The sequence below is a fragment of the Monodelphis domestica genome, chromosome 1, assembly GCF_027887165.1.
Source record: "Monodelphis domestica isolate mMonDom1 chromosome 1, mMonDom1.pri, whole genome shotgun sequence".
Lineage (NCBI taxonomy): Eukaryota > Metazoa > Chordata > Mammalia > Didelphimorphia > Didelphidae > Monodelphis > Monodelphis domestica.
The window spans coordinates 539975435-540047523 of record NC_077227.1 but is presented as its reverse complement, the minus strand read 5'-3'; positions in this window follow the sequence as shown (position 1 = coordinate 540047523).

The window sequence follows — 72089 nt, the reverse complement described above, 5'->3', positions numbered from 1 at the left end:
GTGGTCCATATGTTATCCCTCATTTTTGTTACAGGATTAGTCCCATTGCCTTTTCCCCTTGTATATCTACTTCCAAAAGGACAGTTTCAGTTGAACCAACATTTATTGAGACTTGAGGCAGCCACATCTGCAGACTACTGTTACCCACTATGCAGACTATTATTGTCTGTATTAAAAGCTTACACAGCTGGTGATGCTGATCCCAAATTTATACAACCACATGGGCTTCTAGGGCTGGCTCTGGGCCTCAAACCCCTCTCAGACTGGCTTATTCTAGAGCATTGTTAACTCTGTCGATTAAGAAATTAATGAAATTATCAATGTACATAGTAAATGTTTGATTAAGTTCATATGTTTGGGACTAGAAAGGGCTTCAGGGGTCATCTAGTCTAACCTGATTTAATTGGTATTATATAGTAGTAGTAGCAAAAGCAACAACAATAGCAGCAACAGGAATAATTAGTATTTACTGAATTAAACATAGACTAGCATAAAGCCCTTATTTGCTATCAGGTCCTAAAATATGTAGGGCTTCTGAAAAACAATCTCATTTGCAAAAATTCAATAAACATATTAAAATGATAGATTTAGAGCTAGGAGAAACATTAGAGGTCATCTTTCACAGATGAGGAAACTGAGGCAGCTAGGTGGTTAGAATAGGTGGAGTACCTGGGTTTTAAAATGTTGAAGGGAGAGGCATCCCCCAGCATGCCTCAGGGATCCCGACCAACTACGTCTTGGCATGGGATTGGTCTTGAATGGACCAATTCCATGCTGGGGGAGGGACCACGCCCCTATTTCCTGGCATGGGATTGGTCTTGACTTGGACCAATCTTGTGCTAGGGAGGGGCCACGCCTCCCCTACTTTCGGGCATGGGATTGGTCTATATAAAATCCAATCCCGAGCCTAGGAGGGAACTTTGAATCTAAGAAGATTCAGAGTTGCGGTTTTTTTTTTATTTTTTATTTTTTTAACTAATTTCAGCTAGGGAACTCCGGTGTTTTTTTTTCTTTTAATAAAGTTTTTAAAAGATCAAGGAGGGAGTTTTCTTTCATCTCTTTCAAGTATTACACCCAGCAGCAAGTAGATCTGAGTCAAAATCTTTCCTCAAATGTTTACTATGATTTGAGACAAATCACTTGACCACTCCAAACCTTGGTTTCATTATCTGTAAAATAGAAATAATAATAGAATCTACCTACTAGGATTGTCGTGAGATTCAAATGAAATATGTAGAAAGAGCTTTGCCAGACTTTAAAGCACTGTATGAATGCTAGCTAATCTTATTAAGTGATTTTCCCAAGATCACACAGATAATAGGTAGTGAGTCGATGTTCCAACCACTGAACTCTTAAGTGTCTACAATGCACAAAAAACTTGGGCTAGGTCTTGAGATAGATACAAAGGTCAGAAAGGTTAACATACTTTATCCATAATACAAGAATCTGAAGTTTCCTGTATGTGAGTACACCACGCTATAATGAACTTCATCAGTGGTTTTCCAGAGTTTCTATAACAAGAAGCTGCTCACAAGAGGATCTCATGGTGAGCCTTTCTGCACTCAGCTAAACTGGTCCTCAATCCAAAGACATACAGCCCATCACTGGGTCCATACTCCAAGCTATTTCCAGTTTAAAACCTCCTTAAAATCCATCAGAGTTTGAACTGAGCATTCAAACACAGCATTCAAGACTCCAATGTCACCTTCCTAACACAAGGAGGCACTTGTTGAGAATGGGATTTTAGTAGAGAAGGGCACAAAGATGACTGTGACATAACATACCCCATGATAAGTGCATTAAGGAGATATAGGGCTCACTGTATATGGGGATTAGCAAGGCAGATCATCACCATTTCTGGGACTCAAAAAAGACTTTATTATAGGAGGTGACTTTTAAGTTCAACCTTAAAGGATGACTAGGAACTTTTCAAGGGAAGAAGGAGAAGGGCAATACTCTCTCAATATCCTTTTCTTTATGAGACTAAAAGGGCTGTCCTGAGTTGCAGAAGTCCCAGCCCATAGAAGTTAGGAAACAATAAAACATGTTCCTTGATGAGGGGATCACTACTAATTACTCCAGCTATAACAGAAGGGCTATAAAGACATTAAACTTGTTACATGAGCATGCAGACAAGGCTGGTTCAGTTTTCGAGCATGCATACACCCACACAAAAGGTTTCTGGAGCAATTAGCACCTTATTAATATGATATAAAATGTTAATCTGTACAGATCCCAAATGACCCCCAAAATCCTATCACCCAATTGGTATAAATGGCATTTTATAGAACAATAAATGTGAATTGGGCACAACAGTGAAAAGTAATTTATTTTACCCCTTTGGGAGAAATAGGCATTCCTGATGGTGAAAATGACCATTTAATCTATTTTAAAGATAAAAAGGTCCTACAGATGGAATTTAATGTAGGTTAACACATATCTCTATCTAGAAAAGAAGCACTGGCAACTGGTTTCTAGCCTGTGTTATAAATCAAATCAAAGGAATAGTTGGTGGCATTAAAACAGCTCCTTGACAAGTCATCTCTTGACCTCAATTTCTTCATCCTAAATGAGGATGTTAGGCTAGATGATTTCTCAGAGCCTTTTCAGCCCATGAGAAAGCATTCTGAGAAGGGAGATGTCCCTCAGAACTCTTCTCAGTCAAGGCTTCCTACCACAAACTAGTAGTATCTGAAGATCAAAGGGTTTGGATTAAAACATTGATTTATTTATAGCTGTAAAGGCACTCTGGAGAGTTGCTAATATATGATAAAAATCACACCACTGGGGAATTAGAGATATTGAGATGTGCTTTAGACCCTGGGGGTATGATTAGTCTATCCTACATCAAAGGAACCCTTTGCAAAAAGAGTGCATGCAATAAATTAATTTTAAAAGTTTATTCAAAAATATACCTCATTTGTGATATAAGAAAAATTTCTACTAGTGTTAATGCATTTGGTGGTCATATTTGTTAACACCCAGCCTCCTCACTTCAAAACAGAGGAAACAGGATATGAGAAAGTGGAGGTAAGAAAAACAAGGGGAAATATATTTCAGGCATCTCTCCCTTTCCTTGATGATGCTGATGTTCTCCTGGTTCAAAAGTCTGCCTGCTATTCCACCAGCACCCCAACAGCCTAGACACTGTTGAAATTCAGAGTAGAGCTATAGGGCCAGAAAACCTACTTAGGGTCTATACTCAGACAACAGGACATCTGAAAATCCAGGTTTTCCAAAGGCACAACCCTATGTGCAAATCTTCTTTGAGAAACAACACTTGTGATAGGTGGTTTGGGGCAAACATCCAGTTATATGAACCAGATGAGAGACAAAACTTTATCATTCAATGAAGATATATTACAAACCTTTTATGAAGTTCCACTATCTAACACAAAATCAAAATACTTTAAATTTGAAATTAAATAAATTAAAATATCATATAGATATTGGAGAAAAAGCGAGGTTTGTGACATCCATAAAACACATGGGAAGTACTTCTATAGTCCTAGAAAACCTAAGAATAATTGCAATCATGATAACAATAATAATAACTAACATTTATGGATCTTTACCAGAAGTCCTGCCTTAATGCCTCAAACTGGTATGGAGGAAAACCTGGGCTCCTGGGAATTCTAAGGGGAGATCAAAGGCTTTGATAGCTCCTACCAACCTGGAAAGATTTCTGATAGGAACTTATGACTTATTCTATGTCTAGTGGCAGAGAAACCATCCACAGAGGCTCATTAGAAGGCCAGCTTTGGGAAGAATTTTTTTTAGCCACAATGCTAGTCCCAAAATCTCATAATTGCAGCGTTGGAAGGGTCCTCAGTGGCCATCTAGCCCAAATCATTTCCGCAGAAAATGAATCCTCACAACACACCGGAAAAGCAAACATCCAACTTTGGCTTTAACATGTCCAAGGAGATAGAGGGGAAGTAGAGAGATTAATACATTGTTGGTGGAACTATGAGTGAATCCAACTATTTTGGAGAGAATTTGAAAATACTTCCATAGTTATAAAATTGTGTTTACCAGGGGCAGCTAGATGGCTCAGCCCAGAGTCCAGAAATCCTAGGTTCAAATCTGGCCTCAGATACTTTCTAGCCATGTGACACTAGGCAGGTCACTTAAAATTCAATGCCTGGTCCTTACTACTTTTCTGCCTTGGAAACAATATACAGTATTTATTCTAAGAGGGCAGGTAAGGATTTTTTAAAAAACTGAATATCCTTTATATCTAGCAGTACCACTCTTGGGACTGTTTCCCAAGGAGATAAAAGAAAAAAAAGAAAAGAATCTGTATGTTCCAAACTATTTACAGTAGTTCTTTTTGTAGTGGCAAAGAACTGGAAATCAAGTGGATGTCCATCAGTTGGGGAATGGCTGAACAATTGTGGTATATGATTGTGATGGAATTCTATTGTACCGTAAGAAATAATGAGCAGGTTATTTTTTAACTTGGAAAGGCATGAAATTTTAAAGAGCAAAACAAGTAGAACCAAGAAAACATTATATAGTTACAGAATTAGTATTTGAAGAATAACTTGTGAATGTCTCTCTCTGGAGAAAGACATGAAAAATAGAAACACAAAAAAAAATTTATATATGCATACTGTTTTGTTGAGTGTTGTTTTCCATGGTGTGGGGAGGGGAGGGAGATGCCTGGGAATTTTAATGTAACCAACAAACAAATTAATTAATAAAAACAATTTAAAAGATCTCCAAGGAAGGAAGAACACATGGCCTTTTGAGGCAGCCCACTCTACTTTTAGTCAGCTCTAATTGTTAACAAGTCTTTCCTGACATTAAGCCTAAATTTGTTTCTTGATAATTTCCACTCAGCAGTGTTCATGATCCTTCCCCCTAAAGTAGATATTAAAATAAGTCTGTTCTGTTTCAGTGGAGAGAAGAGTGATATAGAAGGAAAGGGAATAAGCATTTATTAAGTGCTTACTATATTCCAGGCATTGTGCTAAGCGCTTTATAAATATTACTTTATTTGATCCTTACAACAATCTGTGAAGTGGGTGCTTTATTATCTCTATTATATAGTTGAGGGAAATGAAGTAGACAGTTTTAATAATCTATCCAGGATCATATAGCTGGTGAATAATTGAGGCTGGATTTGATTCAGGTCTTCCTGACTCCAGATACAGCATTCTGTCCACTGCATCACCTAGTCACATCAATGAAATTCTAGTCGATTCAAATATTGAAGTAGCATTTAAATAGCACTTTAAAGTTTACAAAGCATTTTCCTCAAAATAGGCTTTTGAAGTTAGTAGAAATATAAAGAGAAGCAGCTAAGTGACTCAGAAAATAGAATACTGGGTCTGGAATCAGGAAGACCTGAGATCAGATCTGGCCTAACTGTGTGATGTGACCCTGGGCTAGCCTCTGATTGGGTAACAAAAGGATCCACTGGAGAAAGAAATGGCAAATCACTCTGGTTCCCATGCCAAGAACCTCATGGATATTATGGAGTCCTTGAAAGACTGGAATGATTCGTATTATCAAAGGGAAGTAAGGAGGGCATCATAAGTGAAGAGAAGAGCATGAGCATAAGCTAATGAGGAGACAGAAAGAGGAGGGTTCATACTGGGGAATCATTAGGATACAACACTGGATTTAGCTTTAGAAACTTGTTGTTCACCCTGGGCAAATCACTTAATATCTGTCTGCCTCAGTTTCCTTATCAGTAAAGTGGAGATGATAATAATAGCAACTACCCAACAATAGTGTTATATAAATAAAATGAGACTTGTTAAGCCCTTCATAAATACTAAAGCACTATCTATATAAATGCCAGCTATTGTTGTTGTAATTATAATTATATTATTGAAGGTCTTGAAGACCAGGTAGATTAATCTGGACTTGAGGCAATAAGTAATAAAGAGCTACTATAGGTTTTTGATGAAGGCACTGACCTGATTAAAATTTCATCTTGCAGAGGTGTTCAAGATGGGAACAGACAGAAACTAGATACAGAGACCTCAATTAATATTATCTATGGAAACAGACCATAAATTCTACTTAAGAAGTTAAAACAAGTCCAATGTCTCTTTCCTCTTTCAGTCCCTGGGATTCATAGCCAAGTGCACTGATACTTCATCAGTGATAACAGTTAAGATGAAAAGAAGCATCAACTCAGGGGACAGCTAAATGACTCAATGGATTGAGAGCCAAGTCTAGAGATGGGAGCTCCAGGGTTCAAATTTGGCCTCAGATACTTCCTAGCTGTGTGATCCTGGACAAGTCATTTAACTCTCATTTTCTAGCCTTACGGCTCTTCTGCCTAAGAACCAATGCATAGCACTGATTCCAAGACTGAAGCTAAGGATTTTTTTAAGAGGCATCAGCAGAGAAATTTGGGATTTAATTGAATTCAACAAACCTATATTTGTTGGGAAGTCCAAAAGCCCTTTTCCTGGGGAGTTATCGACATATTTCACTGTCATGAAGCATTGAATCTGCAGCAAAAGTCAAGAGAAATCCCATCTCTTTTGAAATCAGATACCAGAAAGAGCACCAGCATAGAGAAACTGAGAACCAGAGTGGGTTATCAATGTAGCAACTTAATGAGCTGGTAAAAGTGGAGTCAGAGGCAGAGGCAAAAAGGAAAGTTGGCAAAGTCTAAACAAGAAGTTAAATTTTAGCTAAATAGAAACTCTGTGGATGAAATCAGTGTTATGACAGACCTATGCACACAATCCAGACCTAGCAGCACCCAGGGAGGGAGGCACCTAGCTTCCTTAAAGCACTACAATTGTGCAAAAAGAACATTAATGTGATATTGTCTGTTTCCTTAGATGGCAAAACTTAATTAAGGCAACATGACCAAAATGAAATCAGCTGGAAATACGTGAAAGTGCAGTTAAATAAAAGCTTCAGATATTCCCTTGTAAATACACGCTGTGTGGGCTGACAGCTGTTTGGGGAGGAGGGATTTTTTTCTCTCCATCTTTTTCTCTTTCTTTCTCTATTTTTTTTTAAACCTGGAGTGAAAGGATTGGTCGCAAAAGGAAATCTTTGCCAGTGGGAGCCTTGGGTAGAATATAACTAAACTATGGTTGTCCAAACACAGAGAATACATTGTAAAGAGAACAGGGGAACAAGACAGAGCCTAACTCCCACAATGGTGAGTCCGAAACCTGTGAAAATAAGAAATCAGCTTTTCACAAGGACCTTATTAGAAGAAGAGAAATGGGGGTAGGGATGAGAAAAAAAACAGTAGTATTCAAAAGATGCCTTTAGGCTTCAAATCCTTCAGCTGAACAATTAGGACTACAGTACCACTATTCAATGCACAAAAGAGCAGGGAGTTTGGATGTGAAAATTAAACATTTTGAATGTGAAAGTTTCAAGTAAACAAAAGATTAATTACTATATGCATTGGCTTTGGAGGAAAAAGACGGCTACCATCCCGGTTTTCGTGCCTCCCAATGACTTTTATGTGATTTACTAAGTGCAGGACAAACTGTAAGACATGAGCTTTCTTTGCTGGGACCTTAAAACAGTGAATGATAAATGTAGGAGACATTTCACATCCATGATCCCTTGCCAGGTGAACAGGATTTTGAAATAGCTGAGAGGAGAAAAAAACCCCAACAAGAAAATGGGTTCAAATTCAAGCATTTTCTCTTTAATCCTTGGATGCATTCACACTCCTCATCTTCAATACACTTTGCAAATACTAATTAATGCTCCTGTAATGGATGCAAAGTATTATTACATCCATTATATAGGCAGGGAAACTAAATCAGAGAATATGCTAGTGGTATTCCCTGAGGAATCTATAGCAGAAATGGAGTTGAAAACTAGATTTTTTAGGTGTCAGAGCTGTGTGATATTACTGTGAAAAGGAAGGGGAAAAAGAAAAGAGGGACTCGATCTCAATAAATTTCTTTAGCATCTTTGAGGAGCAAGAAGGGAAAGGAAACATATATTTATTAAGCACTATTATGTTCTAGGAACTGTGCTAAGTGCTTTACAAATATGATGCATTTGACCCTCTCAATAATTTTGATACAGAAAAGTTTTTTCACTTCACGCTAACATTTTACTAGGGCTTGTTCCTTTAAAAGAGATTCATGGGAACAATCAATGCTTAAGGAAGCTGAATAAAAGATAAGGTTTATTAATTTATCCAACAAGCACATCAAATACCATATCGAGCCCTATATTGGAGTGTTGGACGTGTTCAGGAGGGCTTACTGAGCACTTTTCAGAGCTGCTCATCCTCCCTTGGTGTCCACCTGCCACTCAATTCTCATCTGTGACTTCAAGAAGCTGTAGCATGAGTTGAAGCCATAATCTAGCAAAACTATCTTGATAGACAGGCTAAACTAGATTGAGGGGAACCAACAAGACCTAGATCAAATCCTAAACCCTTCACAAAGCCTTCCCAGTTACTACAGTTGGATGAGACCTCAGCTTCCTCTCGCCTCTTATGGTCCTTAATCAGTAACTGTCTTTCGTTATTTTTCAGTCTTTGCCTTTTCTTGTGTTTGCCTCATCTTCACTATTAGGCTATGAGCTCCATGAAGATCATTGCCATGCTTTATATTGATTCTCATAGAGCCTCATGAAATGTGTTCCATATAGTAGCAGCTCAATAAATACAGGCAGCTAGGTGGCACTGTATATAAAATCCTGGACTTGGAATCAGGAAGATTCATGAGTTCAAATATGGCCTTGGAGACATTAATTGTGTGACCCTGGGCAAGCCACATCACCTTGTTTGCCTCAGTTTACCTCTCTTTAAAATGAGCTAGAGAGGGAAATAGCAAACCACTCCAGCATCTCTGCCAAAAAAACAAACAAACAAACCTATAAGGGGTTACAAAGAGTCAGACGTGACTGAAAAACTGAACAACAACGATAAATATTAATAGGTCACACAATAGGTAGATTAATCAATTTGTAGGTCAATAATAAAATATTAGAAAATATGGTATGGTTAAGATGGAATGCTGTATCCCCAAAGGTTCCTATCTCATGCTCACCTTTTTGGTCCTTATGAGAAGCAACGTTTCAGGCGAGATGAGTTGCAGACTCAAACTCTAATTTGCTAACTTTGAGACCTGAGACATCAAAAGTTTTTGTGCCTTGATTTCCTAAATCTAAAAAGTCAGAATAATGCCACCAACTCAATCTACCACTTAGGGATTCTATGAGGCTTAAAACATTGTACATCAAGGCTTTATGACAAAGTATAAAATGATAGATAAATGCAATGAATTATTATCATCATCATCATCATCACCACCAGATACTTGGGAGTACTTTCAATCCACATTTCAATTCGTCTTCTAACAACCTTCAACCTAAGTATTCCTAGCTCAAGACTAGCTACTATTCCCTATACCATGCTATCTCTAAACAGCAGGATAAAAATTGACTTTTTTTTTGTTCAGAGAAAAGCTTAGAGTCATTAAAACTATTGCAAAATTCCCCCAAATTAACCAAATTTGTTTTTCTCCTATTTTATTCTGGATAATAGTCAATTGCCTATACATAATATACTTTGTATATATCTATACCAGTAGATCAGTTTGTCCACTTCATTTTTCTGGGGTGGATGGTTAGGCTCAACTTTTTAAAATCATGGATACCATTCAGAAGTTTTCTTCATGTTCCAGAATTTGATGCAATCTGCACAGTGTCATCAGCAGACAGGAACATCTGCACAAGACCAAAAGAGCCTACAAACCACCTCAGCCAGCAAAAACCTGGCCACCATGCCAAGCAGACAGCTATGGTAGCCAAGGACAACAACAGTTCACAATATAAAACATTTGTAAAATCTTAAGGGAAAGGAAGATGGAAGATTATGAGCAGCATCACCTCATAAAATAGCAAAGAGTGGAGAAAAAGATAAGCTCAGAGAAAGCCTGGCAAGAAAGCCAGCTAAGCCAGATCATACTATGTGCATTTATGGATGTAACTGGGAAAAGAACAATGAATAGATAAAAAAAATAAAAGCTCTGAAAAGATTCCTGCAACAGTTTTCTCCATCAATGACAAGTCAGTAGTCAATGCATTTGAACACAGATCTTTATTTTTTTTCCTACCAGACCTGTGATTACACTGTGTAAAGTATAGAGATTACCCTACCAACAGAGCAGCACCCACACTAGTATTTACAGTCTTAGAGAACTGCTTGAGGCACTTAGTGACTTGTCTAGAGTCACACAACAGTATATGGATAATCAAGGGGGACTGGTATCTCTGGTATGAGGACTTGACAAGCCCACTTCAGGGCTATTCATCCACATTTGGTGTCCATCTGCACTCAGCTCTCTAAGCCCCAAGAAGCTATGGCATTCCCAGCAGCCACACCCTGATAAACTATCATGGCGGACAGACTAAACCATGTTGGGGGTAACCAATGAGTCACAAACTTGTTGGTGAATTAGGGGAGCGTCTATCTCCAAGCATGTGAAGACTTCCCCCAGTGGAATGGGCAGATGAAAACAATATGCTCCAAGAGGTGGCAGAAGCAAGTAGTGTGGAATGCTTAGAGCTTGGTCAGATATAAAAAAAAAATGCCAAGATCATCCACTGCATCCTGAGCTATCATCAGTCATCTTGGCTTTGTCTTGCCACTGGGTTTTGATGATTCTGGAAGAGAGATGAAGAATAGTCCATAGTAAATGGGTTTTGCAATGCAACAATGAAGAACTGGATTCAGAGAGCATGTGGATTTGACATGCACAACCAAAACATTTTCTCTTTTTTTTTCCTTCTCTTTCTGGTGGTTAAGCTTTGTTGCCTTGATTTCTGAAGCTCCCTTGGGATAGATATCAGATCTCAAATGGAATTTCACCTGAGGCTACCATCCTCTTTAACCAAAATAGCACCTTTAATAGGTTTCATGCCACATGACTTGCTGCTCCAAATTCCCAACACTCCACTTTGCAGAAATCTTGCCTCTGTTCCATTCAGGTTTTGTTTGCAGACTAATATATACAAAGGTTAAAATGTAAATTCACCTTAAAGCCACAAAATGTATTATATATCTCAGAGCTGAAAAAGAACTCAAAGGCATAAGATCAAAGATGTAGATCTGACCTGGATTCCCTCATTGTATAGTTAAGTTATAGTTAAGAAAAATAAGAGTGTAGACAGATTAAGGTCATCTAGTCCAAACACAAGAGCCACAATCCCCTCTAGAGAATCTCTGACAAGTGAGCATCCAGCCTCCACTTGGAGACCTTGAGGTTTAAGGAATCCACTACCTCCTGTAGCAGCACTTTTGAACAACTTAGAGTTCTTCTATAAGCACTAATCGAAACTCCATCATTTTCTAGCAACAATGTTTATTAGGGCTTGCTGATTTTTTTTCATTTTTTTCATTATAAGTAGCATGGTATAGGTGAAGAAAATTAGATGTGGCATCAAACCTGGCAAGGTAAACCTGAGTTCAAATCCAGACTCTGCCAGTTACTAGCTTTGGCATTTGACCTTGGGAAATCTTTATGTCTCTCCATCCTGCCCTCTCCTCATCTCCAAATAGGAGTAAGAAAATCTGCCCTGACAAAGGATTGTTGTAAGAATCAAATGAGATAATGGATGTTAGAGTACCTTGAACAGGGTAAGGTGTTGCACAAATGAAAGGTACTACTATTTTTATTCCTGAATGTTTTGAGGATCTGTGACATAATATACATTGAATAATAAATATCTTGGATTTCTTTTCCTGAATTATAACCCCCCTCCCCATCTCCCAGTCCTAGAGTGTTTCTGAAATCTTTACTATCAGATGTACAACTAAGTTCAAATTCTAAAAACAACCCTACCTGTAATTGAAGCCAGCTGCAACCTTTTTGACAAGTACTAATTGCCGATAATGATTTAAGTGCTGTAAATTCACATGCCACAATTGTTTTAAATAGGGGAACCTCTCAGCTCACAGCCTTCTTTGGAAAGAACTGTTAATCTTTGCTGCTGACTTATCAAATCCTCCAGTCACCTGTTTGCCATCATTTTCATGAGCTGATAACGTGTTTATTGGAGTCATAATGTGCAGGTGGAAGGAGAAGGGTCTCATTTGGTGGCGTTGGAATTCCATCTGACATCTCTATGTGGGAAAAGTTGGCATGAACAATTGGCTTGGCTCCCTCAAAGAAAGACAATAAAGAAGGGTATTTTAATTTCCTTCCAATGAAAAGTTAGCATTTGTTTAACATTAGTAAACTATAAAAGTAGATGTGATTGCAACAAAGTCCTTACTCTCTAGGTCTGTCCTTGTCCTTCACTGTAAAATCCAGGAAACAGGGGCAGCCCCAGACAAAACTGTATGAAGTAGAAAAGTTTGGATTTAAATCATTTTCCATTATAGACTAAGAGGAAGCTGTGGTGAATTTAAGAAAGTGCTGGATTTGAGCTGAAAAGGCCAAGCTCCAAATTTGCTACCTCTGTGTGATCGGGGCTCTCAGTACTGTTTATCTCTGGATCTCAGTTACTCCCTCTGTAAAATACATGTAAATAAAATACGTGCAAAGACAAATTAAAAATACATATGAATAAAAATAAAATACTCTGTATCTTCCCTAATTAGTATGAAGGAAATACTCTAGAAGCAATGAACAGGATAAGAATAAGGACTAGGTCTGTGATTTCATAGGGACCTCCTGGGAGAAGAAACTCTCTCTATTAATGCAAACTCTCCCTGTGCTGGTCATTTATCCAGGATTACAAAGTTATCCAGGATTCTAAGAAGTTAAGTGATTTGCCCAAGGTCACTCAGCTAGTATGAGTCAGAAGCTAGACTTATATTCAAGTTTTCCTAGCTTCTAGGCCAGCTCTCTACTCCATGCTGCCCCTCGTACTACAGAATATTCTATTAATGACAAGTCATCATTATTTTCTTTACTCTCTTCAGGAATATCAGGATGTTCCCTGGCTTCTCACAACCCCATACTGAGTTACTTCACCCCAACCTGGCCTCCCAAGCACTAGGAGTTTCATGGTTTGGATTTTAGTCTTGACTCCACCTCCATCAAATACATGCTGTTATGGAAGAAAAAGAGAATGGGACTCCCTACCTCATCATTTACTTGTGTGAACTCGAGGAAGTGATTTCATTTCTACAGGCCTCCTTTTCCTCCATATTAAGGTGAGGGAGATTAAATGGACTCCTAGCTGTAATACACTACAATACTTTAGAAGCCTATCTGACCTGGGTTCTATTTTCTCCAAGCCTGGGTAGCCAAGAAATCTGAACTCAAGATGTTTCACTAACTAGTCTTGGGACTCAAACCAGACTGTGGATATTAGACTATGGAGAAAGAAAGGGGAAAGGAATGGCCATTTATGAAGCACCTACTATATGCCAGGAAGTGAAAACGTGTCCTTGTAGCAGGGGCAGAGAAGAACAATTTATTCCTATGGCCATGAAGGCAGCAGAAGCAGGCATTGTGGAGTGCTTAGAGTGTGGTCAGATGTGGAAGAAGTCAGAGTCATGCACTGCATCCCAATCCATCACCAGTTGGCTTGACTTTGCCTTGACATTGGACTTTGATAACTTTGGAAAAGAGAGTGAGGCTGATGACTATGGGCAACTCTGTTTCACTTAAGTCCAATGTAGGTGCAAATCAAAAGCTATTGCCCAGTTATGTCCATTTTGGTCCTCTGTGAGAACAAAGTACCACAAACAGCTATATCCCAGAAATTGTGCTAAATCCTTTACAAGTATTATCTCATTTCATACTTACAACAACCCTGGGAGGTGAGTGCTCTTAGGATCCTCAGAGGAAACTGAGGCAAACAGAGATTGTAACTCACCCAGGGTCACACAGTAACCATTTTCTGACCCAAAGCACTCAGTCAATAATAATAATAATAATGATTAGCATTTATATAATACTCACTACATGTCAGGCATGATGCTATGTGCTTTACAATTATTATCTCACTTGATCCTCACAACTTCCTGGGAGATAGTTGCTATTATTATCCCCATTTATAGATGAGGAAACTGAGGCAGAGGTTAAGTGACTTGCCCAAGGTCTTGAAACTAGTATTTACCTAAAGTCTGGTTTGAATTCAGGTCTTCCTGACTTCAGCACAGCACTGTAACACCTAGCTGCTTGAATGAGGAATAAGAAAATGAAGAATTAGAAGTCTGTATTTTATCCTATAGGCCATGGAAAGCCACTAAAACTTCTCATTCAGGGAAATGAAATGGTAAGACCTAATTATGTCTCAGGAGGATTATTTTGTCAACTGTGTGCAACATGGGAATGACTACTATCCCATTTATTCCACAAGAACATTTTTAGAAATAAGTATGATGATGGACTGGAATTAAAAATTTGATGAATGTAAAGGATTGTGATTATAGACACACAAAAATCATCATTGGCCTGGACCACAATCATCATCTAATCTAATCCATATCTAAAAAGAATACCTATGAAAATATCAATATGGTGGCCAGAACTGAAGAAAACACACTCCTAACATGGACTGCCACAGGCAATATCTGTGGCTAATTTCACCTCTTTATTCCTTTATTATTCCTTTCTCAATGCTGACCAAAATCACATTATCTTTCTTACTATGATGTTATACTGTTGACTCATACTGAGATTTGATCCTCTAAAACCACCAATTTTTGTCAGGCAAATTTTTATGTAGCCATGCCACCTCCAACCTCTACTTGCAATTCAAATCCAAAATGTAACGTTGATCTCTATTAAATTTGATCTAGTGGGATTCAATTTTCTAAGATATCAAGAATATTTGGGATCCTGATTCCATCGTCCAGTGTTACCTCTCCTAGCTTTGTGCCTTTTGAAGATTTAAAATAGAAGCCACTTGTACCTTTATCAAAATCAATAATGAAAACCTGAAAGATATAGTACCAACTATTGATCCCTCAGACACTCCCCTGGAAAACTCCTTTTAAGTTGGCATTGAAACATTCGTATTACCTTCTGAACAGTCAATCAGTTCTGAATCCAACATCTAATATCTAGCCTATCCTTCTACTTCTTTTCCTCAAGAATAAGATGAGATACTTTATCCAGTCATCTAGTGCATTCTCATAATCAACAATTAAAGAACTCTTTCAAAAAGGGAACTAAGGTTGACCTGGCATGACTTATTCTTGATGAAGCCAAACTGCTGAATAGTGATCACTTCTTATTTTTTGAGATAATAATTCATTTCTATATTCTAGATTTTTTTTTGCCACTAAGGAATCAAAATCCAGCTTCCTGGTCTATAATGTGGAGATCCCATTTTTGAACTTTAAAAATGAAATAAAAATTCAGGACATTTGCCCTTCTCCAGTCTTCTTGTGTTTCCTTGCCTCTTTTTGCATAAGTTTTTAATATCTTTGATAGTGGCTCAACAAAATATTCACCAGTTATTGCAGGAAATGCAGTTTTTCAGAGCCAGATGACTCGAATTCATCATCTCAATCTGTAACTTTCATGTTCCACCAAACTTCCCCAAAGCCCTATAGTAAATGCACTTCCAAAGATAGCTATCTTTTGGAAGAAGAATTATATTTGCCTTGCTTAGCCCCAGGATTTCAGAATTAGGGACAATGGATGGAAGTTAAAAAGAGTGGTATTTAGGCTTGAAATGGGGGGAAACTTCCTAACAATTAGAGTTATCCATTAGTAGAAGGAGCTGTAAGATAGTGGCTTCCCCTTTATTGGAGGTCTTCAGGCCAAGGTTAGATGAGCATTTACTGGGTATATTATAGAGGAAATTTTTTAACTTTTATGGGTTGCTCTAGATAGCCTCTGAGGTACCATCCAACGCTAAGAGTATATAATTCTGTTAATTTTTTCCAGTGAATTTTGCATTTTTAAATGTTAGCTATTTAATCTGCTCCTTTCCTGCTTCTCACAATTAAACAGGAGGAAGCTTAAAGAGGTTAAGAAGAATGCCACCAGTTTCCCAAGGTTTGGTCCGTCATGAATAGAGTTTGCTGCATTCTATTTAAGAAAGCACCAAACATTATACTTTGTCCTATTTGAGCCTATCATTTCCCTAAAGATGTGATTTCTGTTCTGATAGGAGTCGTTTATCACCTGTATGACTACTACTCTAAAGGCAGGGCCCTGGATTTATCAGTGCCCAATTACTAGAAGTGAATTTAATTCCCAGGGTTGAGGGAACAGTGAAAAGCTGAGTTAGTTGGACCTGTGACACTAGAGATGGAGGGTGAGTGGCAGCTAACCCTGGCCCCTATCTTATCTGCTAGCCACACCTATGTATATATCACATAGTAATAGCCCTTTTTTATTACTGGAGAAGAGGCCTACCTAAGTGCAGAAGGAAAGCTTTATGGAGGGCATAAAATCCCATGCAATTCATCCAAAAATATAAGAGTTTTTTTTTTAACTTTAATGTAAGTGAACAATAATGAGAAATTTAAAAACACATATTTACTAGATTCAAAAAAATGTTGCTTTAAAAACACTTGTTTTCCAATTTAATAAAACAGAGCAATCTGGAAAGAAAATTGGGTTTGTTGTCAGAAGACCTTGGTTCAAATTCCTGTTCTCTCACTGTGTGTCAGCTATATAGAAATCATATCTCCTCTCCAAACTCCAGTTTTCTCCTTTACAAAATGTTAGAGATAGTCTGGGCAATACATAAGGCACTTCCCAATTCTAGCATTCTATGAAAAGTTGTTTTTTAAATTAAGCTACTTTTCTTAAAGTCCAAGCACAACTTTTTCTATGTTTCAAAGATTTCATTTAACACTTTGAAATTAGGCAAATTTCCATTCAATATATGCAAGGCATAATAAGACTGTTACCTTAAAGAAAACTAGGAAAATGTCTAGTCCAACCCCATCTTCATTTTTTTTCAAAGAGGAAACTGAACTGCAAAGAGATCATTGCTTGCTCATGATCATATAATTCAAAAATACTAGAGCAGACATTTAAGCCCAAGTCTTCTGATTCTAAGATCAGAACTTTTTCCCACTAGACTCCATTAGCCCAGATCATAAATAGGATGTAGAACTGAGATAATCATAGCTTGCATTTTTATAGTGAGATAAGTCTTTCAAAGTACTATCTCATTTTATTCTCAGAACAAACCAGGAAGATAGGCTTCTTTTTATTATTCCCATTTGACATATGAGGAAACTGAGGCAAACAGAGGTTAAATAACTTGTACTGATTCATATAACTAATAAGAGTCAGAAGCTAGATTTTAACTCAGATCTTCTTAACTACAGGTCCAACATTCTCTCCAATGGGCCATCTAGATGCCTCTAGTCAAGGACCTCAGAAGTCATACAGCCCAACCCCTTAATTTTACAAATGAAGAAAACAAAAAGAAAATCAAAGAAGTTAAACTCACCCAACATTTAAAGCCAAGTTTGATGACTCCCTAGTCAGTATAACACTGTTCCCTCTGCATCATCATTCTCCCATTCCTGACTTTTGGGATTGTCTCTATCTTTAGGATGCCTCCCCTCCTCCATCACTACCTTACCTGAAATGTTGTCCCTCCTCACCTCTACCTTCTACCATGCCTGCTTTCCTCCAAGATTCAGGTTAAATACTTCCTTCAGCATGAAGTTTTTACTTGGTCACCTCAACTACAAGTATTACCCCTTTCAAAATTACACAGTATCTTATTGATAGATGTTTTAAATATATATCTATGCATAAACATGTCACCTCCCCCATTCAAATGTAAGCTCCCTAAAGACAAGGACTGCTTAACTTAAGTCTTTGTCACCTCAGTAGGTACTAGAAAAATGCTTGTTCCCTTCTCCTCCCCCAGTAAGTAGGCATTTAATAAATGTTTCCAAATTCAAACACTTTGAGGGAATGGATTGGTCTAAGTCACTTCTGCATTTCTTAGTTCCTAACTCCATATAATATAGCTAGCAATAAATGTGGATTGGGAAGAAAATATTTTAAAACATTGTGTGTTAAAACATAGTAATGGTGAACAAATCAGTCATTAGACCAGAATTCATTCCTGAGTCACAGAGAACCTCTCAAACTTTTCAAGATGTCTCTATAATAAACCTGTTTGAACTCTTAAGATGAATCCTGCAAGATTAAAGCCATTCTTCTCCCTTGTTATTTTTCAGTCTCTCTACTTACAAATGTAACTGGAGACATTAATGTTTTATTTATTGAGTTCTTCCTCACTGAAGGTCTTCAAATAAAGACTTAATAACCTCTAGTAGGGTGTGTTAAAAGGGGATTTCTTATTTAGGGTTGGATTTGGACTATATGACTCAAAGTTAAGATTTTGTGATTCCTAATTATACTGAAATGTCCTGGTTCTTACTATTTTCCCTAAAGAGTTCATATTTTGTTCAAGTTTCCCTTAAATGCAAGCCTGGTTGGACTTGTAGTCAGGAAGGAAAGTTCAAAGCCCACCTCTGACATTTATTTGCAGAGGTGAGTCACTTAGGGAGGGAAGGAATAAGGATTTATTAAGCACCCACTTTTCAAGGCTTTTTTGATGTTTACCTTTTACCCCAACTCCTGCCTGTGGCTTCAAGAAGCTATAACAAGACATAGTAGCCACACCCAGGTAAAACTGTTCCTAGATGGGTTGAGAATAATCTATAAACCTCAGTCAGTTAGTGGGATGTCTATCCCAAGCACAGGGAGACTTCCCATGGAGGAAGGAAAGGGTGGATGAGAACAGTCTGTTCGAATGGCCATGAAAGTGGCTGAAGAAGGTACTGTGGAGCACTTAGAGCTTGGTCAGACATCAAAGAAGCCAAGATTATCCCCTGCATCCCAGGCCATCACCAATCATCTTGTCTTTTGCCTTGCCACTAGACTTTGGTGACTCTGAAAGAGAGAGTGACGCTGATGACTTTGTGTAACTCTGCCTCACTTAAATCCAATTCAATTGGGAATCAAGACATAATCCATAATGTCATTCATCCACTTTGAAATGAAGGGCTAACAACTATGTGCCAAGTACTGTGCTAAGCAGTTTATAAAAAATATCTCATTTGATCATTATAAAACATTGTGAGACAAGTTCTATTATGATCATCATTTCACAGTTGAGGAAGCTGAGGCAAGTCAAGGTGAATGACTTGTTTGTGATCCCACAGCTACGGAGACAGGAGTTGAAGTCATGTTTTTCTGCTTCCACTATGCTACCCAGCCACTCTAAGTTTAGCTTTTCTGAACCTTTCTTTTATCATTTATAAACATGAAGTGATTTAACTATATAGCCATTAAGATTCTACTCAGCTTTAAGTTTAGCATTCTATGATCTACTTCTCTATCTTTTGTTTTCTTCACACACAAAAAAAAATTATTTTTCCAGTAATGTTTAATCTCTCAAACACTCTACTATCCATTGCTGAAAAGAGTTCTATTTAAGGGAGCACTGACATCTACCAGATTTGATAGCAGAATGCAGCCATACAATTTTAAAGAGACACATACTTCATCAGAGGAGTGGGAGACTACAAAGGCAGAATGCTATATACATGATCAGACAGTTACTGCATCAGATATGTTTGTTTAATTGCTTTTATTTGCTACAATGGAGAGTTCAATCTAAGAGATTAGGAAAGGATTTTTCCACCAGTAATGACTGTTATCTAATGACAAACAACATCAATAAAGAGAGTTTTGACAAAAAAAAAACTTTCCATAAAACTGGAATCAAACATTTCTTTAGAAGTATAAACGTCCATATACAAGGACATCTTTCCACCTCAGTAGGACAACATATTTAATGACTGTCATAAGGGTCATGAATTCCATGATTTTCCTGAGGTTTTCTTTTTAAGTATCTATGGCATTAGGGATTTCTTCACATTAGTAGGTCAGCACATGATGAAGCATGTGCCTATTTTAAGATTCGATGCAGAACAAGGTACAGAGGAACAGAGGATGAACAATAATATCCAGGAACAGGAGCTGAACCTTAGGGGTCCCAGTCATCATTCTAAGAGAGAGTCCCATCAGTGTTTGAAGGATGGCAGAGAAACAAGGTAACCTTGCCTCACAACTCTGAAGTGCAATTCGTGTGATGTTAAAGGATGTATGGGGAATGGGTATGGAATTAAGCAGAATCAAGAAATTACAAGATAATCAACAATATCGTGCATTTGGGAAGAACAAAAGAGCCTTTGAGCTAAAGATCAGAGAGCAGCAACAGCAAAAGCATGGTATTATGAATTATTGCATGTGGGGCTAGACCCTGGATTTAATACTTAATACCTTGGTAAAAGACACCTTACCTCTCTAGATTTGATTACTCATCTGTAAGATTTCATAAGACCCTGAATCATAGAACAAAATAGTTTCGAGATAATTAAAATTAAAAATTACCAAAAAAGCAATGGAAAGTTGGATAATTGGTGCAAACAGACTATAATCCACTATACCACAAGAAATTATGAAGGATAAGGTGTGTGTGTGTGTGTGGAATGTTATCAAAGCTCTATCTATGAGCAAAGAAGAAAATGACCTGATCATGTAAGATTTGTTATTAATGTTCATCCTTCATCTTCCAAGAGGACCAAAGATAGCATGAGGTGATGTCTTGACATGCCATGAATTGAACTGAAGTGAGGCAGAGTTGTACAATGGCCAGCCTCTCTCTCTCTTCCTCAGCAGAAGGGCTAAACAAGGTGGAGGGTAACTGTCTGGCTTTAAACCTTTCAGTGAGTTAGGGAGATGACTACCCCAAGCACATGAAGTATATAGGAAGCCTTCCCCAACCCCTCCTAATTCTAGTACCTTCCCTTCGTTAATTATTTTGTTTATCCTGCAGATAGTATATGCCATATATGTGTGTAGATGTTTATATATGTTTGCTGTGTTCCCCATTAAATTGAAAGCTCTTTGAAGTCAGGGACTATCTTTTGCTTCTTTTTGCATTCCTGGCACTTAGCACAGTGGTTGGCACACATTTATTAGGTAGGTGCTTAATAAATATTTATTAATTAATCATCAATTGATTGATTTGGTGAGACCCTCTTCCTCAAAGAACCTAAACAGTCCCTCTAGAATTATAGCATTATCTAAGAGTTGAAAATCCCCCTGAGCTCAGGGTTGATAGAAAGCACAACAAATCCTCCCTCCCTTCCAGAAGGTCCAACCCTACTTTGGGACCTTCATAGTACACATGACATATAACACAAGTGAAAGACAAGGTCTAAGACTGCTCCTACACACAGTGCTTCTATCCCTTGCTCCTCCCATGCTCTGCCAGCCTTCTGAAAATCCCTGATCTAGTCTAGGAACTGAGGCACAGTCCAGAAATCCCCATGGCAGCTCTGCCCTATCTATATATGCTCCTCCCCAATCATAAGAAGCTCTGCCACATTCCCACTTATAGTAGTGAATGCTATCTTTATAATTGCCCTCTGCTTCCTACCATTGTTACCCCTGCTTTTCTTTTGCCCAGAAAGTACCACAGCTCTTGTAAAGACAGCACCCTGGTCTGCTGTACCTAGAGACCAGTTGGCAGAACTCTGGTTCTGTTCTCAGACAACCTGACAGCCATATCCACTGATACCCAAAAAGGCTACCAAAGCCTGCCAAGATTTCAAAGTTCATCTTGCTGAATGAAAGAACCCTAGCCTTTAATTATCAATGAATTTTTTGTTTATTTCCCTTTTTTTCTCCAAAAAATGTGATTTAATTCCTGTGGTACTCCCAGGGTATAAATTTCCCTTTACCAGATTTGTATCTAATCTGAAATTTGAAGTGTTAATAGAAATGTGTGGGGTACTGAAAAGTTTTCACTTGAATAGGTCACCTAGCTAATATGTATCAGAAAAAGGATTTAAGAGGCAAGGTAGGTGGCTTAGTGGATAGAAAGCCATGCCTAGAGATGAAAAGTCCTTGGTGCAAATTTGAATTCAGACACTTCCTAACTGTGTGACCTTGGACAATCACTTGACCTCCACTGCCTAGCCTTTGCTACTCCTGCCCTGGAACCCATACTTCATACTGATTCTAAGGCAGAAGATGAAGGTTTAAAAAAGAAGAAGAGAAAGGAAAAGAAAAGGGACTTAACCCAAGTAATCCAAACTCTGACGTAAGCTCTTTATCCACTCTTTCATGCTCTTGAATGAAGTTGACTGAATTCCATTCACTTCTTCCTTGCCTCAAGAGACTGTAAATAATATGCTCCACATATTGTCAGTAGTTCCCACTGAGTCTTTTTAGGCTGAGGATAAACATTAGCATCCTTTTTAATTTGTCTCTCTTGTTCCTATCATTATCCTTTCCTCAAATCCCCTCTTGATCAACACCCTCCTTAGACCATAAAAATTACCTTGAGGCTCCCATAAGCCTCTTAAGAAAGAACTAGAAAAACTGGAAGAGAAGAAATAAAGCTGGTGGACACTGATGACAAAGGCCATCATCCTGCCACCATGGCAAAGACCAACATCCCCATCACACTCAGAGGTGCCTCTTCCCTCTTCCCTCTATGTGCTGAATCCTCCTAAAAGAATGTAGTCTCTTTAGAAGCTGAGATTGTCTTTCTTGCTTCCATTTTTAACTCCAGCCTAGTTATTGCCTCATAAGTGATTTTTTTCCTGTAATTCCCTCATCCATCCATTCATTCCCCTCCATGATACCACCATTAGACACTAAACCCAATGAGGTCAGGGTCTATGTTGTTTTATTTATCTTTGTACCCCCACCCTCACCCCCAAGTCTATCATATTACATTTCACATAGTAGGTACTTGGGAAATATTTGATGAATTAAAAATTAAATTGAATTCCCCTCTTTCTTAACTCCAAAGATAATAATAACATATATATGTTTTATACTTTACAAAGTTTATCCATAGTTATTTATATGTTGTCTTTCCCATTGGATTGTGAAATCCTCAAGAGCCTTGCTGTTGTTCAGACAATGCCTTCTCCAGCTCATTTTACAAATGAAGAAACTGAAGCAAACAGGGTTAAGTGACTTGCCCAGATTCATATAGCTAGTACAGTACGTGTCTAAAGCTGGATTTGAACTCAGTCATTCATGACTCCAGGTCTGGCACTCTCTCTACTGTGCCATTTAGAGTAGGGCTACCTTTAACCTTTCTTTATATTTCCAACACTTAACACCACTCCCTAGCATATAGTAGGGGCTGAATAAAAGTTTACTAACTGATTGAATCACAAAAAACCTATGAAACAAGTATTAGCATTTTTATTCCTATTAAATAGATGAGGAAACTGAGTCTCAGAGATGTTCATTGATTTGTTCAGGTTCACACAGATAGCAGAACCAGGATTCAAACACTGAACTCTCCTGACTCCAAGTTCAATGCTTGTTTCATTCTAACACGCTCTTCCAATACTTTTGCTAATTTGTTTTCCTATATGAATTCATAAACCATTTTAGAGAAGAAGCAAAGAGCAGAGGTGTTGGTAATGGATACCCAGGAAAGGAGAGGTAGGTGGGAATGAGGGAGAGAGAAAGAAGGGGAGGAGCAGGTGACCAAGATGGTTCCTTACAAATATTTCCTGAGAACAGCTGGGGCTCCAGCCAGGGAGAATGAGCCAAAAAAGGCAAGAACAGGTCCATCACCCAGGACTCCTCCCTGGACCAAGGCAGGCAGGAAGGAGGCAGGTATCAGGAGCATGTGCCAAAGCTAAAGAGCAGGTAGAACAGGGAGATGTGGTCAGTAAGCTCCATCCAAGTCCGAGACCTCAAGTCAGAGGCTGAGGCAGGTCTCATGAATCAGCCAAGGTCTTCCCTGGGAGGATTCTATTGACAGAGAAGACTCCTATGAAGTATGGCCAAGTTAGACACAAGGATTTTGAGGGGGAAAACCCCACTGACAGGTGGCAAGGTTTATTCACACCTTACAGAGGCAGAGAAAAATGATCCCAGACATCAACTTCACCTTCTTTGATCCAAGAGTTCTCTCAGCTAGAAGACATCATGGGGCATGACGGCAGAGCCACAGTGACAGGGCAGACAGAGCTTTTCTGGGGCCAGAAGGACACGTCCTCCCCAAGATTCTCCAGGACTCCAAACTTAGGGTCATAGGACCAGAGGATTTAAAATAGAGGGGAACGTAGAGGTTATTTAGTCCAACCTCTTCATTTGATGGGAGAAGAAACTCAGACATGATGGTGTTGTGACTTTGAATTCACAAAGAGCTACCTCCATGCTCTCTGACTCCAAGTCCAGTGCTTTTCCTAGGATGACCTATTCATTCAGGATGGCAGGACCTATTCTACATAGTCTTTTTCAAAGATTTTAAACTTTAATAAGTAGGCATGATTTTTAAAAATAGAACCTGTAATAGCATTAAAATGTAAGGGGGCAGGTCTAGCCAACAAAGACCTAGTTCTCAGAGTGTGTGTAAAGGTGGTCAATGAGGGTCCAGTTCTCAGAGCACACACGGGCCCTCTCCCTCTCTCCCTGCTCCAGTTTCCACAAAGACCTATAATGGACAGTGAGAACAACTCCTGGACTAGCAGAGTCCACAACACATGTTCCAAGGACTCCAGCCTCATTGGTTAGACTTCTTCCAATCCTGAAATACTGTTCCACTTGAGGCAATGTGTTCACTAAAACCCAATTTCTCTCCTGAAGACACTATATTTCTGATTACTTTCTCCAAGGGAGAATTAACATACTCCATGCTACCACTTTTAGATCCTCCCTGGCTACCTGCCACCCTTTAATTCATTCCAGTCTGTTCTAATCTTGGTTGTAGCCATCTAGGTATATTCAAGGCACTCTTCTTCCTCCCCGAGTTTAGTACCTGGCTAAGACCCTTCAACCCAAGTCCTAACCCTTTCACATCCTCTGACCTTCCAGTTTCTCAGTCTCAACTCTCATGACCTTTGTTGTTCATTTAACTCAGGGTGATTGTAACTTAGAAATTCATTCCTCCTTCCTTCTCTCCTTCAACTAGCCCCCAGGTTAACCATTTATACCTGGCTATATTTCTGATGGCTCGGATATTTGTCAGAGATTAGATGTTTCTACTTGGAAATGGCCTTAGAAGTCATTTGCTCAAAGCTTTCATTTTACAAATGCAGAAACTAACACCCAGCTATGCTAAAGGATTTGTTTGGCAAAGGCATCAAAAATGAATTATTCCAGGAATAAGGAGGTGTGAGTGCATGTATTTGTCCTCTGCCTGGTCAGACTACACATGAATTATCATTTTCTGTTTGGGGAATTGCAGTTAAGGAAAGGGCATGGATAAGCTGAAACATTACTCCAGGAGGGCAACAAAAGTAGTGTAAGGTCCTTAAGTTAGTGATCTGTGAGGATAAGTGAAAGAATTGGTTATGTTTAGCCTGGAGAAGAGAAAATAAAGAAAGGATACTAAGTGGGTCATCAATATTTGAAAGACTGTCATTTAGAAGAAAGGCGGAAGAGAAGAAAGTGATCACTTGCTAAGTGCTTACTATATTCAAGGAACTATGCTAAATACTTTACAAATATTAACTCATTTGATCCTCACCACAATCCTGAGAGGTAAGTGCTATTACCATCTCCATTTTACAGTCAAGGATATTGAGGAAAATGGGTTGAGTGATTTACCCAGTGGCACACAGCTAGTAAATATCTGAAGAGGAATTGCATTTGTGATGTTTGACCCAAAAGGCAGAACAAGAAGTAATGTGTGCAGATATGGCCAACTGAGACTCAGTATCATCAAACAAACAAAGAATTTTTCTAATAATTAGAACTATCCAAAATAAAAAAATGAGATATCTCTTAGTGGGCTCCATCACTAAGAGGTTTTCAGGAAAATGGTCATTTGTTGGATCAACTGTCATGGAAATACTTTTTCAGATATAGATCAGACTAGATGGCCACTGAGGTCCCTTTCAGCTCTAAACTGGTATGATTTTGTGTGAAAACTAGACTGGGAGACATTAAGTGAATCCTTCTAAGTAAGGCTACTAATAAGGATCAGTCAGGATTCAAATCCAGTTTTCACCCTACTCTAAACATTGTGCTCATTCCACTCCCATGCCCAAAGCAACTGGAAGAAGAGGATATTCCAGAAAATTTGACCCATTCTCCTGATGTAACTACAAGATGGAAGACTATTAGAATTAGAAGGGACCTCAGAGTTTACCAAGTCCAAGCCCTGCATAGAGCACAAACATCATGGATCCTGGTAAAGAACTGTCTATTCCCTCACTTAGGCATGCCCCCAAATAAAACAATGCAAAGCAGTTCTTTTGGTTATTTAACAAAAGCAGCAGATTATTTGATCTTTTCCATCACAAGAGCATACCAGATTCTTCTGTGACTAGTGGAGCTTGGCACTTTCAGCTCTGAGTAATCAGATTGGTGTAGCTACTGTACTTTGTCATTTTTCATATTCTTAAGGGTTTTTTTTTTCTTTGCTCAATAACCTCCTGAATCGGCATTTTGTAGAAGCTCAGAGCCAGTGCTGACTATGCCCAGACTAACACCATTTGGAAGAGGCACCCCTTCAGTAGATTTTCTGCCAGGGTAAATAGCATAATGAACCAGCTCATAGAGACAGATTCTTCCAGAGTTCCTCCCAGGTCTGGCCTTTCCAAATAGTCTCAAGATTCAGAATTTCACAAATAGCCAGGGATCAGTAACCTGCCAATGTGAACTCAAAAAATTATCTGGAAGCTTAAAGAAGACATACTAGCAGGTAATTTCCATAAAATCTAATTAATTGTTTCCCTTTTAGGGGAAACTAAGGGCCACAGAAGTATCAGGGCACATGGGAAAAGCTGATTAGAACCTATTACTGGGCTTTCTCCTAATGGCTACTTGTGGTACACTAGAAAGAATGCATTGGATACAGAGTCAAGAGAATTGGATTAGAGCCCAAGATCTGCCCCTTACTAGCATTGTGACCTAGGGATTTCTTGAGTCTCAATTTCCTCCTCTGCAAAACTAGAATACTCTGAGCCTGTTTCACAGGGATATTGGGAAAAATTCATTCTGTGAACCTTAAAGCACTATATAAATATGTTTTTGTTATTACTATCTGATCATAATAAGGACACATGGCAGGATGCCTAGGTTCAAGTCCTGGTTCTTCTACTAACTAGCGATGTGACTTCATGCAAGTCAATTTACCTTTCCATATCTTGGCGTCCTCAAATGTAAAATGGGGATAATCATCCTTACCTGTCCTGCCTTATTCTGTTTACCCCCAAAGAGTTTTTGGTGAGGAAGACATGTAGCAATGTATGCATAAGATTGGGGTACCACTCCTGCCCCCAATTAATCACAGAAGTACCAGACAATTCAATTGAATCAATCAATCAAAAGTATAAACTAGGTTCAAAAAAGTTATTAATAAATTAGAGAGAAATGAAATATTCTGATCATTGGAAAAAGACAGATAATGATTTACAGGATGAACGAATCAGACACACCTTTGGGCATATTAAAAATGTGTGTGTGTGTATATATATATATATATATATATATATAAGTATATATATATATATATATATATATATATATATATATATATATAGAGAGAGAGAGAGAGAGAGAGAGAGAGAGAGAGAGAGAGAGAGATAGTTTTGAGCCAGCCAGTTGAATAGTGGTAGAATTTAGTGGTAAAGGACTCTTGGGAGGGAATTACCCTAGAAGGAGGATAAAGTAAGAAAGAAGAAAGAGACTGGAGTGGGGGAGAAGAGGATAGAAGAATAGAGAAAATTTCTCTTTCTCTGCTCTCTCTCTCTCTCCCCCTTTCTGTAACTCTGTCTGTCTCTTTCTATGCCTCTCAAATCTCTTTGTCCCTTTCTGTGACTCTATCTTTGTTTCCCTCTTTTTTTTTTTGTCCCTCTGTCTCTCTTTTCCCTTCCCTGACACTACTTTAAACTCTGAAAGTTCCAAAGATGAGGAATTCCCATTAGCATTGGAAGTAGTATCTATGGATCAGCAGCAATAGAAGTAGCAGCTCTGAGAGATAAGAGACAGAGAACAAACTAGACATACCAAGGCAGCTCCAGGAATATGACTCCTTCAATCAGAAAAAAGTACAGGTTATGAATTCAAAAAGGCACTGGTCCTCAGAAGGCAACAGAGCTCCACAAAGGAAACTTCATGAAGACTCTATGAAGGAAGAAAAGCACTCTTAGTGATCAGAAGCTACAAGTTATGCCTTTGCCACATATAGGGTCTACACATATCTATGTGTATTCCTTAAATTTGACCATACTTTCGCCAGAGATTTGTGGTATACAGGGGAAAAGTGCATCCCTGGTTTGGAGGATTACTTTTATAACAACTGACCTTGCTATTCCTGCTTTGTAAATACCTTCTCTAAAGGCAAATTAAGTTTAGCTGATATTTTATGGGAAGTATTCTAAGGGTCATGAACAGTTCCAGCAATCCACTCAGACCTATTCCTACAACCCTGAAGGAAATAGTAGTCAAGCTGCCCTCTAATAACTTGGCCCTCCATCATGAGTTGGGGTTAAGGAAATGACCCTGGGAGATGTGCTATACTGGAAAAAAGCACTTAGGAACTAAAGCACCTTATTAGTATAGAAAATATTCCCTTCTGCTAAAATTGCTCTCTATAGAGTCATTAAACATAAAGATGACCGTGGGTTCTAGTAGAATACAAATTCTAGTTGATCCTATCATGTGGGAAAGGCTTTGGAGGTAAACCCAGGGACAAATGGTATATCTGCCATTTGAAGACCAGCATGGCTAAATATCCAAGAGAGGTTCATTACTGAGTATATCCCATCAGATGATGTTCTTAGTCACAGGGGAATCTATTCTGTGTCCACCACATGGCTTTTGCTCCCTGGCCATCTTTATGGCCTTGCTTCTACAATCCAGCCTCCACCTCCAACCTCACACTCCAATTCCAATTATCCCTGGGCCCCTGGCTTCTGATTCATGAATCTCCACCCAAATCTACCATATCATTGCTGCTTTCTAGCCATCTTCATGCTACACCATTGTGGGTACTTCTTCTCTCACTCTACTTTCCATCTCCAGAAGAATAATTAAGTCAACACTGTTCCTAAAAAGGACATGTCAATCAATTTCTCTGTGATTCCAAATACCATCTTTATGTCTTCCTTGACCAAAATACCCTTCTCTGACCACCATTCCTCTATTAATGTCATCTCTCCCTATATTAAGCTCTGCTGTGGGGTGGGCCTGCCTCCCACAGGGGATGGGGTCTTGGAGGTGGGACAGTGTTGGTGGAATGATGGATGGGACACAACTTTTGCATTCAACCCACAGCACAGGTTTTACAGGATAAACTGCTCCACCTTGGCTGAGGCCTGGCTTTATTTTATACCTTCAAGATCACACATCTACTTGGCACACAGTTTCATTCTCAACATACATGTTTCCATGGACCCTAACAACAGACAGGAAGCCTAGGGAGATAGTCAATGAAACATTGTTGCTAAGGACAGGATCAGTGGGTAGAATTAACATGACCCAGATATAGGCTAGGGAATTCAGAGCACAGATTTGCCAGAAGTTTTTATGCCTAGAAAAGAGGGTCCTAACTAAATGGGTATATAAGAATCCTTGTTTAATTTTGTAAATGGGCTCTCCTGGTAATATCCTGGTGGTACAGACTGGGACATCTGTATTAAACCTACAAGTATGTTGCTATCATCTATTATTCCCGGGGCTAAGTAAGAATAATAATCATAGCAATTCCAATAATAAGGGGATGTTAATAATGAAAGTCACTTTGGGGGATTTTAGTGAGCATTTCCATACTTCTTGGGGGCTGCTTTGTAGTCCCCGGTTTTCATGTGGACCATGTCAGGCATAGTGGTCTTTGATGGCTCCCAGCAAAACTCCTTAAGAGTGAAGGACAGATTATTTTGATTTTGATATGTGTTTCCTCCTAGTTTAGTCCCTGACAAGAAGTAAACACTTAATAAATGTTTTTTTCAATCATTCATTCTTCAGTAGATAGAGTAATTATACATAGTAATGGCAATAAAACACAGTGGTCATCTGTAAATGGCTTAATTCTTGTCAATGATGCAAGGATCCCACAGAGGAATTTATAAGAAAGAATGCTATCCACATCCAGAGAAAGAATTGTGGGAGTAGAAACACAGAAGAAAAATATATGATCGATCGCATGGTTCAATGGGTATATAATTAGGAATTTTGACTTTGATCATTCTATTGCAAATATTAATAATATGGAAATGGGTTTTGAACAATGATACATGTATAATCCAGTGGAATTGCTCATCATTTTAGGGAGGGGGAAGGAAAGAGAAGAGGGAAAGAGCATGAATCATGTACCCATGAAAAAATATTCTACATTAATTAATTAATTATTCATTCCAAAAAATAAAACAACACCAAGGGACTCATAATGAAAAAGGCTAGAAGAAACTGATAGACTGAATGAAGACTGAAGCATACCATTGTTAACTTTATTTCTTTCATAAATTTTTCTCTAGTAAAAGTGTTATGTATCTTCTTTTACAACATGATGATCATGGAAATATGTATTGCATGATAGCACAAGTACACCTATATCACATTACCTGACATTTTAGGCAAAGGGAAGAGGGAGGAAGGAGGGAGGAAACAGGTACTGCAAAATGCCAGAAAATGATTGTTATAATTATATTCACATGTAATCTGGAAAAAAATATAAAAGAATCAGTGATTGGAGTAGCCACACTAAGGGCATCATGGAGCCTTGAAGTATTATCATTAACAGTGTGCACAAGTTCTTCTTTCCACCATTCCTACTGCCAGACTATTATAGGCTGTCTTTCTATTTCTTTGTTGTTGTTCAAGTATTTTTCAGTCATGTCAGATTCTTTTTGATCCCATTTGGGGTTTCCTTGGCAAAGATCCTGGAGTGGTTTGCCTTTTTCAATTCATTTTATAGATGAGGAAACTGAGGCAAACAGGGTAAGAGACTTGCCCAGAATCTCACATCTAGTTGAGTTTCTGCCTTCCTGCCCTAGACATTTAGCCTCCCTGGGCTTTAGCTTCTTCTTTTGTAAAATAAGAAGGTGAACCAGATGGCCTCTAAGTAAGGTCTTTCCAACTCTGAATCTATCACCTGCAATCAAATATTATGTGACTCAGAGTAAATCATTTCACTTTTCTAGGCCTCAGTTACTTCCTCATTTGTAAAATGAAAGTTTAATTAGATGACCTCCAAGATCTATTCTGGCTATTCTATCTAGCTAGTTTCTCATAAGTGAAACTGAAATTTGTTGTACCCTCAAAGACTCACTGTTCTTGATGGAGTAAGTCAGATGGAAAATAACAGAATAAAAAGAAGGTCCATACCAGAGCCCAGAAATACCCAGCTGACACCCTTCCCAAGCTTCTCCAACTGTCCATTAATATTCAAAGGTAAAAACCTATCTCAAAAAGAATTTAAGGAAACCCATGCAAGGTATGCCATTTTCTTTTTTAGTAGTAGGGAAGATGTCATTCTAAGCTCTCTGGGAACTTCCCTAAAATGACAGTCATCATTACATCCTGTCTGCCAATACCAAGCCAAAACTTTTCTTTATGAATTACTTGAGAATGATTGTTCACCTTACATGCCAAATGTTTCTTAATTTGCATGGAAAGGTACAGTTCTTCCTAGCAACCACAGCAAGGTGAATCATAGAAAAAAATGATGAAATCTTAGAATTTGTGGGGTGGAAGGGAACTTTGAGGTCAGTTCTTCCAATTTCCACTTGATACAAAAATTTACAACACAATATTTCTGACAGGTTATCTTTTTATCTTCTTGAATCTCTTCATGATTCAATTCATTCCATGCACAAAAAGCTGTATTGCTTAGAATTCTAATGATATTGGGTCCAGATCTGGCTACTATTAGCATGTCTTTTCATCCTTGTTCTGCCCTCTTGAAACAGTATATCCAATGCCTCTTTCAGATTTCAGCCTAAAAAAATATTTAAAAAGATTTCTACCATGTCCACAGTAAAGTGTCCCTACTCTCAGGTAACCATCCTCAGTTCCTTCAACCATGTGACAAAACTTGGAGAATGCTCTAACTACCCTTTTTTTAACTAAGACTTTGGAAATGCCCTCCTTAAAATGTGACATCAAGAATAAAACTCAGCACTCCATGTCTAAGGAAGGATAATATAAGATATTACTCAGTTCTAGGAATTACACTTCTATTAATGTAGCTGACAATTCTGTGGGGTAGGTACCACAGGAATTGCTGTCCCAGTTTTACAGATGGCAAAATGGCAGCTAAGAAGAGTTAGGTGACTTGTTCATGGGAACAAATTAGTGTTTGAGATGGAATTCAAATCCAGGACTCTATTGACTCAAAGTAATTCAGTTCATTTCAACAATTAACCATTATTAAGCATTTATTGTCTTCTATGCATCAGAAATGCAAAATCCAAAATGATGAATCTCAACCCTCAAAGAAATAAATCTAGTACCTGAGGAAACAATAAAGGCCATTAAAAAGGTAGTATTTGATCTAAGAAAACAAATAAAGCTCCTCCTAAAAAAATTTAACACAAATAAAGGTCTCCCAAATGCTCTATCTCAGTTCTCAAAGGGTTCATAATCTAATCAGGGAGACAACGTCTTTGTTCGAATAAGATACATATAGGATAAACTGTAGATAATATTAAATGAAAGGCATCACTATCATGGACAGGGCTGGGCAAAGTTTCTTCCAAAAGGTGAGATTTTAACTGAATAAGTCAGGGAAGCCAACAGATGGAAATGAGGAGTGAAAAGACTCCAGACATATAGAACAACCACTGAAAAATACAGTAGGAGGTTGAATGTTCTGTATAAGGAACAGTAAAGAAGTCAATGTCACTAGATTGCACAATACATGAAGGAAATAAGGTAAAGGCTAGAAAAGTAGAAAGGGACTAGATTATAAAAGACTTTAAAAGCCAAAAAGAGGATTTCATATTTGATACTGGAAGCAACAGGGATTCACTGCAGTTTGTTGGTGCCATGAAGGAATATAATTATAAAAAAGATATGATGATAAAAGAGATGGGAACAGTTCATGCATGGTCATGACGACCAACAAAATAGGATGTTAACTTGAGGTAACATCTAGTAGTCTGGTTCAATTCTACCATAAAGTGGATGATTAAGAGGAATCTGAAATAAAGCTGGAAAAGGTAGTTTGTAGCCTACTTGTTGAAAACGTTAAGACTTTCACAGATTCAGAAGTTTGTATTTTATGCTGGTAAATGGGAAGCACTGAACATTACTGAGCAGTAGAGTGTCATGGTTAGCCTGTTCATTAAGAAGATTATTTTGTGGGTCAGCTGCGTGGTAGATTGAGTCAGGCCTAGAGACAGGAAGCCCTGGGTTCAACACTGCCTCAGATACTTCCTACCTATGTGATCCTGGGCAAATCACTTAACCCCAGTTGCCTAGCCCTTGCTATTATTCTGCCCTAGAACCAATATTTAGTATTGATTCCAAGATGGAAGATAAGGTTTTAAAAAAGAAATTATTTTGTTAGCTGTCAAGACAATGATTTGGAGAAGAAGAAACTGGAAGACCAATTAGAAGCTATTAGAGTAAACCAGGAACCAAATGAAAAGATCCATGGTTGATTATGGGGAGATGATCACTTTCAGAAAATTGAATAGTTATTTTGATCTCCAATTTTCCATAAAAGCAAAGGCCCATCTTCACAATACTAACATTCTACTAGTGTTGTTACCTGGTGGAAAGGTATGGAACACCCCTAAATTCAAGTTCCACCACAAAGAACCCTAAACTTTAGCATCACACAGAGAGCAAAAGAAAGGGTTCCTGATGGAAGTGAGAAGGCTTCAGCTCACACTATACTCAATACGGTGTTTTAAAGAACAGGAATTGAAGGTAGCTGGTGTGGCAAGAGTAAGAGATGATAGGTGGACAGCCAGAATGTTCCACTGGTACCCTTGTGAGATGGGGAGAAATAAAGAAGGCCTCCTCCATTGTGGCAAAACATGGCAAGAGTTTGACAGATTGGGCAGACATGGATATGTAGTAGCAATGTGCTTCCTTAGAGGGAATTCCCAAATTGATGAGATTACAGATCCACTTGAGCAGAGTAGACAGAGCACCAGATGATGAGAAGTGGTGCTTATGTGAGTGAAGAGACAAGGATTAATGTGAGAAATGTAGAGATTAAATCAGCAAGACTTGGGAATTTACTGAATTTAAAGGGAAAGGAGGCTGAAGTTTCCAACTCTGGACTAATAATAATAATAACTAATATTTATATTGCATTTGCAATATTCTAGGCACTGTGCTAAGCACTTTTTTATCTCATTTGATCCTCACAACAACCCAAGGAAGACTGTGCTATTATCATTCTCATTTCATAGATGAGGTGACTAAGATAAACAAATGGGAAATGACTTGCCCAGGGTGACACATTTAGGATGTGTTTGAGGGCAGTTTTGAACTCAGGTTATCCTAAATCTAGGCCTGGTGCTCTCTCTCTACTGTACCACCCAGCTGCCATTAATAATATTAAGACTATTATATAAGAATAACTTAATTCTTAGAGTCTAAGGTGAGTTAGAGTCTGACTAGAAGATGGATGTAGCCTTGTCACAGTGCCCCAGGGTGTAGTTTCCCTTCAGAAGAAAAGAAATTTAAATTTCTTAGAGTTCCTGCCTCAGTTTACACCCTCAATAGAAAAAAATAAAACAGAAATTTGAAGGAAACAGTTGCCTTGGGGCTGACACTATGCAATCATTGCTGTAAGGGTGTCAGTATTTGGTCCAGTCTTCTAATTTTATAGATCAGGAAACGGGTTCAGAGAGAAGAAGCAACTTCCTAATTTACACAGGAAATACCAAGACATATCTGAGCCCAATTTGGTCCTCTGATTACAAATCAAGTGTTTTTACTGTAATAAATTATACCTCAAAATGGAAAAATACTTCCCCCCACCCCAATTTACCAAAAGCTTGTTTTCTTGTCTCCTTATTCCCACAGCCATAAAATATCCTGGTCCCTGAAAAGCATTCAATTTCTCAGTACCCCATTACTGCTGATTCGAAACCCCATCAAGACAAGGTGTGTCTGGCGAGGTGACAGGGAGGGGGTGGGGGGGTGGGGAGGTAAACCTAATCAAAGGTGCCAAGGAGAGTGGTAGTGAAAGGAAAGAAGAATCTAAAGGATATGGGGAAATGAGAGATTTGGTAGTTTTCCTCTGCACAAAACCCAGGCGTAATCAAGACTCCATAGACCCCAATTTCAACAGCACAGTGCCCCCTATCAGCGGAGGGGGGATTTCAAGACGATCTGGATGAATATTTGAGCCCCTTTTGGTTCGTTGCACCTTAGTAACCGTGTCGGGCTACAGATGCCCAGAGCTCCCCAGCTGGGGCCATCCTTTGAGTCACCTCTTTGAGACGCCGGCCTCATATGCCTCATAGAAAAATCGGGCTTCGTAGTGCCTGAAGTGGGTGACTACAAACTGACCCACCACAGCAAGCCCCAGGGTTCTCCCAGTCCCAGCCCGCGGGGCTCCCGAAAGCCGCGGGGGAGGGGGAAGTGCCCAGCACATGAAGCCGTTCTGGAAGGAGCCTGGGGTTTCGGTCTCCAGACTAATATTATTGTATCTCTCCCGGCCACTTAGCCCTCCGTCACCTGTGTCAACACTGCATTCAACCGGCTCTGCCTTGCAGGAGTCCTGAGTGCCCGCACCTGCCCAGAAATCTGGGGAGGAGCTCTCGCATTTCCCCCACTTCCTTTTCTCTGCTTGAATGTCTCTCTCATTCCCCGTCCATCCCTCTCTCCACTTTTTCCTGTTTCTTTTCTTCCTCTCTCTCTGGACTAATCATTCCTCGCTCTGTCGCTCTTTTTTTCGCCCTTTTGTTTTTCCTCTTTCTTTTTGTCTCCTTTCTTCGCTATTTCACAGCCTCTCTCCATCTTCTCATTATCTCTGCTTTTCTCTGTCTCTGTGTGTGTGGGTTTTGGGGGGACGGAGGGGGGTGGAGAGAGAGAGAGAGAGAGAGAGAGAGAGAGAGAGAGAGAGAGAGAGAGAGAGAGAGAGAGAGAGAGAGAGAGAGAGAGGAGAGAGAGAGAGAGAGAGAGAGAGAGAGAGAGAGAGAGAGAGAGAGAGAGAGAGAGAGAGAGAGAGAGAGAGAGAGAGAGAGAGAGAGAGAGAGAGAGAGAGAGAGAGAGAGAGAGAGAGTCTTTACCAAATGATTTTTCAGAGAAAACTCCCTGAGTCAGTCTGGAGAGAAGCCTGTTCACTCACGCAAAACCTCAGACTTGTGAGCGTCAAAGCCTGGGAGTCAAAGAAATGACTTCAGCCACTTCTAACCACCAAGGGAGGGCTGGGGGCAGGAGCCAGCTGCTGGAGCCCCAGGGGATTTTGAGGGGGATCCGGGTGGCCCCCACCTCTTCTGGCTGGCCCGGGCTGCCCGGGAATACCGGCTCACTGGGCCTCTGACCACCTGCGAGCTTGGCTGGGCACACACCAATACCCCGAGGCACGTGGTCTCACCTCCCCAGCGTTTGCCTCCGGGACTCCGTGCCCACAGCTGGGGGTGAGGGCTGAGAAGGAGAGCCCCGGGGGGGGGGGGGGGGGGGGACTTAGAAAGCAAACATGTCCAGACTTGCAACTTTGGCTACCTATACATGTGTGTGTCTTTGACACCTCTGTGTATTGGTGGAGATTAACTGAAAAACTACTGCCATAATCAGACATCTTTCCTTCTCCCTGCCAGGACTTGTTCTGTTCCCAAACCACTGACCCTGAAAAAATGGGCTGGAGATGGACCTTAGAGATCAAACCCCTACCCGCCCCTATGTTTTCTGTTGGCTTGTTGTTTTAACGCATGTGGAAACTGAAGCCCAGAAAGTTCAATCAATTTGTGTAGGTCCTAAAGAGCCTGGCATAGAACTGGGATTTTGTTATTATTGAGTTGTGCCCAATTCTTTGTGATCCCATGGACCATACCGTTCATGGGGTTTTGTGAACAGATCCTGGAGTGGCTTGCCAATTCTTTCCCCGGCTTATTTTTATTACAGATGAGGAAACCAAGGCAAACAAAGTTAAGTGACCTGCCTAGGGACATACAGCTAGAGAGTGTCTAAGGAAGGTTTTTTATCTGGAATTTTCCCAGACGCCAGCTTCCTCTTGGGTATTTGACTCCAAATTCAGCTCACCTTACACTGCAACTCCCCAGTTCCTTCATAGAACCACAGCTGGAGATTTAGGACTGGAAGGAACTTTTAATGATTGATTATTCAGTCTGATTCTCTCATATCACACAAGAAGAACCATGGTGCCACTGTGGAAATGGCACTGGATTTGGACCAAGAAGTCCTGAATTCAAATTCTACTCTAACTTGGGGATAATGACTTTTCCCTTTAGAGGTTTCACTAACTTGGATTAAGTGACTTTTCCCTTTAAAGGTTTCACTACTGGATGGATACTAATCACTAAAAATGAAGGAATTAAACTAGATGCCCCCTCAAGTCTAGTCCATCTCTTTGACTTGCCCGAGGCAGAGATTTATGGGACCAGGGTTTGAACTTAAGTCTTGTCATTTCTAATTTAATACTCCTTTCCACTGCAACAGGCAGCTTAACAGAGTGGATAGAGAGCTGATCTCTGAATCAGGGAGACCCAGTTTCAGGTCCTGCTTCTGACACAGGCTCTGACCACAGGCAAGACACTAAGTCACTTGTTGCCTTGGGCAAGTCTTAAGAAAGGTGCTGAACTGTATTGGTAGAGGGTGTTTCTACATCAGGAAATTTCCTCAACTAGTAAAATCTCAGGTCCAGTCCCTAATCCCTCAACCCACCAGGTAAAATTGCATGAGTTGCCAGGAAAACTCCCAAATAATCTCCAGGGAACACTGGATTGTCCATTCAGTGAAAAGGATTAAGAGAGTTCATGAATATCTTTAAATTAAATCATACCTTAAAAAGCACAGGTGTCAATGGCCACTCCCCATTGAGGGTTTAAATTCATAATGTAAAATAAAACCTAAAACTCAGGCTCCCCCCACCCCTTTCCAAGGAGGAGAGATGCTTGTAGTTGCTCACAGATCTCCCCAGAAACAATCTCCTTCTTCAGCTGGAGGTCTGGATAAACAGGAAGCAGGGTGATAGCATTCTTAAAAGGTTAGATAAGGAAAACAGGTGCAGCTTTACCTGGAATTTATCTGCTTGGCTTTTAGTTGCAAGAAATATTTATCTTTTATTACCTACTGTACTATATTTAGGGAACCACCAAATAAGAGAAACTTTTTCTTCTGACTTTGGTCATTCCCTCCACCCTTTTTTGCCAGGTTGACACAAGCAAGTAGTTGAAGCAGTTTTTATACAATTTAAGACCTGTGAATTCTTTTCACCTTCTCCCTCTCTCCCTTGACATTCCTCCCTTAATAAGTAAAAATAAAGTCAATTTTTCCAGGTGCTAAATAACATTGGATAATAATTACATAAAGTGCATAAAAATTAAGTGCTGGATAACACTACAGGAAAATGCTTACAGGGTGTTTAGTCCATACTCACTATTATTATGTTCCATGTCTTTGTATTCCCACTGAGCCCAGCACTGCTTTGGTTATGTTTATTTTCTTATTAATTTTAATATATTACTTTAAAAATCTTGATGTCCACCTGAGAAAATTAATGCACTTTAAATTAAACATGTAAGAAGGTGGTTGATGGGATCTGAGAGAAGACCTGAGTCATTTTTTCCTCTCCACAAGCTTGTTACTTCAGGTGGGAATTGAGGTAGTCAGGCATTCTGAGGGTCATCTCCTGGACTTACTGGGCATTCCTCTGCCTATTGATTTCAGAAGTTATTTTTGTACTTATGAGGTGAGGATTATTACCTTGCTCCCAACTAACATTAAAATGCATGTTGGGGTGGGGAAGGGATTTAATCTGCAGAGTTAATGTTCACACAAATATAAATTCTTTCTCAAAGACAGAAGCAGGCAGGATGCCAAACCCATCCCCACATCCTGCCCCTGCCCTTCAATCCCTAGACCAGTGCCAGTTTTGTGACAAAAGCCCACTCACCTCCTGAGACTGAACAGAGATGGTACAACCTAGCCCCACTTCTGTTCAGAAGCCAGCATTCAAACATCAACCTTGACGAGTTAAATACTTAGGGGAAAAGTCTACCCACCCTCCATAGCCCCTAAATTGAGTTGGATAAAACATTTAGATTCCTAGTCTAGAGATCAAAAGGATTTTAGACATCTCTTCTAGAACTTCTTACCCTGGGGGTCCACAGACAGCTTTCAGGGGGTCATTGAACATGGATGGGGAAAAAAAGACATTCTTATTTTCACTATTTTTTATTTCCTTTATAATATTATATGGTTTATTTTATGTATTTAAGGATATTATTATAAGATAAGATCCACAGGTTTTCAGGCTGCAAAAGGGGGCCATGATACTCTCAACGGTTAAAAACTCCTAATCTAGTTGGAGCCCTCTCATTTAAAAAAAAAAAAAGTAGATACTCAGAGAAATAAAGAAATCTGTCCAAGTCCAAGCAACTCATCTTTATTAGCTTGATGCAGAATTTTGTAATCAGTTAACAGGTAGTATGGAATGATAGAGAACATGTTGAACCTATATTCAATAGTCCAAGATTCAAATCATACCATCTTAGTAGCTATGTGACAATGAGCAGGTCATTTAACCCCTTTTAGAGTGCTGGGTCTGAAGTCAGGAAGACACATCTTCCTCACTTCCAATCTGGCCTCAGATACTTACTAGCTGTGGGGCCTTGGGCAATCACTCAACCCTGTTTGGATCTGTCTCCTCATCTGTAAAATGAACTGGTGAAGGAAATGGAAAACCACTCTAGTATCTGTGCCAAGAAAACCCCAAATGGGGTCACAGAGTCAGATGTTACTAAAAACAACTGAACAACAAACTCTTACCTGGAGACAATGTGGTACAATTGAAAAAGTGATAAATTTGGAGTAAACAGGCCTGGATTTGAATCTCAGATCCGCCACTTACTAGTTATATGATCTTTATCAAATCATTTAAATTCTCTGGGCCACAATTTCCTCCTCTGGAAAAGTAGATATCTCCCAAGAACCCTTATATCTCTAATTGTATGCCTTTACTCATTTATTGTAAAAAAAAAGGGCTCTGCAAACCATCAAACATAATACAAACATAAATTTTATGAATAATTTTCATATTGGATTACTAGGGAAAAAATAGACCTATCAAACAATTTTCAAAATTTGCAGAGGTTCTAAAATTCTATAGGACGTACATCATTTTTATCATCTTTCTATATTTATGAATGCCATCTCTTTCTCCTCTTAGTCATCCATATTTCTCTGTACTGAACACAAGCAGTTGACTTTAGTAAATTAAACCTTTCACAGACAGATTAAAAAAAAAGAAAAGGAGAAACTGAACGGAGATATTTCAATGCCAATACTAGTCTCTGTGATCCCCTCAGTGTATGAGTGCTCCCTCCACAGATATTGACTCAGCACCATCTATGCCTGTCCATCCTATGCAACTTTCATCCATATTGTTTCATAAATCCATCAAGGTATTTCTAGTCTTTCTCTAGTTCTTTTGAATTTGTGCCAGTAGAGAAATACCCTATAAGTCAATCTTGCCAGTGATTTCAAATTCTCTTCTCTCATTGCATCAAGAATATTCTCTCTCAAGAGTAGCTTGCTTTATATCCATCCCCTTTCTAGGAATCCACAGTGGTTCCCCATTGCAGCTCAAAGCGAATGAAAACTGCTGACTTTAAGACCTTTTACCAATTTTACCTACTTCTTAATTGCCCTCATTTCTCAGCCTTCTACTCCCATCAAGCACATTGCTGACTGCTCCCTATCTCTGACATTCAAAATGTCATGCGCCCCCCCCCCCTTCTTCTTGGCTAAAGAAAAACCTTTGAAGGGGAGGTGGTAGGCAAACTAAAAGTCTCAATTATATCCCTATTATCCTACTGGGAAAATGGATCTTTTTCCTTTTTCTCTTTCTTTCTTTCTTTCTTTCTTTCTTTCTTTCTTTCTTTCTTTCTTTCTTTCTTTCTTTCTTTCTTTCTTTCTTTCTTTCTTTCTTTCCTTCTTTCTTTCCTACTTTCTTTCCTTCTTTCTTTCCTTCTTTCTTTCTTTCTTTCTTTCTTTCTTTTTTTTCTTCCCACAATATCTACTACATTGGCAAGGCAAGGAATATACTCAGAACATATTTTCAACACACCAACCTCCCATTTCAACCACCACAGAGTACTATTTGAGTCATGATATAGAAAGATTTCTTTAACATTAGATCCTTGAAATCTAATCATGGGTCAAATGGGAATCCTTACAACTGACGTCATAGACCAGGGTATTTCAGTCTCTGAATAAATAACATGTCATTTTTGGCCCCACTAGCAATTACCTAGAGTGAAATCAGAATGACACAAACAGCATGTCCATTAAAGTTGCTAGTCTGATTTTCTCGTTCCCTTCACCTGGGATGCCCTCCACTCTGCCTTCCACATAGACAATTACTCATTCCATCAAAGCCCAGAAAGCAGGCCACCTCCAGGAAGCCTCCCCTGCCTCTGTCAGACTTTACTGATCATTCCCTTTTTTGAAATTCTTTTATGATTAAGAATAGATGTTAGAACAAGAAGGGATGTCGGAGGCTGTCTATCCAATTCCTTCTTTTTACAGATGAAGAAACCGAGTCCCTGAGAGGAGAGGTGGCTTTACCCCTGACCACAAAGGTCTTAAGTGGCAGAGGTAGCTTTGAACAGAGCTCCTTTAATTCTAAAACTAGGGCTCTTTCCTCTACAATAGGCTACATGTTAATCCTCACCACACACTTAAGCACTTAATTATAGATTGCCTTATATTGTTCCCTATTGTTTCATACATATTAATCTCATCTTCTCAGGCAAGTCAGTGGGAACAGTGACTGTATCTTCCGTATACTCTGTAGAACCTAGAAAATCCTGAGGATATAATAGACATTTTAGAGTTATCTGTATGTATGTATATATACATATATACACACACTGTATACATGCACACATATATGTATTCATTTTATATATAACATACATATATACTAGAGAGAGATCTGGCCAATCTACCTTCAGTCTCTTATAAAGTCCTTCTATGATTTATTTTCGAAACAATATTGCTTTGCAGTATGGTATAGAAGATAAAATGCCAGCCTCAAAGCCAGAAGTTAGAATCATTCTTTTCTTTTGTTCTTTTATCTTCCTGTTTTCTCACTGTTGGAGGGTTTGATCACTGGGCCATTTTTCTTATCCCCAAGGGTTCTTCTCTCCCCTAGATGATCTCTAAGATCCATCCCAGTTCTAAATCTATGCTCTTATGCAGAAGTCTCACTGGATTAGGAATCAGAAGATCTGAATTGCAATCTCACCTTTGCTACAGATTGGATATGTGGCTTTGAGCAAGTTTTTTTTCATCTTGGGGTCTTTATTTGTCAAGAAAGGATTTCAGGACTAGATGATCTCTAAGGAATGTGCCATTAGCAATTGGGTAGGAAATTGGGAAAGACCTAATGTAGGTGGTAGCATTAGAATTGGGCTTTGAAGAAAGTTGGGATTCTACAAGACAAAGGTGAGAAAGGAGTTCATTCCAGATCTATAATTAGAAAACAGGAAGATAAAGGTGTAAAAGAAAAGAAATGACCAACAAAAGCAGGAAGCCCAGTGTCAGAGAAACTATAAGAAAAGGGTAGTGTGCTGCCATGGAAAGAGAAGTAGACCTAAGATCAAGATACCTAGGTGCCTCTTGTGTCCTTTCATTTCAACATTTACGCATCTACTGTGTGCAAAATATATTGAGAGATGTGGAGGGTGAGGAGAAAAGGATACCTCTTTTTCCTGATATTACTTTTTTTAATATAGCCCTTACCTTCTGCCTTAGAATCAATACTGTATATTGGTTCCAAAGCAGAAGAGTGGTAAGGGCTAGGCAATGGGGGTTAAATGACTTGCCCAGGATTAAGAGACTACACAACTAGGAAGTGTCTGAGGTCAAATTTGAACCCAAGACCTTCTTACTCCAGCTCTGGAACTCTATGCACTATACTACTTAAGTGCCCCAAGAACTTATTTTCCATCAAGGGATCTTTAGAAAAGATTCTCCACATCTTTCTGTCTTAGTTTTCCTCATCTATAAAATAAGAGGGTTGGATTTAGATGAGTTCTCAGGTCGCTTCCAGATAAAAATCTATGATACTATGACAAGCAAATGCAACATAATTTGAGGAGAGAGAAAGACTAAATAACTGTGAGATCAGTAGAATGCTTCATGGGGGAAGAATCATGGGAACCAGAGAATCTCAGAATATGAAGATACCTTAGTAGCTATGCAGTCCAATATCAACCTGAATAAGTATCAACATGTAGAACATACAAACTGAGCTGTTTGGCATTTAAAGTCCTGCACAATCACACTTCAGTCTCACTTTCCAGACTGATCACATATTAGCCCCCCCTCATGCCCACTACCTTTCAATCAAAATGCCCTGCTTCCTCTTCCCTACACATGCAATTCCATTTTCCACCTTGATGCCTTTGAAGTCTGTCCTCCATGTCTGGACTGCCCACCTTAGCCTTTGGAACTTCTATTTTCCTTCAAGACTCAGTTCATCTATCTCCTCCAACATAAAGTCTATATATTAATTTTCCCAATTGTTAGTTCATGCTGCTTAATTACTTTTTATTTTATTTGTACATATTTTCTACTTAGTTAATTATGTATGTTGTTTTCCGCCAATAGAATGAAATCTCAAGGAGGGCAGACTACTGTAATTTTTGTCTTTGTGTCTCATCACCTGGTATAATACTTTGCACATAGAAGGTGGTCATTGGATATTGAACTGAATTAAAACAATAGGTATTAAAATGTTGGCCAGAAATTCTTTGCTCTCTTTCTACTATAACCAGATCATGTGGTGGTAAGCTAAGCAGCCTAAAAGAAATTTGTACTTTTCTCAAAATTTATTTTCCCCCCAAATTTCTCAATTTCTACTTTTTTTCTCTATTGATTAGATTTCAAGCAAAGTCTGGCTTTTAAAGGGACTTAAATTCCAAATAAGAGTTCAGTTTTCCCCCCCAAAAGGCCATCAGGAATCACATTGCTGCTTCCTGAGCAGGACTTAGAACATACTTCAGAAATTAATTTAGATCCCAGTCCTCTTAAGGCCTTGCTCTTTGTACCACACAGGCAAAACACAAGAACCAACTTATTTCACAGCAAGCATGGAGGAAATTCTGGTATGTAACTGCTCTTATCTTTGCAAGATTGAATTTCTGATTATTCCAGCTGAATAGAGCCCAGGGAGATGACTCTTTCCTCTGAGTGGTGCCTCTTTAAATACTCAGCAAAGAAAACCTCCCTGAGACCACAGAGACTGGATGAAACCCTTTGATAAGCTCTGACCAAATCACCTACTTAGAGAACAAATGAATGTTAACTGCTTAAGGTCAAAGACAACTGCAAACACAGCTCTAAGTTCCTTCAAGCCTGTAGAGTAGCAAGCTGAAGATAGAGAAATGATGGAGATTGCCAGCTCTCCTCATGTCTTCTCTGTGACTTAAGCCCTGTTCTAAGGATTGGAGATACATGAATGAAAATCCTCATCAGGTCCATATTTGATGCTTTCATAAATGATGAGCCCTATAGGAATTTCTTGTGGAAAGGAGCCTTAGAGAACTTCAGTTCTTGTCTAGTCTTCTTCAGGACTCTTCAGACATCAAGTTGCTTCAGGCTCTGGCTTCCAGCATTAAGAGGAAAGATTAAAGAGGCTAACCACACTCCAAGCTGATGAAGAAAAAGTCAGAGAAAGCACATAATAAAAACTTTTTGAAAATTGATTTGAGTGCATGTTTGCTTGGACCCGCCCACCCCTGTCAATATGGAGAGACCATCACAAGGTTGCCTAATCATTGTACCAATAGAAACCTGTTAAGCGCCTACTCCTATATGTCAGGCAGTCTACTGAGTTGTGGAGTGGTGGAAGGGTCATGATAGCACTGGAAGAGGAAATATATACACTCAAAAATTCATAAATCTTGAAGCATATATTTGTGGCAATATATTGTAACACATTATTCCACGCAGCTATCCCAAATAATGCTGGGACCATTAAAATTTTGAAAGCAGGGATGAAAATATTTTTTAAGAAGTCTCCCAAGTGGAGGAATTCCATTGGAACTGGAACAACCTTCAGGAACTGATGCAGAGTGAGAGGAGCAGAACCAGGAGAACATTGTACACAGAGACTGAAACACTGTGGTACTATCGAATGTAATGGACTTCTCCATTAGTGGCAATGCAGTGATCCTGAACAACTTGGAGGAATCTACAAGAAAAACCACTATCCACATGCAGAGGAAAAACGGTGGGAGTAGAAACACAGAAGAAAAACAATTGCTTGAATACATGGGTCAAGGGGAAATGGCTGGGGATGTAGACTCTAAATGAACATCCTAATGCAGACACCAACAACATGGAAATCGGTTCTGATCAAGGGCACAAGTAATACCCAATGAAATTGTGCTTCGGCTGCAAGAAGGGTGAGTGGAGGGGAGGGAGAGAAATAATGTGATTATTGTAACCAAGGAATAATATTCTAAATTGACTAAATAAATTAATTTTAAAAAAAGAAGTCTCCAAGACTGATTTACAAAAAGTATTTTCTTACAAGCAGATGAATCAAGTTTTCCTGATATTATTTTTCTAAGACTTAGGTAGAACACTCAGACATTCTAATTTCAATTTGAAACCAATCTTATTGTTCAGCTCCATAGACATTATGAAAAAGGAGTCAACTTGCAATGAACTGAAAAAAAGATCCATAATATATTCACATTGCCTCAGTATTCAAATCACATGCTATTATTACTACATGCTCAATAAATACACATTAAACCTTTCTCTATTCTTAATTCCTCAGATGAAAGCCAAATTTTTGCATAAAGTCCATGTTATTAAAATATTATCACCATCTTCCACACTAACTAATTGTGTTCCATTTTTGAATTTTTTGCATTAAATCTCACCTATATGCTCAGTCAATCCTTGGAGCCCAAGCAAACACATTTCAGAAACCCATCAACATGTGTTAATCTTCTTCTTGGATCTCAGGTAATGATGTTTAAACTTCTTTCTCTCAGCAGTGTGTAGATCAAGAACTTTAATTAAAGAAAGCTGCAGGCTTCCCAAGGAAGAACAGCTTACAAGTTAGGTGGCAACATACAATCTAGTCCTATTTGACCACAGGAATGGCATGGCTAGAGGTTCATAGATGGGTAAGGGCAACACTAGCTGTGGGATATAAACTTTTGCATGTCAAATAAAAAGGTTCTTGCTGAAAGGGGTGAAATTCTTCTTTCCCTTTCTGTTTCTGTGTAATAGGCATACATATACTTCTTGATCCCTCCTCAAAAAATCTGATTTACCATGCCTAGAACCAGGAAGGAAAGAGACAGAGAAATCAAGAGATAGAGAGAGACAGACACAGACAGAGACAGAAAGAGACAGAGACAGAAAGAGACAGAGACAGAGGGAGGAAGGAAGGAAGGAAGGAAGGAAGGAAGGAAGGAAGGAAGGAAGGAAGGAAGGAAGGAAGGAAGGAAGGAAGGAAGGAAGGAAGGAAGGAAGGAAGGAAGGAAGGAAGGAAGGAAGGAAAGAGTTTTCCAATATTACTTAGGAGCTGTCAGAGCTGACCATTGGAGGTACTCTGGTCCAGCCTCTTCATTTGATAAGTAAAGAAAATGAGGACCAAGAAGATTAACCCTATAGAGACGAAACTACATATATATATAATGTGTGTATACACACAAATTATATATGTAAAAAATTATATATGTAAACATATATATAACTGTATCTATTGGGGCCTTACAGCTTTGCAAGTCTTTAAGAGTTATATAAAGGTTTGTTGCTGTTTATATCATTTTTCCATCTCTTGTTACCCTTTCTTTTCTTATTGTTGTTATCTTTATTATTATAGTCCAGCTCCCCAGTTATACCTAGAGGGGGCAGATCCATCTATATCAGCCTTTTGCAAATTAGCTTACAAGTAATCAATCCAAGAATGCTGATACTTGAATGTCACTTTACTTGTTCTGCTGAGTATAGTTTCATTCAAATTATTGATGATCCCATCTCAGAGAAAATAAGAGTCATTTCATCTATGGCAATGTAGTATCATTCATGATAGAAATTCACTCCTTTAATGTGGATGCATTAGCATGCGGGTATTCATTTTGGTCTGAGAAGTAGGACAAGGAGATTGAGAAAAATTTTGTCATTGAGCAAAGAAAACCAAGCCAGCTATTACCATATGCTACTTCTGACTAATTGGCAATCACTTAGGTTCCAAATATTATCTATTATTTGAAAGTTTGTTGAATGAGTGATTGATGGGAGTTATGAATTTTGGTCTAGGGGATTTGAAGGGAAGGAAGAAATGATTAAAGCAGAAAGGTTCATTTTAAGAAAAAAATTAATATATATTTTTAAAAAACCCTTATTTTCCATCTTAGAATAAATACTGTGTAGTGGTTCCAAGGCATAAGAGAGGTAAGAGATAAGCAATGAAGGTTAAGTGACTTGCTCAGGGTCACATAGCTAGGAAGTGTCTGGGGCCAAATTTGAACCCAGGACCTCCTGTCCCTAGATCTGGCTTTCAATCCACCTAGCTGTCCACTTTGAATTTTTTTAACTGTAATTTTTTTTAATAAGAAAAAGGAATGAAAGAGACTCTCTGAATGTAAAAGGTTCAGATATAATTTAGGAGAGTTTCTCACTGTTTCCCTTCTAGTCCCCACCCATGAAGAAAATATATAGATGTTTTTCCCAGCCCAAGAAACTGAGAGTATACACTCTATTACAGGCATAAAGTTCATAATATAGAAGCAAGTTTACTTAAAAGGAAGAAAATAAGGTGGTTACTTTTCAATCCAGTTAAATTACATTTATTCCATGTATACATTTTCTATGCATAATAAATATATATATATAATATATACAATGTATAAAGCAGTATACCAGAAAGTGAAGAATAAAAGGCAAAAGAAAGATATCCTTTACCTTGCCTTCAAATAACTACTCCATAAGGTTTCAGTAGCAATTATTTCCCTTTCCAAGGGCCAATTTTCCCCACTGCCTCACTGATGCAACTATACCCTGCTCCAATCTTGGAAGACAACTGCATTCTTATGGGGTGGCTGGGAGGGGAGGAAAGAGTGCTACTTTCCCACAGGGTTCTGATATCTAGAAGGAATGAGCTCCTTCCTCTGCTCCTCTGACTGCCTAACATCAGCCATTGTGACCACTTCTAGAAGAAAGAGAGTCCCCCATGTCAGTGATGGGAGAAGACAGCCAGGGAAGGACACACTCTATTTTCTAAATGTTGGCCCAGAATAGTTTTGACTCTGAGCATTATGAGATTCTTAAATTCATGAACTCTCTCATACTTCTTTGCATGACCTACAACATCTTATGATGACGGAATCTCAACTCTTATCTATCGTCTAGTTTTTTACCTAAGCAATATTCATATTTGGGCCACCATCAACAAAATAGGGGGAGTTAATACCAACATAAGAAAAGAATTGCAATATGTGATTTGACTTTCTGGTAGCCTGAAAAGCATTTTGGAAATCTTTGATAAAAGTTCTGTCAAAATGCAACAAAGAATTCCTCCACTGTTCTAGAAGCACCTTTGATTATTTTTCTACTTGGTCCAGAGGATCTAATTATCAAAATCTGAGTGTTCCCTGTCCCCAGAAACATTATCAGAGAGCTACTGAAGGAGTGGTTCATGACACCAAGGAATTATTTATATTGTGATTTAATAGGTTATCAAATTTTTAATAACTGAGTTTTTCCTTTCATTATCTCTCCACATACTTTTCTGAATTAAAATAAGTTTTCATTTATCCAGTTAACATAATTATAAGTGTTAACAGGATTTCTGGCTATGTTTTTGGAGCAGATACACAAAATCACAGGAAGAGTGACCCAATGGTAATGAGGAGACCTGTATTCAAATCCTTTTTCTGATAATAACTGTGTAACTCTGGGGCAAATCATTTCACTTTTCTGAATCCCAGCTTCCTCAAAATCAAGGACAACAATAGCCCAAGAACTAGCCATTCTCCTCCTTGGTTATGAGGGAAAGACTTTTTTAAATGCTAATATTCTATGTAGATAAGAACTGTTATCAGTTCTGACTTTAATCAAATCACTGCTATTCCTTGGTTTCTTCATCTGTACAATGAAATGCTGTACTACATGCTCTTTAAGGTTCTTCCAACTCTGACCTTCTCTTGCTGTTTCTGCCAGTTGGAATCTTCCACTTCAGTACTGAAGTTCAGCACATTCTTTATCCCAGGCTATCAACAGGGTGTCTAGAGTTGTGGGATCTGGCTAACAGAAAAGCAACTCATAGGGCATTCCTTATAATTCCTAAATTAAGCTCATTAGCTTAATCTCTAAACCTGCTTCTCCCTCTGAAACAACTGTAAGACTAAGAAAGTCACTTAACCTCTCTCAGCCTCAGTTTCCTTATCTATAAAATGGGTGAAATAATAGCATGTGCCCTTTGGAGTTATAAGAATCAGATGATGTAATATATGAAATGAACTTATAAACTTTGAAATACTATGTAAATATTGGCTCTTATTTTTGCTGCCAGCATCATAGTTCAGGCAATCATGTATCCAGACTACTGAATTTTGAGTCTCCTATCAAGACTTGCTACCTCTCTTACAAACACATGATCAAACTCTTAGCACAGTGCCTGGCACAAGTTAAGCTCATAATAAAAACTTGTTAACTTGATTTAATATACACAATTCCACTCCTTCATGCTACTTCTAGAATAATTTTCATAAATATATATGGTCATGTCATGTCTCTGATCAAAAGTGATTAGTGGCTTGCCACTCCCTATTGCCCACCAAGTAAAATTCAAACTCTTTTGTCTTACATTGGAGTCAAAGTACCTGGATTTGAGTCTTACTTTGCCAATTACAACCAGTGTAACTATAGGAAAATTGATTTACCATTCTTGTCCTCAGTTTCCTCAAAACTTAGACTGAATGATATCATCTGACACCATTTTGCCTTTTCAGAGTGATATTATCTAAGTCTCCTCCTTAGACTCTTCATTACACCCATGATGAACTATTCTAGACACTGAAGCAGCTAGATGGCACAAGGGATAGAGGCTAGATGAAGGATGACCTAAGTTCAAATACAGATTTATACATTTAGTAGCTGTGTGACCCAGGCAAGTCATTTAAGCTCCATTTTCCTCAATTCCCTCAACTATAATATAGGGATAATAACAGCTTCTACCTCACGTGGTTGTTGTGAGGATTAAATGAGATAATATTTGTAAAGTATTTAGCACAGTGCTTATTCTCTCCCCTTTCCTTCTATACTTCTAAAATATATCCTAAGATCTTGAGATATCTATTTCGCCTTTCCTCTTCTCTGCTTTAGTTCAACTCATCTTTTAAAGTCCAGCTCAAATGCCACCTAGCCCATGAAGCCTTTTCTCATCCTCCAGTTGTAATGGCATCTCCCCTGAGACATCACCCAGCACTTTTTGCAATTCTGATACAGTTCTAGAAGAAAACTGGGCATTACAAGCTACCTGTGTTTAGTGTTTTGTCCTCCCACTAGGCTGCTTGTTAGTTCCTAACACTCCCGGAGAGTATCTGATCTTTGCTTCTCCCCTTCTGTTAATACAGTGTTCTACAGAGAGTAGACTGGTTAAAAGATGGTTCTTGTTTTATGCTCTTCTGTACTCCCCTGTGCAATGTTGTGCTGAGTGCTAAGTCCTGAGGTGGCTAGGAGCCCTGGTGTTAAAAATGCCCTGAAGCTTTGTCTTTGTAAAGGATATCAGGAATGGCTGCTCTCCAGGGTACCACATAGAGTCCCTCATCTGTCCTTTAAGGCTTCTTTCCCCCTTGAAGACCCCTGGGTGTTCATTTAACCCCATTTCACTAGGTTTTTTAATCTTTTCTTTTTTAGGCATCAGGAGTAGGGTGGAAGTATTTGTCAAGAACCACTTTGATGACAGATTTAAGGCATACAGAAAATAAAAACGGGGAAAAGAAAAGGGAAGAAAAAATGAAACAGAAAGGAAAGAGGGGGAAATCCTCATAGAGTATTACAGTTGAAATACACTTTAAAGGTCACCTAGTCCAACTTTCTCATTTTGTTAAATGAGGAAACTGAGCCCCAGAGAGGGGAAATGATTTATTCAAAATCATACAGGATATACTAAGAAAATAAGGATTCAAATCCAGGTCTTCTGATTTCAAATACAGAGCTATTTATTATTCTTATTCAACTGTATTTCCTTTCAAGTCTGAATTCTTTTCATTCCTTCAGGAAACATTTATGAAGTGTCTACTATAAGCCAGGTCTGTGCTAAATGCTAGAGATACAAAAAGAGATAAAAAGCAGCCCCTACTCTCCAGGATCTTACAATCTAATGGGGAAGAGAACATGCAAACAGATATATACAGAACAAGCTATATTTAGGATTAACAAGAAATAACTAAAAGAGGGTAAGCACTGGAATGTAGATAGGCTAGGGAAGGCTTCTAGGATAAGGGGGTGGGGTGGGGGTTAACTAAGACTTAAAGGAAACCAGGAAGGACAGAAGTCAGAGAGGAAGAGAAGAAGCATTCCAGGCAGAGAAAATGCCCAGAGCCAAGAGATGGAAAACAGCCATGAGGTCAGTGTCACTGAAGAGTATGTATCTGGGAGTAAGGTATAAGAAGAATAGAAAGTCAGAAGGGAACTAGGTTATAAAGGACTTTGAATGCCAGTGCAACTCCCTACCTCCCACCTTCCACCTCATTAAGAAAGAAAGAAAAACAAATTCCTGAATTGGCCATATCCAAAAAAGTTATATGCTTCCATTTGTACTCTGATTCCATCCATCGCCTCTCTGTCTGGAAGTGAGTAGCATGCTTCATCATGAATTTCCTGTAATCATGGTTGGCTATTGTATTGGTCAGAATTCCTAAATATTTTAAAGTTATTTGTCTTTATGACAAAGTTGTAATTGTATAAATTGTTGTACATTAGTTGTTATTATATAAATTGTTCTGCTCACTTCACTTTGCATCAGTTCATACAAGTCTTCCCAAATTTCTCTAAAATCATCCTCTTCACCATTTATTATAATACAATAGTATCCCATCACATCATACTAAAGTCACTCTCTACTGTCGCATGAGACTATATAGGTTTGGTGAAAGAGACTGGTCAATGATATATCCAGATTGAAGGATAAGAGAGAAAGAGCCTGAGTTCTACACTAGTATGTCTCAAATACAAAAAGAACCAGGAGGATTTCTACATATTGAGTTGATAACTTATGGAATATTTGTTGAATAAGATGGACAAAGACTACATGGGATGAGAAGGTAAACAGGAGTTGAGATATGTATTGGTAAAGTAGGTGTCTGCACAGAGGAGAATCCAAGTTCTTTCAAGGTAGGGATTTGAGAGTGGGAAAGGAGTTGGTGCTTTGGTTTGTTTTGTTTTATTCCCCAGCATTTAGCACAGTGCCTGGCACATAGTGGTCATTCAATGTTTATTAGTTGAAAGAGATTATAGAACTAATGAAGCTTTAAAGTAGTAGTATATGTCAAATATGTGCAGAAAAATGTACCAGGTGAGATGCAAGTCCTGCAAAAACATTCCCATTAGTGGGACATCAAGGTGGCTCAGTGGATTGATAGCCAGGCCTAGAGATAGAAGGTCCTAAGTTCAAATCTGGCCTCAGATACTTCCTAGCTATGTGACCATGGGCTTAGCCCTTACCACTCTTCTGCCTTAGAATCAATACACAGTAGTAAATCTAAGATAGAAGTTGGGTTTTAGGAAAAAAAAAACATTCCCATGAAAATGCCTCAAACCATATTAAATAATAGCAGGAATTTAATTTTATAACATGAAATTCTTTACTGCACATTCATGATATGGCATGACTGAAATCAACAGAAAATGCCAAACTCAGAAACAAAATAGGGAAAATTTTTGATGGAAGTGGAACCTTTAAATATAGTGTTTGAACCATTTTCTTCCATTACTTTTCTAGAAGAAGAATGAATATATTTGTACAAACAAGTTATGATAGATAGGATAGGATCAGAGACTCAAGGTAGAAAGGATCACAAAAATCCTCAAGTCCAGTCCCCTCATTTTGCAAATGAGGAAAGAAAACCAAAAGAGGTTAAGAGACTTGCCCAGGATCACAGAGTTATTAAGTGAGGCAGGATTTAAACCTATGCCTATTTGACTCCAAGTATATTGCCCCATTCATTTTCCTGAGTAGGTTACAAGCAAGCAGAAAAATCTATCTTGGTTCAGCACTTTATAAAGTAAAACAAATATACAACACTGGGTGTCTTTGGCAGCTTTATTAACAATGATAGCTGACATTTATCTCAGGCTTTCTGGTTACAAAGATCTTGATGTCCATTATCCCTCAACAACCCTGTGGAATTTTATATTTGAATTGCCAACATTTAGCATATTGCTTTGTACATACATAATGAGTATTTAATCAGTGTTTTTTTCATTTGCTTTATTCATAAGACTTAGATCCAGGAACAACCACCTTCAACACTTCAAATCCCTGGATTCCTTCAAAACTCAACTCAAACACCTTCTTCAACATGGAGTCATTCCTAATCCCTCAACATTGCAACCCGCTATTAGTGCCCTTTCTCTCAAAACATATTTTTATTCACATTACATATATACTGGATATACTTTTTATATGTATATATTGTCTCCCCCATTAAAATGTAAGGTCCTTGAATAAGAGATCATTTTACTCCCAGTGACTAGCAGAGTACTGAATCAGATAGAAAGATAGATAGATAGATAGATAGATAGATAGATAGATAGATAGATAGATAGATAGAAGGAAAGAGAGGAATGGGAGAGGGAGAGAGAGAGAGGAAGGAAGGAAGGAAGGAAGAAGGAAGGAAGGAAGGAAGGAAGGAAGGAAGGAAGGAAGGAAGGAAGGAAGGAAGGAAGGAAGGAAGGAAGGAAGGAAGGAAGGAAGGAAGGAAGGAAGGAAGGAAGGAAGGAAGGAAGGAAGGAAGGAAGGAAGGAAGGAAGGAAGGAAGGAAGGAAGGAAGGAAGGAAGGAAAAGAAACTTATTAAGTGCTTACTTTCAGTTATCATGCTAAGAACTAGGGATATAAGTACAAGAAAAAGAACTAGTTCTTGTCCTTAATAAGCTTTTATCCTAATGGGGTAAGACAACATATATAAGGGTAGGGAAAAGGGAGAAAATAGCTGGAGGGTGTAAGGGGGGGAGTGGAGGAAATGGTCTTTAGCCAGGCAAGGTGACAGGGAAGGAAGAATCTGGTGGGGTAAAGGATGACTGAGGTCTTTTCTAAACTGGTAGTGTTGGGGTTGGAGTCTGTAGCAGATCAGGGGAGCACAACCTTAAGGGGGTTTCTCCAATGCAAAATGGTAGGGAGAAGGATTAGGCACTTAATAAATGCTTGTTGTTTGACTGACCTTAGAGATCATCTAGTCCAAGTTCTTTTTTTTACAGGCAAAGAAAGTAAGGTGGAAAATGGTTAAGTATTTTATCCAAGGTCATACAGGAAGTAAATGAAAGACCTAAGAGAGTTTAGACTCTCATCTGAAACCATATCCAATGATTTTTCCACTACCCTAGGCTTAGAGTTACCTATGTCACACTGTGAGCAGAGTTAGGACTCTTAAAGTCACTCAGCCAGTTAAGTGACCAAGCTACATTTCAAAACATTGCTGACTTTTGGGCCAGTGAACTTTCTCCAGAGCTATGGTGCCTCTCACTTCATTGTCTATGTCAATGGAGGTATGTTTCTTTCTTAATATTCCTTGCCTTTTCCCCCACTTACTTAATGCCTAGGAAACTTCTCCTTTGAATAAGAACAATCCCCTAGGTTATGAAAGGCATGAATTGTTGTCTCTAATGCCAAGAAGGAACTATAAGAGAAATTAATGTGTCTGGATGAGTGATAAGGCACGTGACAGATGTACAAAGCAATGAAGGAAATCTATTTTAATCATCCATCTCATTATTTATTAAGAAAGTTAACTGGTCAGGAAAGGGTATTTTGGCTTAGATGCCAAGCAAGCCAGGTTGCCAAATGTCTGAGTGTTACCAGATACCCCAAAATGTAATGTCACAGGCCACAGTGAGGAACTAAAAAAACAAAAGACATAGAACCATTTGAGGAAGAGAGTGGCCTTCTACCCCCAACCCAATCATTGAATTCAGTGCTTGTCTCCCCTCCCACCTTTGTCAACAAACCCACTTCCTTGTCTTCAAGGCTCCACAAGATTCCACTCCTACTTCCTTCTCCACTTTCATTTCTCATACCTTGCCTTAAGCCACATCCTCTGTGCTAGAAACAGCTTCTCACTTCCTGCTGACCTAACACCTTATGAACACTTACTTCCTCCACATATCTCCCTTTTCTCAAGCCTTTCTGTACTGATACCTTCCAGAGGATATTTCAAAATGGTTCCTAGTGTTATAAGATTGTGTAAGCCAGTGTTCTTTATAATCTATAGAAGATCCTGTGGGGTCTCCCAAGGGCCCCTGGAGGAAGGGTATCTGGTCCCCTCTCTAAGCAAAGATTTGGATTAAAAGAATAGCAGCTGGCACATTCATCCATTTAGCAAATACTTATGGACAGATGCCTCCTAACAACCTACAGGTAGTGATGGAAAAATCATCAGCCAGGATTTTCAGCACTCATTGGTTCATTCCCTGCAAGAGATTGTGTTAAGCCATAGGATACAAATGGGAACGGTGACACTGCTTTCACTAGTTTCTATTCTGCTGGGAAGGTTGGATAGGAGATATAACACATATAAATATATGGATAGTACTGGGACCCAGGAATAAAGGCAGAGGAGAGAATCAGGTGAAGTGCTCTAGGAAAATTAGATGGAAGGAATTCTCCCAGCTAAGGAGAATACAGAAGATTCCATGGAAGAGATGGTCTCTTCATCTTTGAAGGTAAAAAAGAATTTTGACAAGTAGAGAGGAGGAGAAAATGTATGCCAAGCATAGGGTTGAGGGTGAGAGACGTGAATGTCTAGATGGAGATAAAAGATGTCAGAGATAACAACTAATATTGCTGGTTGGCTGGAACATAAAGTGTGCAAATTGGAATGATGTATAATAAGTCTAGGCAGGCATAATGGAGTTTTAAATGCCAATGAGAGGACTCTGGATCATATCCTATAAGCAAAAGGGATCCATGAACCCCTCAACATATGTGTTCCAGGAAGCATGACAATGACTGGCTATGCAAATCCCTATCTCTGAACCTCTGTCTCTTTGACTATAAAATGTTAGTCAACTAGCATTTAAGTGCTTATCAACATGAATCTAGAAACCCCAAACTTGTAGCCTCATAAGATCTGATGAACCCTAAGTTTTAGAACTAGCTTGTAAGTTGGAGACCCCAAAGCTTATCCTTGTTCCCTGTTCCCATGAGAAACTACTCTGAAGGTAATCTCAGGCTAACAGTTTCAGACTGAATAAGGGACCCTAAGGTAAAAAACAATCCCAGTTAGGTGGGGCCAAGCCCAAGCCAAGTGACTCTTCTTGTCCCCAGAAGCCTCTCTCACTATATCACATCCTCCTTTCCAGGATCCAACTTAGGACCTTCAGCTTACAAGACAGATGCGCTGCCTACTGTGCTAAAGAGTCATTTGGCTGGGACTTGGCTCCACCAGACAGAAATTGTCTTTACTTTAGGGTCCATTATGCAGTCTGAAACTGCTAGCCTGAGATTACCTTCAGAGTAGTTTCTCATGGGAACAGGGAACAAGGACAAGCTTTGGGGTCTCCAACTTACAAGCTAGTTCTAAAACTTAGGGTTCATCAGATCTTACGAGGCTACAAGTTTGGGGTTTCTAGATTCCATGTTGACAGTGCCTATTATGTACCAGACACCATCCTAAGTATTAGGACTACAATTAAAAAAAAAAGCAAAAGCCAATTCTTGCTCTCAAGTAGCCCATAGTTTAATAGAGAAGGACAACATGAAAACAGCTACATACAAACAAGATATATTACAAAAAAGGGTAAAACTAGGGAGAGTCCTAGAAGCAAGGCACTAAGATTAAGGCAGAATAGAAAGGGTTCTTCAAAAAGATGGGACTTTAGCTGAAATTTGAAGGGAGAGAAGGAGACAGAGAGGAGAGAGAGCATTACATGGATGGGGAATAGCCAGTGAAAATAAAATCAAGAGGTGAATGTCATGTGCCAGGAGTAGCAAGAAGATCAGTATTGCTAGATCACAGAGTACATGGAAGTAACATGTAAGAAAACTGGAATGATAAGAAGGGTCCAGATTATAAAGGTTTTTAAAATCCAAACAGAAGATTTTATATTTAATGGAGGTAATGAGGAACCACTGGAATTTTCTGAATAGGGTGTGGGTAAGGAGAGAAAGTAGTAATATGGTCAAAATTTCAGTTAGGAAGATAAATCTGACAGCTGAGTAAAGAATGCTTTGGAGTAGGGAGAGACTTGAGGCGGGGAGACCAGCCAGAAGATTACTGTAATAGTCTAAGTATGAAGCAATGAGCACTTGCACTAGGACAGTAATAATGAGATAGGACAAAAGAAGGCATATAAGAGATATGTTTCAAATGTAGAATTAACAACTGAGTTTATATATGGGGATGAAAGAGTATATGCCATATACTCTATATATACTCTAGACTATATACCATAGTCAAGGATGATACCTAGGATATGAGTAGGGTAACTGGGAGAATAGTGGTACCCTCTGTAGTAATAGGAAAGTTAGGAGGAGAGAAAGGTTGATGTGGAAAGGGAAAAACAATGAGTTCAGTTTGAGACATGTTAAGTTCAAGATATATGTAGAACATCCAATTTAAAACATCTAATAAGCCAATGAGGATGTGAAACTAGAGGTTCTAAGAGAGCTTAAAGCTGAACAAATAGATGTGGGAGTTGTCTGTTTAGAAATAATTAAAACCACAAGAAATTATGAGATCACCAAGAGAAATAATATAAAGGGAGAAAAGGGTCCAGAAGAGAGGCTTAGGGATATCCATGATGACTGACTATGACCTAGATGAAAATCCAACAAAGGAGACTGAGAAGGAGCTGTCAGTTAAGTAGAAGTTGAACCAGAATTGTGTTATGAAACTCTAGAGAAGAGAGTATCAAGGAGAAGAGGGTGATCAACAGGGTCAAAACTTGCAGAAATCAATCAACACTTAGTAAGTGCCTACTATGTGCCAAGCACTGTTTTAAGTACTGGGAAAATTAAAAGAAGTACAAAAAAAAAAAACAGTCCTATCTTCAAGAAGCTCACAATCTAATGGAGTAAACAACAAGCAAACATTAGACACATTTTTAAAAAATTAACAGAAGCACTAAAATTAAAAAGGGTTGGAAAACTTTATATGAAATATAACATTTCAGTTGGAACTTAAAGCAAGTCAGATGTCAGTAGGCAGAATTGAAGAGGGAGACTACTTTATGCCAGAGAAAACGCCCAGAGCTGAGAAGTAGAGTATCATGTCTGTAGAAAAACCAGGTCACTGTCACTGGATCAGAGTTCTTTGTGGGGAATAAAGTATTAGAAGATTGGAAAGGGTTTAGACTGATAAACAGAGTATTTGCTTCTGTTACTTGCTTCTGGAAGGGAACCGGAGTTTTTTGAGTAGAGGGGTGACAGTCTACTGTGCCCTTTAGGAAAATCATTTAGGTAATTCAGTGGAGGGGATGAACTGGAGTGGGGAGAGACTTGAAGCAGGCAGATCCACCAATCAACAGGATATTTCAATAGTCAGGCATTACATCATTAATTAATAAAGGCCTGCACTAGAGTGGTGGCAGTGTCAAGGGAGACAAGGGAGCATATGCCAAAGATGTTGCAAAGATGAAATCAATAGGATATGGAGGAGTGAAAAACAGTGAGTAGTCCAGGATGACTGCTAGATTGTGAGCCTGATGGGGTTGGGGGTGTGGAATGAGGGGTTGGTGTTACCCTCTAAAGTAAAAAGGGAACAGGGTAGGGAGGATTTAGTGGGGTAACTATTGAGTTCTGTTTTAGGCATGTTGAGTTTAAGAGGTTTATTGGACATTCAGTTGGTTGTCTGATAGGCAAATGGAAATGTGAGATTTGAGTTTAGCAGAGAGATTGGGGTAGAATAGGGAGATTTGAGAATCATTAACATAGAAATGGTAATTCAATCCATGGAAGCTAATGAAATCACCAAGTGACTGTAAAGGGAGAAGAGAAGTGGGAACAGAAGAGAACTCAAAGGAAAACTTGCAGTAAGAAGGTATTGATCTGGGTGAGGATGCAACAAAGGAGAGGTTGAGAAGAATGAGTACTGAGAAAGGTCATTAGATTTGGCAATTAAGAGATCATTAGCAACTTTGGAGAGAACACTTTCAGTTCAATGATGAAATCAGAAACCAGGCTGCAGAGAGTGAAAAGAATAGAAGTGGAGATATCTACTGTAGATGTTCTCAAGGTGTAAAAAGAGGAGAGATATAGGATGACAGCGAGTGGGGATGAATGGATCAGGTGAGGGGTTTTTTGAGGATAGGGAGAACATGGGCATGTTTATAGGCAGTAGGGAAGTAATCAATAGAGAGGGAGTGATTAAAGAGAGTGAGGAAGATAGAAGAGGAAATCTGCTACAGGAGATAGGATGGAATGGTATCATTTGTATAGACAGAGGGGCTTGCCTTGACAAGGAGAAGGGTCACCTCTTCATGTGAAATGGGTGAAGGAGGAGACAGTGTCAAGAGGCATCTGGGGGATGTGAGATAAGGAACAGGGATAGTGAAGGTCATATGGGTTGAGCTTTCTTTTTAATTTTCTAAATGCTTTATATTTATTTATCTATATTCTTGTTGTATTCATGCCCTACTCCCAGTGGAATAGAAGTCCCTTCAGAGCAGGGACTATTCATTCCATTTTGGTTTTCTTGTTGCTTGTTTCTTAATCTTGCATGCACTGCCCAAAAATTGGGGTTGGGGACTAGAACTGTGATTTCCTTGCTCCATGGTACTCTTAGATGAGGAAACTCCCTCTACGCATTCAGACTGGCACCTTTTTTGAAACTTTAAGTGTTAGACAGTTCTCTAAAAGACTGAGAAGTCAAATGGTTGCCCCAGCTCACACAGCCAGTGTGTCAGAGGTGGAACTTGAATCTGTAACTTCTTGGTTCTGAAACCAGCTCATTTCCCAACTACCTACCAGAAAAAGCTACATGCCCTGCATATAATAGGTGCTTAATAAAGATTTGTTTAAATGAACTCTAAAGCCTCCAGCTCTAAAATTCTACACTTCTCTGTGGAAAATGCTCTCCTGTGGACTTGGGAACGAACACAGTTCTTGCATGTAAGAAATGTACAATTTAGCAGGAGAGATAAGACAAGCAAATGAATAGCCATATTAAAAATGATAATAATACATTTATATGGTACCAGAAAACTTATTAAGTACTTATCTCATAATAATGCTATTAGTTAATGAATACATCATTATCCTCATTTTACAAATGGGGAAACTGAGTTTCAGAAAGGTAAAATGATTTGCCCAATTTCATATCAGCCAGCAAACAACAGAGGTCAAATTCAGTGGTTTCTGAGGCTGTGCTCTCTGAAACATTTTTCTGTGTTTGTAATGACTGACAAATTAAATTGCATTTCTAAAGATCTCACGGAAATATGCCTCTGGTGGGTAAAAAGAAGGAAGGATAACTCATAAAGTTCTTGTCTTACAGTAAATTCTGAATACAGTGGAACTTGGAATGTCACCTTCACCCACCCGCACACCCACATACCTCCCCTACTGTACCTCCTTCCTCTTCCTCTTAGAAAGATGTCATGATACTGTCAATCTGAGGCCTGATAGAAAACACGCACAGCTAGTCCTAACAGAGAAGTTAATTTCCCTTGAATGCTCTGGATGACCAGCAGTTTCCTCATCTATCAAAGGAGTGGGTTAGACTAGATGAACATTAAGGACCCTTGCAAATCTAAAACCCTATGATCATTAGTCTGCAAAGTGATAAGGTATTTATTTGTGCCCCTTCTTGGTCAGAAAACAAAATCCTGACAATCCCAGAGAACAACTATTCCTCAAAGGAACTGGAACCAGTTACAAATGATAGATATCAAGAGGTAAAAGAAAACAAATAAATAAACAAACAAAAAAACCTCAGGTGGTCAGACAAGTCTGGTTGCAATGCAAGACTGTAGTAAATAACTGCACAAAAAAAGGCACCAGAAATAATCCTGGGAGAGGGCACATACAAGAGTTAGCTCTCTTGATACAAAAGTTAGTTGTTCAGTTGTTTCAGTCATGTCTGACTCTTAGTGACTACATTTGGGGTTTTCTTGTCAGAAATACTGGAGCGGTTTGCCATTTCCTTCTCCAACCTATTTCACAGATGATGAAATTGAGGCCAACATGGTTAAATGGTTTGCCCAAGGTCACACAGCTAGTAAGTGTCTGAGGCCACATTTGAACTCATATCTTCCTGATTCCAGGTCTAGTTAATAATATATTGGTTAGGGTCTTGTGAGTGATAGTATAATGTATATTATATATATATGTATTATATGCATATATACACAAAACCTCCTAGCCCTTAGGATTATTCTCAGACACCCAAGGAGATCATTAGCCATTCTGTTTCTAGAAAACCAACCCTCTAAAACTTGGAAGAATTGCAACACTGAGCCCAGAACTTGGAAGGACTAGGAGGTCCTGGTTTAAGCCATTTGAAGCATAATTAAAAGGTCAAAGAAAACTCTCTGGGGTGGTCAAAAATGGACAGTAGAATAAAGACTCGGCACAAGGTAGAAAGGCTAGTTCTATTGAAGAAGTGTGTAGCTGGAAGAGGCAGCAGAGAGACCTCTTCAGGGACATGATTCCTGAAGGTCTGAAGAGAGCCTGAAACTCACTGAAAGAAGGGATTCCTTTTTAGCCATTTTCTTTCCGCATTACCTGGAATTTAAGAGAGGCGAAGCATCCTCAAAGTGGCTACTATTCTTTGCTTCCCACTCTGGCTTGAAGGGGAAGGGCAGAAAAAGAAAAGACAAGCTTAGCCTAAGCAGAAATGACAATGAGGTCAAATTGGACGACACAGAATTCTGGTAAGTAAAGAGTTGGCTGGGGTTGTTTGCTTTGCTCAGTCAGCCTAATGAGCATTGCAGTGCCCTGGTTTAGGGGGAATTGCCATCCAAATTAAGGGCTTTCTGAGTGCCCTTTTAAGGGTAATAGTGATTTGAAAGAGCTTGAAAATGCTTCTTTCACTCAAGAAGAGAAGAGAGCACAGTCTGCCCAGCTGGAGATCAGTGAGGACCAGAAAGGTAGCAGTTAGCATAGAAGGAGCTTTGTGTGGTCTGGAGTTCCAGAATAAACCAATGGCACCAAAACCCAGAGTTGTGAGCTGCCCGAAGTGCATGGATCTTGGTCTTTCATATGATTCTTCCCAGGTTTCTATAAGTGCTGCACCCGATCTGCCCGACAAACACTGAATGCATTGGTGGGAGAGTACAATAACTCACCTTTATGTTTGGATTTGGATATTTTGATTATTCTTGCATTTGTTTTACTATAGGGGTGCCTGAAGGGTGATCATGCTTTTGTTTTTATTTTTTGCCTTATTGTTAAATAAGTGGTTATAGTTACGATCTAAAAGTATTATCTCTATGAGCGATGGTTTCTGTACATGTACGTAAGTGAGAAGATTTGAGTGGGTGTTCAAAAGCTCAAGTAGTAAGTAGGGAAATAGTCATGTGGCTGTCATCTTCCTAGAAGAACCTAGACCTAAGCATGCGAAGGCAGACTGAATGAGCAAGCCAGCCCAGAGAGGAAATAGCTATCTGTAGACCTTGTGTAAGAAGGCTGAGGCACTACACTGTGAGAATGGCGCTAGATTCCACTGTTACACTATTGCTTCTCCACTCAGTCCTTAGTTTCCTTCCCTGCAAAATGAGAGGGTAGAACAAACAGATCTCCAGGGTTCCTTCCAGCTCTGGCACTGTCCCTCTGATGTGAACCACTCTTCAAAGTGTGTTATCATGTTATCCATTTAGAGAGTTGATAAATCTTTAAATCAGATCATTTTCTTTGACTTCCCAGCTCCCAATATAAATGAAGAGGAAACCGTGCTTCCCAGCCCTGCCCAGAGCCACAGGCATTGGGCATAATGTCGCAGAAAGAATGCCAGATGAAGAGAAAAAAGAATTGTCTTCTGCCATTTCCCACATGTGTGACTTAGCACGTCCTTTCAATTCCCTCAGCCTCAGTGTCCACACTGGCTAATGAAAGATGTGGCTCTTTAAGGTTCTCTCTAAGAAAACCACTATCAACTCTTGAAAGCCCTTCCAGCCTACAGCCATCTGCCTTCTACCTATGTGGGGCATTGTGTAGACGCCAGGTCTTTCAGACCTACACGAACAAAGGTTATTTTCAAATGGCTGACACAGCTGAGACATGAGTACTTTGTTTCAGAAACCAGGTGCTAAGATGACGAATACTTCCCCCTTAACCGTTGGGGCTTTATCAAACAAGGAATCACAAGCATGATGAGTATTAGAATAATCAGATTGATTGAAACAAGGAAGAACATTAACCAACCCATCAGCTGGCGAGCCATTTATGGAGAAATATGAGCCGGCGAAGTTATATTAGGCTGCACAAGCCACCATTGTTTAGAATGTTTATACAATAGCAGCCACTTATTTTCAATAGTCAAAAAAAAAACAAAACTGCCCACAAACCCACTTATGATCAGCTTATAGAAAAAGCAAGAAACTCTCTCAGCCTCTTGATCCACGACAGGTCTGTGTGCCTTTGATAAATAAAAGAGAGGCTTACACCGGGGATCGCTAAGGTTCCTCCCAGCTAACAGAGTCTATGAATGCTCTCTGTGTCTCATTCTCTGAAATTCCTTTTACATGTTTAGAATGGTGAATTCAAGTGCTTTTAAACAGGGATATTAAGCAATCACTAGATGATCAAAATGAAACCTGTTCAAAGGAGGCCAGCAAGAAATTGCACCAAATTGCACCAAATCACAGAACTCGAGAGTTGGAGGGAGAAGAGTAACCTGGGCAAGAATCCCTTCTCTGACAAGCAAAGGAGTACAATGGAACACCACTGGATCTGAGGTCAAATTCGGGTTCTACTTCTTACAAAGAGGATAATCTTTAGAGGCAAACTGATATAGTGGGCACTGGATTTGCGATCGGAGAACCCAGTTCAAATCTCTGCTCTGCCTCTTACTAATTGTGTAACTTTAGGCAAGTCAGCCTCTGGACCTCAGTTTCCTCATCTATGAAATGAGAGATTTGGACTAGATGGCCTCTAAGATCCTTTCCAGTCCTAAAGTCCTTTGATCCTTGGAGAAGTTACTTCTTCTATCTGAGTCTAAAATGAGGGGCTTGTCCTAGACGGTCTACATTCTTACTGTCCTTTCGTCTCTAAATCTCTGACTCCCTTAAAGGATCATCATCTAATTTTTCTCACTATACCATCATTTGATTGCAACATTTAAAAGGCCATGACTATGGGAGCGGGGTAGGAGGAGAGGAGAGAGAACATGAATCCTATAATCCTGGAAAAATTTTTCTTAATTCATCAATTCAATAAGATAAATAAATAAATAAAAATAAAAGGCCATGAAAAATTCAAAGTAGAAAAAAATGGAAGGAACATTATTCAGCAGTTAAAAGTTTGTTAATAACAGATTTCTATAGAACTTTACAGTTTAGAAAATACATTCCTTTAGTACTCTATGGGATGAGAGGTCAGACATTTCCTAGCTGTGTGACCCTGGGCAAGTCACTTAACCCCAATTACCTAGTCCTTGCCACTCTTCTGTCTTAAAGTTGATATTAAAATAGAATGTAAGACTTTTTTAAAAAAGTATACTATGAAGTAAACAATACAAAGATTTGTAACACTGCACCCTCACACGCAGGCTCCCAGAAAAGTTAGCCCAGGTTCAATGTACACTGTGAGCCATTATCTACTCAGAATCGTAGTTCATGAGGTCCAGCTGATGCATTTACTTGTTCTATTCAGAGGACACCATAAGTTCAAACAATAGGGATTGAATGAAACAATACACTAAGGAAAAAATACTAATAGCACATTCTTTCCCCAACCTGGGTCATTCTTCCACAAATACACACACCATCAAGGGGGAAACTGTGAACATAGCTTGCAAACACATAAGAATAAGCAAATACATTGGGAACACAAGAGCACACACATGCATGGGGCTCACATCTATCAGGAACACTCACAGCGAGGCACTTGTAGAGAGGCTTCCAACATTGTAAGTCCAGAATAGTCTTCTGGACGCATCACTCCACTCCACTCTCCTGGCCTGCTCCCCACTAGCTGTGTATCGTCATTGCTCCTCAGGGGGAATCCCATCTCCACTGAATTTAGCCATTTGGAACATCATGTCTGATGCACCCTACCCCTGACTCTCCTATCGTAATCTTTTCCTTTGATGTTTTCTTTATTTTTAACATTTTTTCCAGCTTATGTGTTGATATGATTTTAATAATCATTTTCTGAAATTTTGTGATCCATGTTCTTTCCCTCTCTCCCACCCCTCCGTTCTCTCCTAGACTGCGGGTAATATGATCTAGGTTGTACATTTGCTATCATACCATAACTAATTCCATGTTCATTAGATTGTGAAAGAAGACCCAGATCACTTACAGTGGGCAAGTGAAGAATGGGATGCTTCCATCTGCATTCACACTCCATCAGTTCTATGGCGGTGGGTAGCCTTTTCCATCATGAGTCTCTTGGAGTTGTCCAGGATCTTTGCATTGTTGATAATAGTCAAGTCATTCACAGCTGATCATCATATGTTATTGTTGGTTCTGTATACAATGTTCTCCTGGTTCTGGCCATTTCACTTTGCATCCCTTCATACAAAGCTTTCCAGGTTTTTTTGTATCAATGTGTTCATCACTGCTTATGCATTTTTGGGGTTCAGGAATAAACTCCCTTGAGTCAGTTGAAAAAAACTTCCCAGCATCCCTCTCTACAGTCCACCTCTCCATCTGTCAATCATCTCTTCTCCTGAGTTCTCTCTCCCCTCTCCATTTACCCCAATTCCTACATATAATAGTATTCCCTTAGAACCATATCCCACAACTTGTTCAGACATTCCTTACCTATACTGTTCTCAATGCTGACACCTGGACATCTCCTGGACATCACATGAGACTCCTAGACTCCTGCCTCTCCCTTCAACTTAGAACTCCAGCTCCTGGTCTGTTTGCCCTTTGTCCCTAAGCTTCTGATTAGTGAGCAATCGCCATGAGTAGCTTGCCAAAGACCTAGTAGAAGGAGTACTGCCATGTTCCTGTTAGGTTGACCAAGTGCCACATGGTAGATAGAGCACCTTCTTCTACTCTCCCCATCCCTACTAACAACCCTCCCCAACCCTACTACCACTAGTTCTTGGAACAATAATCAAACCAAACACTACCACACTACCTACTATTCCTGAAAAATAGACATGAAGCAGTTGCTCTACAGTCACTCATCCTGCAACTTCTCTACGCAATACAAAAATTTCCCACTTCTGTTGTTGTTTAATTGTTTCAGTTGTGCCCAGCTCTTTGTGACCCCATTTGGGGTTTTCTTGGCAGAGATACTGGAGCGGTTGGCCATTCCTTCTCCAGTTCATTTTATATATGAAGAAACTGAGGCAAACACAGGTAAGTTATTTACCTGGGATCACATCACTAGCATTGTCTGAGGCCAGATTTGAACACATGAAGATAAGTCTTTCTGATTCTGTAATGAATGGAAATTCTCTGAAGGCTTTATTTTTTTTAGTTTGTTATGAATTTATGAAATTGCCCAATAAAGATTTGTAAAATAGCTAGCAGATTCTCTCCATAGTCCAAACAGATGCCACATAACTCAAGCAGGGCAGAAGGTGAGATCTCAAGAAAGAAGGAACAACTAAGAAACTAGACTGGGCAAGGAGAGACAGTATAGCCAGAAGAGAGGGGCAAACGAGGCTGTTTTCCTCTAACCCATGTCTTGTGGTATCATCATCCAGTCTCACCACAGGACATTCTAAGAGGTCTCTGATTGGAAAACAGACACACACAAGAGGTGCAATCAGAGACTGGACCTCCTTCATCACATGAAGGAGAGTATTCCAAGGATTCCAAGAGGATCACCACATGTCTGCCATAATGCCTACACAATCCATGCTTCCCAACATGGCAGCTGCCTAATCAATTTCATAATTTAAGAGAGTTCACACCCACAGACAAAAAACCGAGCAGGTCTCTACTCTGCCTGGTGATCTATCCACAAGGCCACCTAGCTGCCCACTATTCCCTATAATCTCCTCCTGTTTGAAAATGAACTTTTTAGAGGCAGCTAGGCAGCACAGTGGATACAGCACCAGGCCTGGTGTCAAAAGAACCTGGTTTCCAGTGTGGCCTCAGACACTTCCTAGCTATGTGACCCTGGACAAGTTGCTTAACCCTAAATGGCACTCTTGTCTTAGAACTAAAACTAGGAAGGAAGGAAAGAAGGAAGGAAGGAAGGAAGGAAGGAAGGAAGGAAGGAAGGAAGGAAGGAAGGAAGGAAGGAAGGAAGGAAGGAAGGAAGGAAGGGAGAAAATAAGCACATTTGGAGATATTTTTGTATTTCTATCACTTAGCGGAGTGCATAGCATATAGTCAGTACTTCATAAATGCTTTTATATTCATTAACAGAGGTTGGTCCTTTTGTCCTTTTAGCTGAGAAGCTATGTTTCAGCTCTTTTAGAAAAGAAGGATCTTCACACATCCAGTAGGTAACTGGACTCAAGAAAAGTGGTTTTATTTCCATCAAGAGAAAGAAGCCTATAAACTCCCCAAACATTAGCCCTTTGGGCTATGCTTTTTGGGGACACAAAATAGCCAACCAGCCAATTAGATCCCATTGCTGGTCTATCTTTTTAACTACTTCTCTGGCTAGAAGCATCTGTGTCCTTGTCTCAAGCTTCTACCTGATTTAAAGCTAGCAGTTCCCATTTAACTACTTAATTCCTGATTAACCTGTTTCTCCTTCAGCCATTCCAGAAGATAGCACCAAACCACACAGGACTGTGTAGATCTGAGGTACTGCAAATTTTCTCAGCTCCCTTCTTCCCTATCCTCTCCTGCTTTAAAAATATACTTGGTATCCCAAGAAATAATGGAACGGCTAGCCAAAGGCATAAAAAATGTTCGGGAAGCTATTTTTAGATGATGGTAGCTACCATGAGACTGTCATTCTGTACCTCAATTCTTTATGCATGACTGCCTCTCACACATAACTATGGTCAGTAATAACTCTCATAGCTCTTGAGTTTCCTATATTTTGTTAGCCCATTTTATGGGAAATTACTACTTTAGCTCAAGATGGCTAAGTGATAGATAGGCCTATCATAATGCAAAAGGTAAGAGGAAGAGACATTAATTCCAATTCATATTTCCCAGCTCCAGGTACTAGATTCATTTCACTAACACCATATGTCATATCATAAGCTTATAATATACTTATAACAATGTTCATTTATGGCTCACTTAGAATATTACTTCTATGGATAAAAAACCTTTTAATTACCTTAAAAGATTTATTTGAACAAAATTCTAACAAAGTGATTTTGGGCAAATTATGGATTTGCAGGACAAGAGGTTTGACATAAAGGTTTCTATTATAGCAAAAGAAAAAGATATTAGAAGTTAGACTGGAAATATTTCAGAAAGAACAATGAAAAGTAACAAAATAAAATAGCTCAGAAACAACAATAAATCCATCATGTTGACAAAGTAAAAGAGCTTGGGATTAGAAATCAAGAAAGATGAGTTCTAGCTGTGGCTTTAAGCAAGTCTCCAGGCTTTGTATAGAATCAAAGAATCATGGGATAGATAGATAGATAGATGAATGGATGGACAGACAGACAGATAGATGATAGGAAGAGATAAAATGCACGCGCACACACACACACACACACATGTGGGTGACTGTGAGTTTGTTTTTCAATCATTTTAGTTTGTGTCCAGATATTTCCTTATATATACGCTTAAAACACCCAAACATATTATATACATAAATATGTAAGAAATTGGAGATAATCAACAGAGGGAAGATATTAATATTAAGTGGGATCAAGGAAGACTTCTCACAGAGGGTGAGATTTTAGCTGGGACTTGAAGGAAGTCAGGAAATCAGGATAAGGAAGGAGAGCATTCCAGGCATAGGGACCAGCCAGTGAAAACACTCCTGACCAGGAGCAAAGAAGCCAATAACATTGGATTAAAGAGTAAATTTGGGTGGGGAGAAGGAGAACAAGTAGAAGGGGAAGCAGGTTATGAAACACTTTAAATGCCAAGTTGAGAGTTTTATATTTGATCCTGGAGGTGAAATATAAAATCCTATGCATGATATTCAAAGAAAGAGAGCCTTAGGGAGAGGGAATGTGACTTACTGAAAGTCACAGGTAGTAAATGGCAGAACCAAGGTGAAGCAGGAGCCATTTCCACTCAGCACATACCCCCTTGGAGTAAAGAGCTGCAGACCCTCAACATGGACATCTCTTATCCTCATGCCCTGCAGCAGTCAGATAGACATTGCAACCCTTTGATCTTACCAGCTCACCCTATCTTCTTCCACTTTTATGTATAAGGAAGATCTGACATGCATCTAACAAGAAGATGCTTACTAGTTGCTTGGACAGGCTTATAAGGAAGATACTGTAATTCATATTTATGTTATTTTACATGCTAACATTTATTTTTTTCTCTTTTTTAAACAAATATTATTTCACTTGACCCCCACAACAACATTGGGAAGTTGTTGCTATCATTAGAAACAGAAGTTAAGTGATTTCTCCAAGATCACACTGCTGGATTTGAACTCAGGTCTTCTTAATTGTAGGTCTAGCATTCTATTGACTATACCACCTCGTGGCCTCTTTGGTAATTTTTTAAAGATCATTTCTAATCAACCACATTGTATCTGGCATTTTTTATTATTTATTAAATACACTATTATTTTATAAAGTGTAGCCATTTTCTTAAATGTCTTAAAAGATTTCTAAAACCATAGACCTTTACATCTGTAGGAGAGTCAGCAAAGTTATGTCATGATTAGAGTTCTGGGCCTGGAATAGGAAGACCTGAGTTCAAATTTGGATTCAGATTCTTACTAATTACGTGACCTTGGGCAAGTCACTTATCCATATTTGTCTCAGTTTCCTCATATGTAAAATGTGTATAATAATAGCATCTACCTCTCAGGGTTGTTGTGAGAATCAAATAGGATAGTAATTATAAAGTGCTTGGCATGTTGCAAGCACATCATCAACACTATATCAATCTTAGTTATTATTATTTTATTATTATCTGGGAAGTCTAAGGATCTGGGTTTCAAACCCACCTTTGACACAGTATTTGTGTAACCTTGGACAACTAGTCATTTCCTCTCTAGAGACCTTAGTTTCCTCATCTGTAAAATGAGGGGACTGGCCTCTAAGATCCATTCCAACCCTTAAATCCTATGATCTTTCAAAAAGACTTCTCTAATACAGCTGTCCAGAAGGACAAGAAATTTTCCCATCAGGGGAGTAGTTTGAAAATATTTAAGCTGAGTTTGGATTATTATTGTCAGGGTCAGAACTAGAACATATTTAAGACCCCTTTCAACTTGAAGCCTCAGGACATTGGAATTGGAAGATTCCTTTGATGTCCCTACACCCTCATTTTATAGATGAATAAAGAGGGTCAGAGAAAGAAAGCATTTTCCAGCTGTCACACAGTTAAGTGAAAGAGGCTAGATTTGAACCAGGATCCTTCTTTCAAACATTTGCAATTTAAAAAAGGAAATGTCTTTAGTGTAGCAACCTAGGGATCTCTGCATGGCTCTACTGTTTAATGTTTTTATATGAATGACTTTCATAAAGGTATAAATGGCATAATTAATTTTCAAATGATAAAAAAAACTAAGAGGATGAATACTGGATTGGATATCTGAATACTGGATTAGATCAAAGATGATTTTAAGATATATTTTATTTCCCCAATTACAAGTGATAACAATTATCAACATATGTTTTTTGAAATTAAAAAAATACAAATTGCTCTCTCCTTCCCTTCCTTTCCCTCTCCCAGAGATGATAAGCATTTTTATCTTTGTTATACCTGTATTATCATGCAAAACATACTTCCATATCATTGTGGTAATATAAAACCAAAATCCCCAAATAAAAATACAATAAACCAAAGTGGAAAATAATAAGCTTTGATTTGAATTCTGATTTCAATAGTTCTTTCTCTGCAGGTGGATAGCATTCTTTGTCCTAAGTCCTTCAGATATGTCCTAGACCATGGTATTGCTGAGAATAGCTAAATCTATCCCAGTTAATCACTGTACAATATTGCTATTACTGTGTACAATATTCTTCTGGTTCTGTTTATTTCACTCTGCATCAGTTCACATAGTTCTTTCTAGCTTTTTCTAAGATCGTCCTGCTCATCATTTCTGATAGCACAATAGTATTCCATTACCATCATATATCTCAATCACTTCAGCCATTTCCCTGATTGAGGGACATCTCAATTTCCAACTCTTTGCCACCACAAAAAGAGCTGCTATAAATATTCTTGTACAGGTGAGTCCTTTCCCTCTTTTTTTAAAAATCTCTTTGGGATATAGTTGTGAATGCATAAAGGAAATGCACAATTTTATAGCCTTTGGGCATCGAAACAAATTGCATTCAGATATGGCGGGACCAGTTCACAGTTCCACCAACAATGTCTCAATTTTGCCACATTCCCTCCAACATTTATCACTTTCCTTTATTCTCATATTAGCCAATCTGATAGGTTTGCAAGGTGGTACTTCAGAGTTGTTTTAATTTATATTTCTCTAATCAAGAGTAATTTAGAACATTTTTATATGATTATTGATAGCTTTGATTTCTTCATCTGAAAACTTCTTGCTTAAATCCCTTAACCATTTGTTAATTGGGGAATAACATTAGATAATACTTTAAGTCAAGTCATTCCTACAACTCTAAACACCACCTCCTCTGACA